The following is a 72089-nucleotide window of genomic DNA, read 5'->3' as shown; positions in this document are numbered from 1 at the left end:
CAACCCAGCTACTTTAGCTTGCATTTTCTGAAAATAAGAGCATCTCCCACCTGTTGACAGTACTGTCAACACATCCAACAACTTTAGAAAACTTTTTAATGTTTTCTATTTCCCAATCTATATTTAAATATTGTTACTTGTCTCCAAAACATATTTTATAGCTGTTTATATATATACATATATATAAGATTTTATTTATTTGTGAGAGAGAGCAACACCAGCAGGAATAGCGGCAGGAAGAGAAGCAGGTTTCCCACAGAGCAAGGAGCCCAATACAGGACTTGATCCCAGGACCCTAAGATCATGATCTGAGCAGAAGGCAGACGTTTAACTGACTGAGCCACCCTGGCGTCCCTGTTTTTACACTTTCAAACCAAAGTCTAATCAAGGACTATTCACTGTTTTTGGTTGTCCTGTCTCCCTTAATCTGAAGCAATTCCCACTCCCTCTTCCTTTTCCCTCTATGACAGAGATGTTGTCAAAGAGACAACTTTAGGGGCGCCTGGGTGGCTCAGTGGTTTAAGCTGCTGCCTTCAGCTCAGGTCATGATCTCGGGGTCCTGGGATCGAGTCCCGCGTCGGGCTCTCTGCTTGGCGGGGAGCCTGCTTCCTCCTCTCTCTCTCTCTCTCTCTCTCTCTGCCTGCCTCTCTCCCTACTTGTGATCTCTGTCAAATAAATAAATAAAATCTTTAAAAAAAAAAAAAGAGACAACTTTAATGGAATGTAGTTAGAAAATAACAAAAACAGAAGGAAAGTTGGGAAGTTTATAAATATGTAGAAATTAAAGAACACCCTCCTAAGTAATCAAAAATATACCTGACTGGGCAGCTGGAATGAGCAGATGATTGTTCATGAAGCGTCTCAAGGCTAGAGCCAATGTTTAGCAGGGCCTAAAAAAATGCTACTATGTTCAACTGTCAACTATTTCTTGGATCTCTCTTTGCAAACAAACACACATTTGATGGCTTCTAAATGGCTTCTAAGATAAACTCCCAATCCCATTATAATCAAATGAACCTGTTGATCTATTGCTCATTAAGGTCCAATCCCACTCCCCAACTACATTGATCACTCAAGGTTTTGTAACACAAAATGTGCCCACTCTGCCTTGGCAATGCTATTTTCCTAATTTTGGATGCCTGCTCTCATCCCTCTCTGCCTATCCAGATTCAATATGACATTATGTATATACAACATTTTGTAAGCTATAAAACAGTACATCAATGTGAACTACATTTACTGGAGTCCATACCCTCAAGAATCAATTTAAGTCTCCCTCCTTCCAGGAAGGCTTACCAAATTCCTTTAGCTTTCACTGATTTCTTTTTTTTCTTTTTTTGTATTTCTGTCTGCTTGCCTCCCTCCCTCCCAACCTTCCACCCTCTCTTCCTTTCTTCTAAAGTTCCATCTGCCTTGCTCGATACCTTCATTCCCCACTCCCAATACTGGTAATAACTATTCTGGATTTTGTATTAATCATTTCCTGGTTTGTTTTACTATATCATCCATGTATTAATCATTTCCTGGTTTGTTTTACTATATCATCCATGTATATAACCTAAAATAATAAACTAATATATTTTGTCTCTTTCTAAACTTCACATAAAAGCAATCACACTGTGTTTGCTCTTCTGTACTTTGTTCCTTCTTATTTTCATACGTTTGTTAGTTAATTTGAGTAGGTATTATGTACAAGTTCCAAAATCAAAACAATACAACAGTATAATACAATATACTGAAAAATCTTACTTCTTCCCCTGTTTTAACTATCCTGTGTCTCCCTCTACCTTCTTCCCATGGGTAATCACTCATTAATTTTTTTTGGATCTTTCCAATATAAGCAAACACAACTGTATTATGTGTTCTTATTATTCCCTTCCCACCTTTTCATTTAAAAAAATACCTAATATCGCATATAGATCTTCCCGTATCTGTACAAGACAGTACATTCTCATTCTTTTTGAAAACTGCATAACATTCCATGGTGTGCATCTACCAAAGTTTCTATAACCAGTACTCAATTAATGGACAATAGGTTATTCTCGTATCTTTTAAAATACAATGATGCAGATAATAAGACTCCATTTTTCAATTAAATTGAGTTGAGTTAAATTGAATGGAGTTAGTAGTATGCTGCGGACAGTGAAATGTAACATGAAATACATAGTTTATTTCCTGTTAATTCACCAAAGCAGAAGGAACAGGATAAAATAAAATTAACTGTATACATATTTTGGATACGTTTGGGTCTTTACTTTTTTTTTTTTTAAAGATTTTATTTATTTATTTGACAGACAGATCACAAGTAGGCAGAGAGGCAGGCAGAGAGAGAGGAGGAAGCAGGCTCCCTGCTGAGCAGAGAGCCCAATGTGGGGCTCGATCCCAAGACCCTGGAATCATGACCTGAGCCAAAGGCAGAGGCTTTAACCCACTGAGCCACCCAGGCACCCCGGGTCTTTACTTTTTAAGGTTACAAAGAAATTACATCTTAAGAAGTATACAAGTCAATTAATTCATTCACCTTTGATATTCTTTGAATTTCTCATATGCATATGAATACTGATCCAACTTCTGTGACCTAGCTTCTGTGATCTAGAAATAGATAAAATATAATGGAAATTTTATTGCACAATTTACTTTTCACATATCCAAAAGAACATGTTGGCCTTATATGGAGAATCTCTCACATCATTATTTTGACTAATCTATTTGTTTAAATGATAGGTGCCTAGAGTTACTACACCCTCTTATGGTAGAAGCAAATGTCTTTCAGATGAATTCCAGGCTAGGTTTTTATCCACGGATTAAAAGCCTGAGTTTTAAGTGAACAAAATCTACATCTCTTTCAAAACTATAATTGATTTTCCTCTTTACCCAGCTATTCTAGTAAGCACGACACTAAAATAGTCATCAAAAGGCTGGTGCCATCCCTTTTTAGGACTGATTCAACTTATGAAAAATAAATTAGTAGCTTTTGACCACACTGAGGCTTACCAGAGACTCATATTTATATTACAGTTAAGAGGCAATCTTAAAAGTACAACATTTCCTTTAGCAGTAACATATTGGACTCTCAGGAAATGGTACACCCAAGAAAAAGCAGTTAAAAAAATGAGGTCTTGTTTAAATTGTTGAAGTAAGAAAGTTTATTAAATGACAATATGATGGATAGAGGAATGTTTTACTATAAAGTAAAATTACAGTTTCACTATTAAGTCATAATTAGAGCAAGGTGTTCTGTTATAATTAATGTGCAATTAAAATATCTATGAGCTTTGAGTTTGTAGGAATTATACATAATACTGTCTCACATACAAGTCAACTTCTCTTTTTCTATACTATAGCACTGTACCAACTGTTTACTGGAAAACGGTAATTACATTGTTTAGAAAACAAATTGCTACAATAGCTAAAAGAATCTAAGACTGTGATATTTGCTTAAACTTTGCAAGATGCTTATCTTGGTCCTTTCTCGCTGCCATAACAAAAACAGCATAGACTAGGTGACTTAATTTATTTCTCACAGTTCTGGATACTGGGAAGTCTAAGATCAAGGTATTGGCAGATAAGGTGTCTGGTGAGAACCTGCTTTCTTGTTTATAGTTGACAGTTTTTTCCTGTGTCCTCCTCACACCAAGGGAACTCTCTGAGATCTCTTTTGTAAGGACACTAATCCCATTCATGAGGGCTCTGCCCTCAGGACCTAATCACCTCCCAAAGCCCTACCCCCCAATACTATCACACTGGGGTATAGGTTTCAACATCGGAATTTTAGAGGGACACAAACATTCAGTCCATGACAGTACCCATGGTTCTTTATCCACAGAATGTTTCCACAGCTGTCTTGATTACTGAGCAAAACCAAAAAAGCCCTAATTGCTTATTCCTAAAAGGTATCATTCTACCCAGGGAACATGCTGCATAGACAATAATTTCAGAAATATCATTCAGCACTCCCTCCATTTGCCCACAAGGAAATATTTGTTTTAGAAATGATGTGAAATTCTCCATTCCAAGACACACAGGGATTCCTAACCAATTACCTCAATAAACTGCAATGCTATAATGTCTCGTACTTATATATTACAATCCTATCTTTTACATCACATTTTCCTTGTTTGCCTAGGAAAGTAGTGAGCATATATTTAGCATTATTGTTAACATTTCACAGTGACTTGTGCGGGAAACAGACGATATCTTTCCTTTCTACTGTTTACATCATTTCTAAATTCATTTGGCAATTCAAAAGGGATTATTCAGTACTCTAGGTTTAGGTTAAAAATAAATCTAACTACATTTTGGTACAATATTATGGAGTTTTCTCAATCAAAATAACAACAAAAAACGTTTTGTTCCTAGAATATAAAAATGAGTATTTTGTGCCAGCATTTGCCTTAGGATTATAAGGGACAGATATAAATAAGGCTATCTTGTATCGCCTCATTTTAGTAAAAAGAGAAAATTAGATTGATCATAGATCACTCCCAGGGTTTTTCAAATTTGAACTTGAAAAGAAGAACCTTCATTTATTTGGTTATAAAAGATGTGACCTGAAAGAACTGTCTGTAGGCACATCCTCCGTGATATGGAGAAACTGAGAGAATGAATCTGAAGTTACCAGAAAGAGAGAGAGAGAGAGAGAAAGAGAGAGGAAAGAAGAGGGAAGAGAAAGAGAAAAGAGAATTTTAATAGCATCAATAAACCCAGCAGGTTTGAACTAGTTCAGACTGTGTTTCTATCATATGCAACTAGATAATGACAAGACACTGAGAAGTTACTGTCTTAAAGTATGTATTGCAAAGGAAACACCTTAAAATGTGATTCTGTTCGATGAGGGAGGCTATGAGGAGATAACAATCCTTTAAAAATGATCTCAGGAGACTTGATGAAATTTCTTTCCAGTTTTCTGTTAGGACACAGGCCATGTACACCAAAATTATAACTTGGGAAAATTCCACAGCAAATGTCAGGGTATTGGAGGTGTTGGTGATTTCTTACAGCCTCCAATAAATTATAAGACAGAAACAAGTTAGGATCCAAGCTGGCTCATCTGAGAGGAAACGGGTCCATTGGGATCAATCAACAGTTTTGTTAAGAGAAGCGCTTTCTGTTGGTAGCCAGAAATACAAAGAAGTAGAAAGTCTGCTGATTACGAAGACTGAACACTTTGTCTTTTACTAAATGTTTTATGTGTTGGCTTAGACTGGTACTTTCAGAAGGAGTCAGAGAAATGGGGAAGGTACAATCTCCCATGATTCATCAAATTATCTGTTGTGTATTCCCTGCCTGGCTGCCTCTCTAACCCCTCATTTCAAAATACAGTAACCTGGGATCAGCCCAATGGCAGGGTGAAGGTTTTACCATCTCTGGCTATTTTAAGACGGTGGCCCACAGCAATTAAATTGAGGATGGATGAGGTAAAGACCCAACTGGTTGCTATGGATTAAAATCTATGCCTATGGGGGTGCCTGGGTGGCTCAGTGGGTTAAAGCCGCTGCCTTCGGCTCATGTCATGACCGGGGGGTCCTGGGATCCAGCCCCACATCCGGCTCTCTGCTCAGTAGGGAGCCTGCTTCCTCCTCTCTCTCTGCCTGCCTCTCTGTCTACTTGTGATCTCTGTCTGTCAAATAAATACATAAAATCTTAAAAAAAAAAAATCTATGCCTATGGTAGGTTGTATTTTCCAAAGATGACCACAAAATTATCTTCCATACCACATTCTTACTATGTGATATTGATGTTTTTCCTATTGCATAGTGAGGTCTATGTCCCCTTGGACCTCTGTGACTACCTTAACTGACAGAATTTAGTGATGCCATAAGACTTAGGAGGCTAGTTCAGAAAATGCCTTCACTTCCACCTTGCTTTCTTGGGATATTTATTCTTGAAACCCAGCTACCAAATGTGAAGCAGTTAAGCTAATCCATGCTGAAAGAACACATGGAGAAACCATTTGTAGATGTTCTTGCTGGTAGTCCTGGTTAACAGCCATCACCAACAAGACACATGAAGGTAACTTCAGATGATTTTAGCTCCCAAACATTGAGCCACCCCTAGGTTTCTGGTCTTCCAGCAAAAGCTCCAGACATAATGGAGTAGAAGATTTATGAAGCATAATCTTAAGACATTTAGGGGCCTTCTGTCTGTAAAAGGTTATATATGAGTCACTCCTCTAGATCTTTCTGAAGTCTTAAAAAAGGCTCCTATATACCACTCTAGATTTGATCTTTTTCTAGAAGTCCATTCTTAATTTTTTTATTAACATATACTATAGTATTTGTTTCAGAGATAGAGGTCTGTGATTCATCAGTTTTAACACAATTCACAGCAGTCACCATAGCACATACCCTACCCAATGTCCATCCCCCAGCCATACCATCCCTCCCACCCCACTTCCCCTCCAGCAACCCTCAGTTTGTTTCCTGAGATTAAGAGTCTCTTATCGTTTGTGTCCCTTTCTGGTTTCATCTTGTTTCATTTTTTCCTCCCTTCCCCTATGATCCTCTGTCTTATTTCTCAAATTCCTCATATCAGTGAGATCATATGATATTTGTCTTTCTCTGATTGACTTATTTCGCTCAGCATAAGACCTTCTAGTTCTATCCACGTTGTTGCAGTTGACAAGATTTCATTTTTTGATGGAGAGATATATATAAAACACCTTAATTGTTAATTTAAAAGTCATTTTCTTTATGGAAATGCTGTGTATAAGAAACAGTTTTACTTTCCAACCCAGGAAGTACCAGTTCTTTCTAATGTAACAGTGCCAGAATTCTTCAGTTCACCTCTCCTCACATTTTATCATAAGCAGTAAATAGAAGCCAGGTGGCATTTTTATATTCTGCAGTCATCAAGTTCTAGGGATTTAGTATTTCTGCCTCACTTTATTTTTTTTTAAAGACTTTATTTATTTGAGAGAGAGAGAGAATGAGAGAGGTCAGCTAGAGAAGCAGACTCCCTGCCGAGCAGGGAGCCCCATGTGGGACTCGATCCCGGGACTCCAGGATCATGACCTGAGCCGAAGGCAGTCGCTTAACCAACTGAGCCACCCAGGCGCCCCCCCCCCCCCCCGCATCTGCCTCACTTTAGACAATAGTCTTGGCAAACTAGCTACTACTACTTAGCAATTGCTTCTTCTTCTCTCACTTCTAGTAACGTGCATATTTTTCTTTGAACCCTTGTTGATGGCCTCCTCAAAGTCCTTCAATTTCAGCTGTCTCCTAAAAGTCCTTTAGATTTTCAGCTAGCATCCTCAAGTGCATTTGAGTTTCTTCTCACTCCTGCCCAAAGCCAATGCCACATTTTAGATTTTTGTTGTTGTTTTTGTTTTGGCAAAACTCAAAAGGTGTTGTAGTATTTATTGTTTTATAACAAACCACCCTGAAGTTAGTTGCATAGAAAAGTCATTTTAGTAGGCTTAGAAATTGTGTGGACCAGGAATTTGGACAGATCATAGTGGGAGAGTCTTGTTCCATGATACCTGGGGCTTTAGTTGGAAGTCTTGAAGGTTGGGGATTACAAAGTGGCTTGGGATGACAATCCTCTGGCAGTGTCTTCACCATGTCTGGTTGGTGATAGTTGTTGACCAGGACTATCAGCAAGAACATTTACATATGTCCTCTCCATGTGTTTTTTTCTGCATGGGCCAGTTTGAACTTTTGTCAGCATGGTAGCTGAATTCCAAGATTGCAGAGAGCAAGGTGGAAATGCATGACAGCTTACTGAACTAACCTTGTGCTCAGTAGAAGGATAACCCAGCAAACCTGGGTTGTTCAAGACTGACATATTCCAAATGTAAGAATGATTCTAACTGGACACTAGGAGAGACTCTCTGAACCCTTGGTTTACAAGCAATTATAAAAGCTTGGACTGAAAGGGACAGAAATAGTGCAAAATGTGAAAAGGGTTTTGGATTTCCACTTTTTGCATGTAGGAAGCTGGTTGAGAAAATGACTTAGGTGCAAACATAAAATGGTTTTGATGGGAAAGGAATAATGTTTCAGAGAGCAGGACCAAGATTCCAGAGGGTGAAGCCAAGATCTATGAACAAGGAATAGAAATGAGTCCTAACCAAGAAAGGAAGAACATGTAACTAGCTGAATTTCAGAATTGCTATGGAACAGTGGTTGTATATGTGCTTCCTGTTTTACTCATTTTTGAAGGGATTGTCTATAGCAGATATTCTAGGACTGTCGCACTATATGTTGCTTATCTGTGAGAGAGAGATAATTTGTTTCTTTAGTTCATCATCTTTCAGATCAAGACAAATAGTATTCAAAGAGCTGCAACCCTTTACCCACACCTGAGGAGCACAATCCACACCTGGACTTGATTTAGGTGACAGATAGTAGACTTTGAGGAGACTTGAAGATCTTAGAGGGTGAAATAATTATATTTGGTATGTGGAAGGGATGTGAATTTTTGTGACAATAGGGGAGGTTGTAGAAGATTATATTTTCCAAAGATTGCAACAATATCTCCTATCCCACATACTTTGTGATTTTGACACTCCTCTCATCAAAGTGTGGTCTAGGTCTCCTGCCTTTAAACCAAAGTAAATCTTTTTTACTATCTCAAACAATAGAATACGATGGGAATGACACTATATGACTTTTCAATCCAAATCATTAAAATGTCATAAATCCCACCTCACTTTCTTGGAACACTTGTTATTGCAGTTGTTGTTTGTTTATTTTTAATTTTTTAATTTTAGTATAGTTGACATAAAATGTTACATCAGTTTCAGATGTACAACAAAGTGATTCAAATTCTTTATATCTTCTGTTGGGCTCACTACAAGTGTAGGTACCGTCTGTCACCATACAACGTTACTGCAGTATCACTGACTATATTCCTTCTCTTGTACCTTTTATCTCCATAACTTAGTCACTCCATAACTGGAAGCTTGTACCTCCTACTCCGTTCACCTATTTTGCCTACCCTTCCTCTCCCTTCCCTCTGGCAGCCATCAGTTTGTTCTATGTATTTATAGGTCTGATTCTCCTTTTTTCTGTTTATTCATTTTTTTGCTTTTTAGATTCCACACACATTTTGAAACCCAGCCAACATATTGTGAGGAAGTTCAAGACTAAGAGAGGCCTAGCTGGAGAGGAACTGGAGACTCTCAACCACAAATATTATTGGGGTCCCAGCTGACAGCCAGCACCAGCATGCCAGTGATGAAGCCATCTTGCAGTAGCCCTGTCCAGCCATCTCTGCTGAAGTTCTATGCAGCAGAGACAAAGGATCCTTGCCTTTCCTGTTCAAACTGTAGATTTATAAGCGACATTAATGTTTTTTTGTTGTCTGAAACCACCAAGGTTTGGGATGACTTGTTACACAAGAGTAGATAATATATTGCTGGAATCATTGAAAGTAGTGGTTCTTCACTGAGAATGATTTAGCTCCACAGAAGACATTTGGCAATGTCTGGAAACATTTTCAGTTGTCACAACTGGGGCAGAGGTGTACTGGCAACTAGTAGGTCAAGACCAGGAATACTGTTAAACACTCCACAATGCACAGGACAGCCCCCTACAACAAAGAATTATCTGGGCCAAAATGTCATTGGTATCATGATTGAAAAACACTGATTTAAAGTTCCCCTGAAATAAGCCTGAGAAAAGTGCCCTAACCCTCCTTCCCATGTTCCCAAATACTCCAAAAGGTTCTCTTATGGTAGGACAGCTCTCCAGAAAGACTATCTCAAACAAGACACATTACTAGAACTTTGCCTTATGGGACAATGAATAAGGAAGAGTTTACCTGAGGTAACAATCCAGTGTATCTAAAATGAAAATAAAGTTAAAGTCATTACCAGCGAAGTTAATTTTTATATTCCCAATTCTGCAGAAATAGTGTTTGCTCTGGAACAATGGCCACAGATAGCTTCTTCTGCTTGTCTGTTTCCCAAGTAGGAGATTTATTGTGGTCATTTTGCTTTTGTTTCCCCACTTTACTAGGTCAAATAGTATCCCTTCAAAGTTCATATCCACCTGAAACCTCAGACTATGACCTTATTTGGAAATGGGATTTTTGCAGCTATAATTAGTTAACACGAAGTCATACTGGATTAGGATGGGCCCTAACCTCAATGGTTGGTTTCTTCATAAAAGAAAGAAGAGGGAGAATCAGATACAGATACACACACCAGAAAACAGCCATGAGAACATTTCTCAGGAAGGGCTCATGAAAACTGCATTTCCTGAGTTCTATGTTGATAAAAAGTTTGTGCCCTTTAAACTTGAAAATTGCTTCCTTTAAAATACTTGGCTCACACTATCTTTCTTGAATATCTTTAATATGTTTCTCCTTCTTCTGATCTAGATTACTGTAGAAGAATTCTGATAATATAATTTTCTTCTTCTTATAAGTCATGTGTTTTTTAAATCTAGGCATCCAAAGGACTTTCCCCCATTCCTATTCCTCAAAGTCCAGTAATTTTATAAAAATATGTCCCAGTATAGGTTATTTTGAGTAAATTTAGGGACGTAGTATGATCTTTCAGTATCTAGTTCCAAATATATATTTTTGAACTCAGGAAAGTTTTCTTGAAATACAGTTTTTGGTATTTGTTCCTCTGATTTGATTTTCTTCATCAGGGATACTCCCTTTTCATATGTCCATCATTTTATCCTATTTTCAATATTTGTTACTGTTTCTAAAATATTTTCTTTTTCCCTTCATTTCCTTTTGATTTTTTAGAAAAAAAACTTTCTTTTTACCTATTTTCCTGAGACATCATCAGTTTTGCCCTTGTTCTTTTTCACTTAGTCTTCATTTTTGTAATTTTTTTTTCATTTCTAATTTCATTACTGAATTTTATCATCTCTCTTCTGAGTTTTTCTAATTCTGCTTTGTGCGTTTTTTTTTCCTGACGTGTTAACTTTTTAATGTCTTTTAGCTTGTTTTGAAATAATTGTTTACAGTTTTGTTTGTTTTGTTTTGTGGACTCATCTTTCTGATGTTCTTTCATTATCTTTAGGGAAGTTATTTTGCTCTATTTTCTCTTTTTATGACTTTTTTCTTATGATAACTTTGTATTTAGTTTGAGCTTGATAATTTACTGTTGCTCATTTTTATGTATATTAATTTTCCTAAACTTTTATCAACAGGTAGTTTTCAGAAAATTGTGCCCCAATTCAGAGAGCTCCATCTTTCCTTGTTTTTATGACATATTAAAAAATACTGCAGTGCCTTTGGGATTCCCTGATTCTGTTCCCCTCTCTAGCTGTTGAGCACTTAAAATATGGCTAGTGTGACTGAGAAGCTGAATTTTAAATTTCATTTATGTTAATTTAATTAACCAAATTAATTAACATTAAATAACTGCATGTAGTTCGTGGTTAGCATGTTAAAGAGTGCTCCTGTAGCCTTTCACTTTTCAGTATCTGTTCTGCCCCATCTTACTCAATTTTGATTTTCCTCAGTGCAGTTTCTTATTGTGGGTCCTTCTACAAGGGAATCCTTGAGGGCCAGTTTTGAAGTATCACGAAGGTGAGATTGCTTCACCCTCTTTAATCATTCTTACTGTGTCAATTGCTGTTATAAAATGCCTGCCACATTTTAAAATGAACTGGAAAAAATAAGATGAATAAGTGGAGAATATCTTGAGTTCTCTTGTCCATCGGACACCACCCTATTCCTTCCCTCCCTTACCCCACAAAATTGTTTATACATACATGTCTTGAGGCTCTTAATGGTTTGTCTTCACTGCTTGTATTTTGGGGTTTATGCAGATACCTTATCAGCTAGTTTCATTGCAAAGGTTGCCCATGGACTTTTGGTTTTGCTAACTAGTTGATTCGTTTTTTCATAGGGGTTTACAGAGAGATTGAAAATTATGCTGTCACTGTCCCATCTTCCTAAAATGCTCTGAATAATATTTTAAAGAAGGTTTTTCCATTAAGAAATATGTCATGCTCATCATGCAATATATTTTTAAAGGAAGGAAGGAATCCCCACAGACCCACCAATCAAAGACAAACCACTACTGATATTTTAGTGTATTTTCCTCATGTTCCTTTTCTGTGCAAGGTATTTCTGCATAGTTGTGAGCATAGTCTATATATAATTCTATATTTTATTTTGTTTCCATAACGTAATTGTTCACTATTACAAAAATTCTTAAGCTACTATAATTTAGAACCTCCAATAAATCTATCATATGGATCATCCATTACTAACTTAGCCAGTGCCTAATGTTTGGTCAACTTAAAAAAATTTTTTATAGGTAATAGTTTGCTCTGAGATATGTTGGTATATCCCTACAGAACAATGTGTAATCCTACACAGGCTGCTAATGAGCAATAATAGCTCTACCAGTAGCACAGGAGTTCCTCTAACATGTGTTAATAAACATTTCTAAAGAGGACTTCTGGGACCACATTAACAATTGAGGAGAGAGGTATAATCATCTCTGTCTTGAAATTTTACCTCACTTGTGTAGAAAACTTTCCCTTTCCTAGTGATTATGGTATGTTTACTATGTGTGCTTGTTTATATGTGTATATGTATATGTGTATACGTATGTGTGTATGCCTTGTATTTATAATCAGCCATCTGAATCTCTAACCCACATCTTTCTTTGGATCACCAGACTCAATCCAACTGCCCTAAAAAAATCCATATACAAATATCAATTATCTTTCTCAATATTCCTTCTCTTCTGTTTCTTACCTTATTGAGTTAGATCTACCAAACCATTCTCCACAATAGATGCCTAAGAGTCATTGTAGACTCCTTATCTTCCCTCCTTTCAAACCAATCAATTCCAATATTCTCCACCTTCTTAAAAACGTTGATTACCCTTTCTAACTCTTCATATCCTTTGCAACTGCCTTTCTTTGGCCCTCAACCTGTTTCACGTGAGATATAGCTAACATTTCCCAAGTTTGCTAATGATTTTCTTTTTGTTAAATCCAATGGGGATCCAACCCTCTTCTACAGTTGACCTTGTTGACTAATTCCTTCTTGAATTTTCTCTCTTGGTTGTTGGAATTCTACTTGAATTTTTTTTCTTATATTCTAATTAGCTCTCATGTCCTTTCTGTGCTTCTCTTGTTCAGCTTTGTCCAATTATAATACTCTTTTTATTTTGCCATCTCCCATGCTGATCTTACTCTGTCCATGACTTTCAATGATTTAACTGTGTAGGCTGTTGAGTCCTAAATCACCATTTCAGTCCAGCTCTCATCTCTAAGATTTGTATTTAGATACTTTTTCTCAAGCCCAATATATTCAGAACTGAACATTTTCTCCACCATCCCCCAGAGAAAGCACAATGAAACAAAATCGTGCCCTTCATCATATATTCTATCTTTTCCTGAACAATTTGCATAGGTGATCAAACCAGAAACATGTGTGCTATCTTCTATTTATTTGTCTGTCAATTATGTTTAGCCAAGCATACAAGTTCTAACTCTTTAATATCGCTTTAGCTTAAACCCTGAATTGCTAAATGAAGACCCACAACCTAATCCTCCTAACTTAACATTTATCCACCTCTATTTTGTCTTCTATAATATTGGCACAGTAGATTTCAGATAGAAATCAACTTCCATCCTTGTTAATGATACAAACACAAAATGAGGCTGGGAGAGCTGGGAAGAAAGAGAGGGAGAAGGCAGAATTTCATGGTTAAAAAAAAAAGTCTCCAATCTTTTTCTTAGTGTCATCTCTGAAATCCCATCAAATAAGCCCAAAATTTATGTCATGACATTTTTCTGATGCCTTATTTAGACTGTTTTATTGGACATTTTCCATCTCTTAAGCTCCCTGAAAGAGACCAAATTCCCTAGTCATAGCTAAGCCTCCTGTTCAGGGAGATTATACCCCGTAAACATTGTAGGGGCCCAAATATTTTAAGATGGTTTGGGAAAATGGGAAGGGAAAGTTTTACTTCAACTGAGTTAGAATGAAAAACTTGCAATCCATTTTGATCATTCCATTCTTAGTTTATTAATAGGATGAGGAAAACATGCACATTATAAATCAATGCTCTGTTGAACGATGCTAGCAAACAGCCAAGTGAGCAAAAGGCTGAAAGTGTTGACTAATATGAGTTTTGGCTGCTTTCGGTTACTAAATTTACAGAGGTAAAGGAAGAGACATCTGTACCCAGATATCTACATTTGTGGGGGGATTTCTTTTTAAAAATAGATGCAAGATTAGGTCACCCCTGATCTGTGCATTGTAATTATTTGTTATTACCACAAACTGAAAAAGAAATGGGCTCTTCTCTCTCTTCTCTTAGTCAATACACTGTGTCTATGTTCCCAAGCATGCTGGAGGCATTGCCTAGACTCGTGAGCCTTATTTCTGCCCCCAACTAAGAAATTAGACAGATCCCTACACCTCTGTGGTCCTCAGTTGCCAGAAACATGTGAAAGCTAGACTCAGTAATCCCTAGGATCCCTTCCAGACCCACCAATCTGATGGTATTCGCTGTAATGACTCCAGAATGAGGCCATAAATGGATCCTAGCTCTGGTGTACTAGTGCTGCTTGTTATGCCTATGAAATTTCATCAAGGCAAGAGAACATGAGCAGGAGCCTCACACCATTTCATGTAGAAGGGACAAAGGACAAGCCCCTACTTCCAAAGGAATGACACAACCTGTCTGAAGTGATTCACATCATCGCCCTTTTTGAACAACTGAATGCTCAGAAAACATGTATAATCTTGTTTATAGACATTAAGTCTGTGAATGAGGTTCTTTGCCAGTGCTTGGGATTATGGCCACCTCTACAATTCAGTGGTGAAACTGGGGTGAAAATGACCATCATAGAAATCCCAAACAGTCTCCACAATCTCAAGTCTTTCTCTTTGCTCTGAAAGTAAACCAAGAAGCTAAGCAGTGAGATAAGTACTCCCCAGGACACATATCTAAGGTCCCAGGCAAACACAGGTACGAGCTGCCAGAATGGAAAGGGGTCTCTTCCTCATCTTCAGCTGGAGGCCGCGTGGGCCTCAATTTCTTCTGGAGAGGATCTGCAGACGCACAGTGCATGGAAAGAGACCAGGTCAGGGCTACCGGAATGCGACTCCGCCCCTCACCTTGTCTGCGACCAGCTCGGGCCGCGAAGGTGCGTGCGGCGGTCGGTGATTGGCGGCTGGCCGGCGCTGCCCCGCTGCCATTGGCTGCCTGGGCCTCTTTGTTCCCGGGTCCCCGCCGCAGGCTGGCTGCGGCGGACTGGGCGGCGGAAGTTCGACGGCGCCGGCTAGTGGCTCCGGCTGCGGCGCTGGAGTCCCCGCGGGTCCTCCCCCAGTACCCGCCGCAAAGCCGGAGGCCAGGCGTTCCTGGGCGTGAGATCCTGGACGGGAGGAGGAACTCCTTTGACACACAAACATGGACCTGGAGGCCAAAGTGAAAAAGGTAGGAGGGCGCGGGCGGCGAGGAGCAGCCGCCTCACCTGCGCGGGACGCCGCCCTGTCGCTGCGGGCGGCTGGTGGGGCGCACGGGGACAGCCGGCGCGAGCCCGCCCCGGGTCTCCGGTCCCCCCGGGCCAGGTACCCGCCTCTCCCGGTAGCCGGGATGCCTGGCAGCCCGCCTAACTCCTGAAATCCGGGAGCGAGGGGGAGTCGGGCGCGAGAGCGAGAACGGGCGCGGGACATTTCTCCCGTCTAACCACGTCCAACGGTTGGAGGTGTTTGAAACTTTACGCAGTATGTTTCAGCGGCGCCTGTGCCTCCCCAGAAGAAAAGGATGAGGGCAGGGCGAGTTCGGGCGAGATCGTGACACTTCTTCCTGTCTCAGGAAGTTCAACTTTATTAAGCCTTTGTGGTTTAGGAGCAGTGATGTGACTTTGACAGCTCAGACCTCCTCCCCTCCCACCCTGGCTGCCCATGCCTCTCAAAAGTGAGCGCTGATTTCATGCACTTCCTTCGCATTCGCGGTTGGTGATAACGTGAAAATGATTTTTTTCTTTTTTTTTTTTTTAATTTTTTTGTCATTCATTATTGACGTCCCACGCACTGTCTTCCCTCTTAGTGCTTTATCTCTCAGAGAAAACGTTCTTCCTCTTCGGCAGCTAGCCCCAAAGGGGCAATAGTCACTAGTGGTTTAACGCCAGGGACGTTTCCTGCCTGGCTGTGCCCCCAGTCCCCGTGCTCCCTCTGCCTCCCCTTGGGGCTTCAGGACCCACAGCCCTACCTGAGCTGCTCCCTGACTATGGGAGCCTCAAGTCGCCTGGGAGAAAGGGGTGGGCACCAGACTGTGACTCAGAAGGAATGCTGATGTCACATTCCAGTGTAACATTCTTTGTGAAAGGTCTCATTCTGGGGAATTGCTCCTGTTTACTTTGCGTAAATTTTAGCTAGCTGTCCCTTATCAAATTGAAAAGGGAGTTTTACAGAGAGAGAGAAAGGAGAAAAAAAAAAAATAGAACCTAATTTTTTTTCTTTTGTCCACTGTGGTTCCCAATGTTGCTATTATTTCATCTGCTAAAGACAGAGTTCTTGACTTGAGCATTAATTCTGTTTCATGCCCAGAACTGGATTTTTGAAAATGTAGATGAATGTAAAATATTAGGTTAGGAAGTGGCTGAAATATAAAAACTTGCAGTAGAAAAGCACTTTATCACTTATGAGTATAAATGGCACTCAAGGGAATCTAAGGACAGGAAAACATAATGTAAATTATAAGAGTAATGTAATTGTATTCTTTTCTCTTCCCTTTTGGTTTCTTATTCTTGACCTTTTAAATGACACAACATTTGTTAATCTTGCTTGCCACTAGGAAAGCATTTTGTTTTCTGCCTAGTTAGCCTTCTGTTGCTGAAAACTGCTTATTTTTTCAAGTGGGTAAGAGCTACTTAATACCTGTCTAAAATTTGGGAAGTCTTGACTGTGCTTATAAAGCAAAAACTACATTTTAAGAGTCAGCACCCTTTGGGGGAGGAAAGGATGAATAGGTGAAGCACAGATGATTTTTTAGGGCAGTAAAAATATTCTGTATGCTACCTACAATGGCAGCTACATGTCAGTATATATTTGTAAAAATGCATAGAATGGACAATACCAAGAATGAGCCCTAAAATAAACTCTGGACTTTGGGGGATAATGATGTGTCAGTGTGGTCTCATCAGTTGTAACGAAGGTACCACTTTGATGTGGGATATCAATACCGTGGGAGGATATGTGGGAGATAGGGGGACAGGGAGTTATATGGGAACTCCATACCTTGTGCTTAATTTTGCTGTGAACATAAAACTGCTCTGAAAAAGGAAATGCACTTAAGGGGAAGGGGTCAATATTTAAAAGTGATTTTTGAAATTATTTGAGACAAAGAAGTCATTCTGAGGGAGAAAGTCCAAAGTTAAGAATTAATGTCCTTACAAGGGAAAAATTGAGACATTATTTATAAACAATTTCCTTAGTTTTAAAATGTGGCTTATGATTTTTAAAATGCCCTTGATATATGGTATAATTTTTCTCTTTCATCTCCCCTTCAGTTTAAAAGGCTATCTTTTCATCCAAGAATCTTATCCTTTTCTCTAATCCTCCTTCTGTCCTTCCTCTACCCCAGAGAAAAAGAATTCTATAAATTTAAAGCTTTTACAATCTCATGACAGTAACAAATGCTTGTTTCACTACCTTGTCATCATTGCTGATTCTCAGGGCAGAGTTCTCAACCAATAATTTGGAAACTACTAAAGGACCCCAAGAAAATTTCCAGTTTGACTGCCAACATAACCCTTTCTGTGCCTTTGTAGTATCCTCGACAGACTTGATGTTCTATGGGTTTGACAAAAAGTTTCCCCCGTACAAAATGTTTGGAGATTCCAGGAATAGATTTTACAGTTTCAGCCGTGATCTGAAAAAGAAACTTGCATTCCTTTTGGAAAATGTTTTCTAACACACTGGAAGAAGGAAACATTATAAGATTTTTATCTCTGATGTATTAGCAGAGTGTTCTCACCTTATTTTGGTAGGCTAATTTTCAAGTCTCCCTTCTTTTTGGCTTGGGTATATAAGTAAAGTAATAGTTTGAATGTACCTTTAAAAAAGCCAGGATGGAAGTTGGAACAGAGACACAACCATTTAAATAAAACTGTTTTGACTCAGTTTTAAGATATGTGGCATTTTTTTTTCTTCTAAAACCTTTATACTCTGGATTTCATGATGAATTTTCCCCAGGCAAATGAAAAATGTTACTTTTTTTTCCCATTAATATTTTGTGTTAAAGGAATTAAGGGTTGTCCTTATTCCATAACAACTTAGGCAGATGATACTATTATAAGATTCTTGGTTTATAAAAGGAGAACTTGGGTGCCTACATCATTTGCACAGATTTGGAGTAATTACCAGTTAAAACCCACCATCATAAAAACAAGGGATTTTTATAATTAAATTTTGCTATATTTTGTATTGTTTGAAGCAAGCGAGCTGTTGCTAGGATGTGAAGCTAGTTTGGTTATACAGAGTTTTTGTTTTAATATTTTAGAGTGGAATGTGACTTTTATGTCTGTGCCCTGTCTTCTGAGTTATTTGTCTAGATCTCTTCCTTATGTTTTATGTCTCTTCATTATAATTGACTTTGTATAATAGAGGCCATGTCTGCTTGGAAAAAACAATGGCCTTTCAGAAGCAGAAACAGAGTCTCGTTTTGTGGTGAATGGCAAATCATGGCCCACAGCCAGCTGTTTTCCTCTTTCCTTTCTGTGTTACTCTCCCATGAGAATCACTTTTTTCCCTTTAAAAACATACCAGAGAGAAGGAGAAGTCCCATAATTTCCCTTAGGCTGCCTGGAATTGCTGCAGAGCTTTTAAGTTTACTTCTTATTCATTTCTTGCCTCCTTTCTAACCTTTGTCTTTTGATCCTTCCTAACGCCTTACATATTTTTCCCAGGACTCTCTTCCTTGTTTCTTTAATTTTATTTTAAAAAGATGAGATGCACTTTTACAATTACAGGTCACAAAAAATCCCCTTTCTCAGCATCCATACTTGTTTTAAAAGCTTCTTTCATTAGCCAGAGAAACATAGTGAAACCACGTGACTACAGTTGACAAGAGTACTGAACCACAAAGATTATTTCCATTACGAATTAGAACGAGACTTTTCTCTTAGGTGGCTCTTGATTGAAGCAGAAAAGGCAAGTAAATGGTGACCTGGATGTTCAAATCTACAGTTGGATTCTCGGCTTGGAAGCCATTCTTGCTGCGAGAATCATTGGCAAAGCTGGGGGTAATGGGAGGGCAAGGTACTGCCAGGGCTCTGCCTTAGAGGCAGTTACTCTGTCTCTCAGAACAAGTACAGAAGAAAGTGAAGTGGTCCTCAGCTGGGCTTTTATCTCTGCTAACCCATGGGGTGATTCATTACATTAATTGGATATGAAAAGTCACTTTCTCTAACTTGCCCTGAATATTGGTTTGAATAGAACTGTAGTAGGTTTTCTATTGATTTTGTTCCTTTATGCTCTCCTATGAAGTAGAATTGGGGATTTATCTCTCTGCTGGCTATTACCGCGTACCATCACCTCACTCCTTGATTTCGCTTTCTCATCTACAATACTAAATATTACTCATCCTTCAAGACACTCCCCTCCTCCCCACCATGCCCTGTTCTCCAGGAAATCTTTCTTCTCGTTCCTAGCTAGAAGCAATATCTCTTTCTTCTGAATTCGCAAAGCGTGTAATCTGTAACTCTTAGGACATTCATTCCTTTCTCCCTCTAGATTATGATTTCTTCTTACCTAGATTTCAAGCTTCCTGAACAGTGAATTCCTTTCCTATTTATACTTGCATAGTTTTGTTTGCTGTCCAAAGCAATCCTATGAAGTAGACCTTAGCCTCATTTTAAGACAAAAGAAGCAGGTTTAGGTTCGGGCAGTTTCAGATTAACCTAACTATGATCTTGAGCCGTAGTCTTCAGAACCATTCTTCTCCATCCTGTCCTCTAGCCCCTGAGTCCTCTTATATCTTTGCCTTGTTTGCTAAATATATGTTAAATGAATTACTGTAATATAAAAAAAAAAGAAATAAGCAAAAGAGCATTTCAGATTTTTTGTTTTAAGGAATTATTTGAAAGAAGTGGTTTCTATTCCAATAAAATTACCACCCTACTGGTTTTCTGTATTTTATTTATATTTTATCCATGTTGTATATTTACTCTTTAGTAATAAGGGTGTAAGTTTAGTGTAAGTTGCCATAGACATTCTTTGGACAGTCACAAAGTCTAAATAAAATAAACATATTGTGAAAAAGTCCTTCTCAGAGACTTTTACAGGCAAAGAAATTTTATAAGTTCCAATAATATTCTTGACTATAGCCTTTAGGATTCTTCCAACGTTCCAGCTTTTGTTGGGAGCAATGGTAATGCTGCCTCCTGGCTACTAAATATGGTCCTTGAATAGCGACCCAGCATTTGGCTCTGTGCTTGGGGGTATTAGTGACAACTGAAACTGTATCAAGGCACTTATGGGTTGGGCTGTAGAAGAGTCAGTCTACCTGCTGAAGCGGAGCTGATAGAAACCTTATCCATACATTGCTTGATAGGCTAAAGCTTTCTTTCCCCCAGCAGCAAAGTGCTCAGAGTGCCACTGGACCAGCAGACCAGATAGCAAAGAATAGGGAGTTAAAAAAAAAAAAAAAAAAATTAATCAGTGCTGGGAGGAGAACTATTTTGTTGTTGTTGTTGTTATCATTATTGTTTTAAATTTCCTGTTCTTGATACAAGAACATGTATTAAGAAGCAATGGCAAACACCAAAATGATCAACTATTTCACGAGGCTCTCCCTGAGCTCTGGAATTATACCAGCATTGTGAACATGGAATTAACCTCATGGGCCATCAGAGAGCAACAAGGGTTACTCTGAAAGGCCTATTTAGTAGGAAGAAAATGATAAATTGACAAAAGAGGACTACTTCCGATGTTCTTTGTTCTGAGAACTATAAGTAGGAATACAGTTTGGCCCCACGCTAATTTGAATATAAGGTGTTTTTTTTTTTTTTTTTTTTTTTTTAAAGATTTTATTTATTTATTTGACAGAGATCACAAGTAGGCAGAGATGCAGGCAGAGAGAGAGAGAGGAGGAAGCAGGCTACCCGCCAAGCAGAGAGCCCGATGTGGGGCTCGATCCCACGACCCCGGGATCATGACCTGAGCCGAAGGCAGAGGCTTTAACCCACTGAGCCACCCAGGCGCCCCAAAGGTGTTTTTTTTTTAATTTTTTTTACAAACCATATTATCACAGTGTGCTCCAAAAACAGAAGATGTCAGTAAGCACCCAGTATATGTAAAGACCTGTCATGAATGGAGAGATCTGTAGTATATCAGCTTTCTCACTTCCATTTATCAGTATGATGTCAGTGACATCATTCTGAGCTGAGTTAGTGGATCCTCATCTACTCTAGTGTCTGTGTTGTTGGCCACTTTGGTTCTCAGTTTCCATATCTATAAAAATCAATAGGGGAATCAAGTGATTTCTAAGATTTCTTCAGACCCTGTGACTCTTTTTGACTTTGATAAATTACCAAGTGTAATAATGTTCCACAGTGCTTAGAAATCACATAAGGCAAGAATATAGAAATATGTGTGATTTTAATAAAATAGTATAGTGTATAATGTTATGCAGTTCTGTGAATTTCATGAGGAAACCTATAAATTAAATAATTTTTAATAAATTTTAACTCTTTGCAACTTGTTTTTACTTAATTCACCTTTATAAGATTTGTAAAGTATTTGAAGACATTAAGTTTAATTACTTTATTTTAAATGTATAGTATGAAGTTTCAAATGCATAATAAACAGCTCCATTAGCATAGGTCCGATAATCCTAGCTGTGATATATCGCTTTCCTCGGTATTTAATCATAAGAAAATGAAAAAATAATGGAATTTTTATTGTCTTTAAAAGTTCTTTCCCAAATTAAGATAATTTATTTAAAAATTATGAGTACTTTATGTGCCAAGCACTGTTCTAGACTTTGTGAGTGTAGTATGAGCAGAAAAGGTAAGGTACCCGGGGCACCTGGGTGGCTCAGTGGGTTAAGCCTCTGCCTTCAGCTCAGGTCACGAACTCAGGGTCCTGGGATCAAGCCCCACATCAGGCTCTCTGCTCAGCGGGGAGCCTGCTTCCTCCTTTCTCTCTGCCTGCCTCTCTGCTTACTCCTGATCTCTCTCTGTCAAATAAATAAATCTTTAAAAAAAGAAAAGAAAAGAAAAGGTAAGGTACCTGGTGTCACAGAATTTACACTTTTTAAAAGGAATGATAGAGCAAAAAAGTAAATATCAAAATAAACGGTCAAAAGCACAACTGGGATTATACCCATTAATATAATATACTATAATATAATATAACATAATACTACTTACTAATCAGCAATACACTAAAATTCTAACAGAGAAGGGACATTTTTAGTAGTAATTCACAGTATTGGTTCCTGGTTTGGCAAACTTTGTAATTAGGAATTCTTATCTTATTGGCAAATGTAAAAGGAATGAGAAAGCAGCTTTTACATATTAGAATGTGAAAAAGCTCATAACTAGATAAGGCTATAATTAGTTACATTACACCTTTAAAGTTACACAAACTAAGTCTTCTTCCTAGTTAGAAATGCCCTACAAGAGTCATTACTGGGTTGTGGTTTTGTTTTTTTTTTAAGATTTTATTTATTTATTTGTCAGAGAGAGAGAGAGAAAGCACGCGCGAGTACAAACAGAGGGAGCAGCAGGCAGAGGGAGAAGCAGGCTCCCAGCTGAGCAAGGAGCCTGATGTGAAACTCCACCCCAGGACTCTGGGATCATGACCTAAACTGAAGGCAGCTGCTTCCCCAACTGAGCCACTCAGGATTATGTTTTAATCTCATAATTTAATCTCATAATCTCTGGATTATGTTTTCTGTTTACAGTCATTACTAGTCTTTGTTTGGTAACTACTGCCATGAAACTATGATTTTTTTAAATCTGCTCATTAGATCATTAATATATAGTACCTACAGGAAATTATTTTGTTCTTTACAAGGTGGTGAGATTCAGGGAACATTATATAAATTATGAATTATGAAATCAACTTTTTCAAGGAGAGGAAAACAGATTAACCAAATTGAAAACAGGTATCGAAACTTCATAGATTTTCAGGATTTTTAAGGAAAAATAACTTGGTAACTGGTAAGTTCACACCTGCTCTTTGGGTAAATGTCCATCTATTAAAATTTATCTTAACCATTGTTATTAGAGGATTAAATGTAGAGGTTATGCGTTTCAGTTATCCAGCTCTAGTCTTTGACTTTGCTATAAAAGAGCTCCAGTCATATTTAGAATTGTTTCACCTGTTTTTTCCCTAAGTATCCAATATACTTAACTCCCTACATAAATAATAGGGAATTAGAGAGATAAGAGTATGCATGACAATAATTTTCTAATGTAAATTCATGCCCCTAAGATGACTTCTTAATTGCTTCTCTCTTCTTTCCTTCTCAATCAACTACTATAATCACTACCCATTGCCTATGACAAAAGTATTAGGAAAGAACAAAAGGTGATAGAAAAAAGAACCACAAGAAATTCATGAGGTATATTTTGAGAACATGCTGTGGAAGTACTTTGTTTCTGCCACACTGAGAAGTACATAGCTATAAAAATTAGTTGATTCCAGGTATTGCTGCTTGTATTTTGGTTATATTCTAAAACGGAAAAGAGCATAGTTTAAAATTTCCAGTTTGTCTGTTCCTTGGGTAGTCTACTAAGAATGCAGGGCTTCTTGGGTTTGAGCAAGGCATGAAGGGAAGCTGTATTTGAGAAGCCAGGCACTGAGGACTGCTGACATCTCACCTGCCACAAGACAACAAGTCTGCTGCTAACAAATATATTTAATCTCTGAAATGCTGGATCATTCTCAAATCACAAATGATTCAGCCTGTGTTTATTATTTCGACATTCTGACCACTGTGCAAAACTGTAAGAGAGGTTTCAGGTGGTCTGTTGGATAGCTTCTTACCTAAGCAGCAAGCCTAGCAAAAAAGAGGCTGAGAGCCCGCACAAATGCCTTGGTGCTGAGTCTATTAATAAGTCTGCAGCCACAGTGAACTTGCCCTTGCTTTGTTTGAAGATAAAGTAATAGCATGTTTCATTGCAAAACGATCTTGCATAAGTCAGGTGGATTTTTGTTTCTTTGAGTATAATCTCTGAAAGTCTTCATAGAGTGAGTCACACAGTAAAGGTAAAGAATATTTCTTCCTTCATGAGGTATAAGCCTACAATAAAAGTAATTGGGGGTTAAACAAAACAAAGTTACCCTCTGTTCTTCATAGAGAATATTAAAGGGCAGTTTAAAATGTAAGATTACAAAAACTCCATTTCTATCAATGTCACTTGTTGAGTGTGTATCCCCAAAACGCTGTGATGTCAGCTTGGTTGGTAAAAGAAGGCAGACAGACAAACTGAACAGATACGTAGGGCAGATATGCAAGTTGACTGTAGTGCTGGATAGAATGAAGTGCGTGCTGTAACACAGGATTGCTCAAAATAGCTGTGGTGAGGAACCATTTTTTTTTAAACTTTGAATCTTTCATGGGTAGTATTAAAAAGAAAACAATAAAAATGAATTGCTAAAAGAAAAAAAGACAAAGACGAGGCCAGTTAAAAAATTAACTGCATCGCCATAAAATTACTGTCAAATTGCTAATAATCCCTCATAGCTTACTCTGTTTCTTTATATGTCTCATCACAGACTAATAACCAGTAGTTCACAGACTGCCGCATTTTTTAGTAGCACTGCAATCACAGGAATACTGACAACTATTAAGTCTCCAAAGCAGCAGTAATTAACTTGGATGGATTTGGGAGTGTTCTATGGAGGAAACAACATTAAACTAACTCCTGTTGGGTAAAGAGGGTTTCATTAGGCAAAGAAGGCACTGCAGGAAGAATAAATAGCATGAACCAAGAGAAAAGTCAGTGAAAAGGGAAAAGTCAGTAAATCTTTGTTATTTACCCCATTAACATATTCAGTTTGACTCTTCTAAAATAAAGCCAAGGTAGATGATCTGCAGTAATTTCTGATTTTCCTCAGTTACAGGCTCAAATTGTGGAAGTGTGTCACTGAGCTTGCTGTTAAAAATCTGTTTCTCCATCCTAACCCTGATTCTTATTTATTACACTGTATCATCTCTTGAAGTAGAGGTGGAAATTTCACACTTGGGTCTCGTTTGTTTAGGCTGGGTTTGGTTCCAGGTTGTGGGTTGGGACCACTTTGACTCCATATATCTTTCATCCTCTTTAGATTATGGCATTCCCCAAATAAAGGCTGGAGTGGTAGAGGGCATGCCCAACTGTAGGAACACATTTTAAACCTCTGCTATTCTCCAATAGTCATGTATCCAAACTCAAGTCAAAGAGAGGAGAAGTCCATTCTAGTGACTGCGAGGCTATGGCAAGGGTGTGAATTTTTTTTTATAATTTTTTATTCTTTTATTGACATTTAATGTATTATTAGCCCCAGGGGTACTGGTCTGTGAATCACAGACTTAGCCCCAGGTTTAGACACTTCATAGCACATACCTTCCCCAATGTCCATAACCCCACCACCTTCTCTCTACTCCCCTCCCCCCTGCAACCCTCCATTTGTTTTGTGAGATTAAGAGTCTCTTGTGGCTTGTCTCCCTCCCGATCCTATCTTGTTCATTTATTCTTTTCCTACCCCCAAACCCCTCACATTGCCTCTCCACTTCTCATATCAGGGAGATCATAAGATAATTGTCTTTCTCTGATTGACTTATTTCACTAAGCATAATAAGGGGTGTGAATGTTTAATACTGCTACCTGACAATGAAGAATTGGGATCATTACTTCAATCTAGCACACATGTCAAAGTGGGACTGTTGAATTTTGTAGGCTGAAGTATAATTTCCGGAAGATCTCTCATGTATCAGAGTCTATTCTGAGAAGATATTCTACACAGTATCCCAGACTACTGACATTTCAAAAGCTCTTTTGAAAAATTACAAAACAAAATTAACCTTGCAGCATCCCTTTCTTGATTTTTAGAGGATCCTTTTCTCATTCTAGGCATTCTTCTGTTAGCCTTTAGACTCAGACCTCTTCAAATTCACTCCACCTAAGTCATGTGATCTCCATGTAAATAAATGTAGGGCTCATTTTTCTGGGGAATGGCAAGTTGCCAAAGATTTCTAAGAGGAATTACAAATTCTGTTACTGCAACAAATTGAAAGTAGGTTTCACAAATATTCAAATGTTGCTATGTGTTAGACAGTGCCATTGGTAGCAGAATAGAAAATTAACCCAAGAGAAATTGGGAGAAATTAAAGGTAAAGTCAGGCAAGACAGATTTTGATGGCTTAATATCCATATTGCTTTTAAGATGTCACAGGTGAAAACAATAGAGATGTTATTTGTTGGTACTTTCTCATGGACCAGATGAAGTCAACCCAGAGGATAGGATCATCCTGTGGCCCACTGTTGCCCACTCTGGTGGAGCACATTTAGGGACTTTAGGGGCTGCAGAACAGACTTTGATGGCTCCAGACAGTTAGTTTGAATTCTGGTTTGATACACCCATAGAAATCTGGACAAGTTTCTTAGCTTTATTAGCTTCAGGGAGCTTATCTATAAAACATGGAAAATACTTCCTTATTGGGTAATTTTGTCATTAAACAAAGCAATGCATGTAAACAGCACAGTTAGCAAGTGCTTAATGAGTGTTAATTATTAATGCTGTTAATGTTCCCTGATCAGTTTTGTTTAGGTAACTAGACTTTGACATCAATAAGTAAATGTTTGGAGAAGCTGAATTGCAGCAGTTATCAGCTTTAGAATCCTGGGTTCATTTCTTCGCCGTGACACTTACAAGCTGGGTGAATTTGGCAAAGTTACTTAACACTCTAAACCTTGGGATCTTGATCAGAAAATGGGTTACAATTATTGATCTCTCAGGAGTATAAGGATAATTGAAATGGACATTTTAAAAAGCACGAAGCGTGGTGCTTGCACATAGACAATAAATAGATGAATCATGATCACTATCAAGAAATTCAACCTAGAAGGAAGAAAATTCTGCATAGAACTTCAAACCCTTTAACAGGCACCTGAATATATCATCAAGAATTTTGTGACAGGGGCGCCTGGGTGGCTCAGTGGGTTGAGCCGCTGCCTTCGGCTCGGGTCATGGTCTCAGGGTCCTGGGATCGAGTCCCGCGTCGGGCTCTCTGCTCAGCAGCGAGCCTGCTTCCCTCTCTCTCTCTCTGCCTGCCTCTCTGTCTACTTGTGATCTCTCTCTGTCAAATAAATAAATAAAATCTTTAAAAAAAAAAAAAGAATTTTGTGACAACATGCAGATTCCAAGACCCCTGTCTGTGCTATTGGACTTTTTTTTTTTTTTTTCTAAATGTCCCTGAATGCCAATTCTGGGCTAAAGTAGAAAATGAGAAGACTGTTTTTTTGTACTTTTTATCCTCCCCACCCCCCTCTTTTTCTATGCCTTCTCTCCATTGGCCTTGACTCTCCAGGTTCCTTTGGACCCTCTTGTTCCCATGGGCAGCCTCCTCGATGGCTCAGCCAGTGCCTCAAGCCTTTCCCTTCATTCTCCACTCTGCAAAAGCACACCTGTTCTGCTCTCTTCCTGTATGTGTTCTGATTAGATAAGCAGTTAAGGGCAATAAGTAAAACAAGTATATAGTTACCCTCCCCACACCCTCATTCATCTGTTGTAACAAGTTACTCCTAAAGAAATAATATTATAGCCCTTAGGCCTGGCAAAAAATGATGGCAACACTCAAGTTTTAGGACATACAGAGTATTAATAAAAGCCTCTGAAGATACAGCCATGTGTGGGATACACTTTTTAGAGTCAGCTGTTGAGGTAGTGATGCAAGGTCAAATTAGGATTGCTTGTTGTGAGCTAAATTCTTTTAAGGGACTACTACAGATGCTTTTTGGAATCAGATTTTTAAAATCCCTTTTATAGCTAATAATTGGGAGATTTTGAGGGCTGTGTATAAAAGCACATACCATTGCAGTGTCCTTCCATGGAGCCAGAGTTCAGCTGATCCTAATTAAGAAATCATTTCAGTAGCAATCATAACCTGTTATTGTGACATTGTTATAGCTTGGATTGTCCTCTCAAAGTAACAGATTGAGGATAATGCCTTCTTTGAATAGAATCTGCAGAGGAGGTATTCTACTGGTGAACATTTCAAGCAACTTCTTTTAAGCAATAGTATAAAAATAATTTGATAGTAGTCAGTTTGAAAAATGTTTTATAAGGAACTAGTATAAACTGAATACACAATACATTTTTAATCATTTGCTTACCTAAAATAAGTGTAGATTTTTCTAAGTTATTTTTTCCCTCATAATACTCTAAGGTTACATTAGGCTTTGAATAGGTAAGCGGTACAGTTAGGAACTCCTGACTATAACTACTGCCTAATTGGAATCAAGTAATTTGCATTCTGACATCACAAAGAAGTGCTATAATTTTTTTTCCTTAACTCTATCATTAAATAAATTTATGTAATAGAATAAAGTTTATATAAATCTTTTTTCTATTTTTAATGTATTTATTAAGGAGGACTATGGCATAGTATAAAAATAGTAAAATTTTTCTCTTAAATAGATTTCTGAAAATTTCTTGCTATTCAAACTTGACATTTTATATTCCAATTTATGATTGTGTTCTAAAACACAAGCAGTATGTATATGTATATATGTATTACCAAAAGTATGTATATGTGCTGAGATCAATGGAAAATAAGACTTAGAGACTAAAAATCCTGTTCTACCTTATCTTCTGGAAGATTGTTCCCTGCACCTGACTGAGTGAACAGCTAACAAATCGAGAGGAATAAAAATATTTATAAGGAAGTGGCAAAGTTCTGTTCACTATGCCCATTTGGGTGAAGAGACACTTAAACATTTGAAATGGAAAAAAAAATAAAGATGAGTGGTAGATAAGCACACCCTATATCCCCTCCCTTTGTAATATGTCTGTCTCATCACAAATCACTTGTCTTTGGATTTAAAATCAAAACAGAAAAGAGGTTGTAGAAGACAGCTTTTTATTTTCTTTTTAAGATTTGTTTAGTTGAGAGAGAACAGGGGGAGGGGCAGAGGAAGCGGGGGGTGGGGAGAACCTCAAGCAGACTCCACACTGAGGACAGAGCCCAGTGCAGGGCTTAATCTCAGGACCCTGAGATCATGACCTGAGCCAAAACCAAGGGTCCGATGCTTAACTGACTCAACTGAGCCATCCAGGTGCCCCAAGGCAGCTTCTAAGATGGCCCCCATTTGATTCACAACCACATGAATTCATACCCTTGTGCATTTCCCTCCCCTTGAGTGTCAGCTGAACCTGGCCAATTGCTACCAAAAAGTATAACATGGCAGAAATGATTATATGTGCCTTCCAAGATTAAAGGCCACGGCTTCTGTCTTGGGTGTTCTCATTCTTGGGTGCTTGAAAGTGGGTCTTGGCCCCATTTGGGCCTTGTGATGTGACTGCATCCATAACTGACCCCTGATTGCAATGTGGCAAGAGGCCCTGAGCCAGTTCACCTCATTAAGCCACTCCCAGATGGCCTGACCCACAGAAACTGTGAGATCATAATGTTTATTTCAGGCCCTGAGTTTTGGGGGTAATTTGTAACAAATACAGACATTAAACATTATAAATCTAGAAGTTTAGTGGTTTGAAAAAAATGAAAAGTATTATTTCAATTTTTACCTCATTATATTACCCTTGGCCACTATATGGTATCTTCTATGTAATGTGTATATAGGAGATATATATATATTTTTTTCTATATAATGTATATATATATTCTATATAATGTATATATAGCTAATATATATATAGATAGATAATAGATATATAACATAGCAAATAATTTTCAGTACTAATGTTAAGTCTACATAGTTTGAGTAAGCATCTTCCAACTTTGAAATTTAATTTGTTCATCTGTATTTCATTGTTTTATTTATTTTATTTTTTCCAGAGGATGATATAAATATATTTTAGATTCATTGTTTCTCTTAAAACATTTTTTTCTCTTGATATATAATTGGAAGAGACCTATTTTGTGTCAGGACCCTGGAGATTTTCCTTGACTTGCACCCCATTCTTTTGCAGGCCTTCCTGCATGTGTGAATAATCACCTCAGGGCCTTCAGTGTTAGTGCAGCTGGTGTGCAGACATTCAGGTTCCTTATAACCAGTCTCACATTTGTCCAGGAAGGAGGGGCTCCTGGCTAGTGAGGAATAGACAGTTTTTCAGATCAAAACCTAATGTTCCAGAGAAGTTACAGATGAGAAATATTACCTATTTAAATTATTATTTATCTTCAAACTCTCATTTCGGAGAAGAAAAAATGATGGCTTTGGAGTAAAGAGCTCAGGACTTGGAGTTATAATTGCTAAGATTCAAGTCTCAGTTCTGCCACTTGCTAGTTGGGCAGCCTTGGACAAATTACTCAATCTGTCCAAGTCCTACTTCCCTTCTTTGTGAAACAGAAAAGAAAACACTTTGCCATAGCTTGTCTGGAACTGAATAGGATGGTATATGTGCTGTGCCTGGCTGCGCTAACACCTTAACAAATGGTGGTGGAGGTACTTTTAGCTCCACCATCACAATCACCACTGCTCATGAAGAAAAAGCATAGTTAGAAATGTTTCAAGGTATCCTATCAGAACTAGAAAAAAGCAGCAGGATCTACTTCTGATCTTTGTCAAAAAATTATATTTATTGAATTGTATAGATGTCTTAGGAGATCTTCTGTCACCTGATTACATCTCAGACTGAAGTAGACAAGTTGCCTTGGTGACAGTCCGTATGTTGCTTACCTGGTTCCGGTACTGCCTTAAAAAAATGTAGGGACAGGGGCGCCTGGGTGGCTCAGTGGATTAAGCCGCTGCCTTCGGCTCAGGTCATGATCTCAGGGTCCTGGGATCGAGTCCCGCATCAGGCTCTCTGCTCCGTGGGGAGCCTGCTTCCTCCTCTCTCTCTGCCTGCCTCTCTGCCTACTTGTGATCTCTCTCTGTCAAATAAATAAATAAAATCTTAAAAAAAAAAAAAATGTAGGGACAGGGGTGCCTGGGTGGCTTAGTGGGTTAAAGCCTCTGCCTTTGGCTCGGGTCATGATCCTAGGGTCCTGGGATGGAGCCCCGCATTCAAATAAAATATTAAAAAAAAGGTAGGGACAGATTGAGTGGGAGTTATGTACTTAATTTGTTAAAGTTCCAGGAAGAGTGACACAGTACCTCCAGAATATAATTTAGTATAAACTATTTAGGTTGAAAGATCACTTGTTTCCTTTTCTTTCCTAACACAATAATCTATGGGATGGTTTACTACTGTGTGTGAATAAAAATGTTGGTCCATTTGGCTCACAGTGAATTTTAGCATACAGATTCATATAGGGCTCTAGCTTTGCACTTATGGCACTGAAAAACTGAAGGAATATGGAAATGAATCCTAGAATCTACAGTGAAGGGTTTTATTCCCATTTGCTTCTGTATAAGTCGTATCTTATAACTAAAGACCCTTAATTGATTATTCTATTCTTGAGCTATAATCCTTGGTCTCAAGTTAAATATTCTATTTCTTTCATTTTTAAAAAACTAACTTACTAAGTAGTACTAAGTTACTAAGTAGTTATTTCTAGGATCTCTCCATGTTCATGACCTACATTTAGGCACTAATGGTTAAGAATAGGCATTCTGCAATGCAACTTAAAAATTAAGTTAATTAACCTGGGGCAAATTAAAAATTCTCTGCTTTGGTTTCTTCATCTGGGTGAAAATGCAGATGATAATTAATAGTATCTCAGAGACTTTCATAGGGTTGTTGCGAGGATGAAGTGAGATGATCCATCTTAGAACCATGCTGGGCAATAACTAGCCCTACCAGAGCTGCTTTTTTTTTTTTTTTTTCCTCTTTTTTGAAATCCAATGGGATTTCCTGGGGTAAAAGTACTATGTGAACTTGTGAGATAAAAGTACTATGTTAAAAGTCATTAGATAATTAAGGCAAATATTAAATAAAACTTTCTGGTATTTCTTCAAGTTTAGGCCCTGTGGCAAGCATGAGGATTCAAATATGAACAAGAAACTTGTAATCTAATGGGGTAAACTGAGGTTAAACAGTCATAGCACAGTAAAAAAGGACTAAGTAATAGACTGAATGGGGATATAGTACTTGGCTGAGAATAGTCCAAGAAGGGCATCACATAGTAACTGATGTTTGAGTTTGGTATGTACAAAGTAGGATTTTGCCAGAGGGAGGAGAAGGAATGAGATCCAACAAAGGGGAGAAGCTCCTTTGGGAAGCAGAGCTTTGTGAGGAAGAGAGTAGAAGGAACAAGAGAGAGGCGTAGATTGAAAACAACCTTCTCGGGGCGCCTGGGTGGCTCAGTGGGTTAAGCTGCTGCCTTCGGCTCAGGTCATGATCTCTGGGTCCTGGGATCGAGTCCCACATCGGGCTCTCTGCTCAGCAGGGAGCCTGCTTCCCTCTCTCTCTCTCTCTCTCTGCCTGCCTCTCTATCTACTTGTGATCTCTCTCTGTCAAATAAATAAAATAAAATCTTTAAAAAAAAAAGAAAAGAAAAGAAAACAACCTTCTCTGCCATGTTAAGACCTGTGGAATTCATCGAACTAAGTAAAAGCATCTAACAAGGGGAATGTTATGATCATCTTTAGATTTTATTAAAATAATTTTGAGAGTGGCAGTAAGACACCATCAAAGGGAGCGATCATTGAGGAGAGTGGTCCCAGGTTGACATCACAGAAGTGTGAAACTGAGCAGTGGAGTGGAGGTGAGGGGAATAAACCATGGAGTCTTTAGAGGAGAGACCAGCAAGACTTGGAGCATAGTTAGCATGGCTAGACAGGGACAAGGAGGACTCTGGGCCCCAGCTTGTACAACCAAGTGAGTGTGACAACTTTTTCCTTCCTTCTTCCTTTTAAGTATGTTGAACTTAAACGAGAGATGGAAAGTTTTTGTTCTTGCAAGCAAAAAAAAAAAAAAGGCAATTTAGCTAGAAATGATTAATAGTAGCTCTTAATCATAAATTATTTCTTTGTATTCTCATCTAAGAAATTTACCAAACTACCCCAAAGTTGAAGGATGCCTCTGTTTTTATATTTAAGTTTGGTTTTCTGTGTAACCTAATCTTTTTCTGGGGGTTGGGGGTCGGTACTACAAATCTTGGTAGAGATTGGGAAGCAGCCAATGAACAAAAATTCTAAAACAATTTAAATTGAAATTCAAATAGATTCAGGTTGGGGGAACTTCCCAGATCCAGATCACACCAAGTTTTTAAAAGAGCCATGTGCTAAGAGAAATTATTTTTTTGGAAAGTTGTTCCTTTGTTCAGAATATTCATTTGTTTGAACGAGATCTAAAATGCTTCTTTAAGACTGTAATATGAATATATGTATGTCTGCATATGTGATAAGTAGGTAAATAACATGCACATGTACAGAGAGAAAGAGAAGATATGTATATTTCCTATAATCTACCTAGGTCTGCTTCATTCCAAAATGATTAAAGAAGTCTTAGTAACACTTGCTTGTTTAGTAACCACATATGATTCTTCGCTCCAGAGGGAAATTTGGTTATGAAAACAGCATGAATCAGATGATCTCACCCTGAATACTGCATAATATCTTCCAGACTCAAATTATCTCCAAATCAATTCAGACCATGTTTGAAATACCAGATGTTCCCTACCCTTTCTTTTTTCTTTAAAGTATCTGACATACAATACTCTTTCCTGGGTCAGCAGGGTCACTTGAAATGTTGCCAACCTATCTGGTTACCTGAAATTATGAATATGGAGAAATTGATTCCATTCCCATTTTTTACCCTAGAATAAGCAGGGGACAAGGGATGTTTTGAGGCATAGATCATGGTAATATAAGTTCAGGATCTGGAACCTTTAGTTAAGGATATTTTTAAAATCTTATTTGTCTAAGACTAGTATTTCAGGATAAATACTATAGAGTCATTTTTATTTTCTGAAAGAACTTTGATAGGTATTCCCAAAGCCTGACTGTAGCTTTTCCAAATATAGTCAACCCAAAGGATTTCCTCTTTTGGATGCTGAAGAGAAATTAATCTATTATATCCTTATATTGATACTGGCCAGAAAGTGTTACTAAAATTATATGAAGTAAGTAGAGAGCTTTGGGACCTGTGTGCTTATGAAAAACATGTTTTTTTAACGCACCAAGTGTTGACTCTGCAGGGAATACCATATCACATTTGCTGCTAAAATAATTACATGCAACAGAACTATGTCTTATCCCTCAGAACTTAAATTTTTTGTTTCCTTTATAAACTACTCTTCCAAACTGAATTCCAAATGATTCTGACCTATAGGAGCCAATAATCTATTAGCTTTCTCAAATGACCATTGTCTATTTTTTAAATGTTGAGCAGAAAACCATGCCAAATAACAAATTCAGATCAAGTTAATCTGAAACCAGATTTGCAGTCATAATTTTAGAATTAAAAGTTTGTTAGAATTGATCTAACTCAGTTCCTTCATTGTCTACATGAAGAAGCTCAGAGAAGAAAAATGACTTCTGAAATCATTGGACTTGGCAGTGACATCTTGGGACCAGATCACAGTTTTCCTGACTCCTTTCAGTGCTCTTTTTGCATTTTCAGTTCTCTGGTTAGCCATGTAGATCTTGATCATTTCCTTAATACCTGGCATAGCTAATTCTCACAACATGTTATTACATGTGAACACACATGTCTTGGTGTTTTTATTAGTCCAGGGTTCTGGACTTCATTTAGCTTCACTTGCCTTAGTTGAGGAGCCAGTACATTCTGGGTGCCCTCTCCCTTTCACCACTCCCTCCCACATTCCCCTGCACACATCCTGGGTATCATTAAATAACGCCTTCCCTGTACTTACCTCTCCCCAAGAATACTCAAGCCCAGATGCCTGGGCAGAATCTAACCTATATGATCTGGATATCTAAGAGTCGCAGCCAGGGCCCTTGAGGACACAAAGATGCTAACCAGAAGGTGCAGCCTGTGCTGAGGATAAAGGAGATGGAAGAGATATAGGGAGAAGAATCTGGGATCCTGCACTTCAGGGAATCCTGAACACAAAAGTGAAGGAGGGAGAGAAACTGGCTGAGGATAATGGAGTTCCAGACCCTTGGGCTAAGATTTGGAAGAGTTGGGGGAATCCCAGCTCCTGTGACCTCTGCCCAAAGAGGCCTGGGAATAGGACCCGAGAAACTGTGCCTGAGGCAGCTCTGGCTCGGAAACTCATTTTGTTATTGAGTAGAATGAGCACACTTTCCTTCATCTGAAATATGTTTGACTTGTGAAGGGAAGGATAGCAGATGCCTAAATGCCAAAGTTGTGGTAGAAACAGAAACAGAAGTTTGCCTCACACCAGTAGAGATATGTCCGCTCTGGTGCAATTTTCTCATATAAATCGGAATTAACAGGATTAGAGAACACATTGCATTCTAGGTGTGGGCCTGGGCAAACACTAGGGAAAACACTAGAGTATGAACCATGTATCTTTGTTATTAGTGGCATTGTGCCTTTTTAGCCTAACAGAGGTTGATAAAGAGAGTCAGAATATGGAAGAAGGTCTCACCCAAGAAGTGGCATAAGTTAGAGATCTTTATCGCTGGGTTTCAAGAAGTTCAAGTTTTATAGTTAAATACTTACTAGCTATAAAATAATTTAATGAAATTCCTCTAGGAAAACAACTTTATTTCCAGTCTGAATCTCTCTAATCCCTTTAGCTATGAACAATGGTTTTGAGCGCTAGATGTCTTTTTCATTTGTATGTTATTTTTAATTAGAACTGCTTTCATTGAATTATGGCAGGAGAGTGTATCAGATTGCTGTGATCTCATTCCACTCTCTTTCATTTACTCGTTCCTTCTCTGTGATATTTTCAGATTCGCCTCCTCCTTGTGTCTGAGCATTTAGGGAAAATGAAAGTTTTGTGTTTGGAAAGGTGGGAGGGCCACTCTCTTCACGTAGTCATGATCTGCCTAAATCTATCGAGGTTAGATAGAGATAGATAGAGATAGAGATTTCATTGGCCTTTCAGGCTCAACCAGGGTGGGGGGAGGGGTGGCATGCGGGACCCTGGAGCAGTGCTTTCTGAGCTCTCTGGGGTAGGCTGCAGAACCCTCTCCTCAAATGACTGCTTTGTTCAGAGCCAGGTTCCTGGTCTCCACAGAGGGGGCTCTGTGGCACAGCTAGCCAAGCTTGAGGGGTGCTCTTGCTCCCTCCATTGCCTGCATGGCTTTCCTCCAGTGCTTGTTCCTTACGAGTCTCATCCTCAGAAGATTATTTCTTCCTTGGGAGAAGGAAAAGAAAAGGAGAAAGAAAAAAAAAAAAAAAAAAGCCCACTCCAGCCTGCTGCAAGTCTGATTTGATCACCTTTCGAGTGCCCTAAGGTGTCCCAGCTCTAACAATGCCCTCTTCTGCCACAGACTTGACATCAGGTGTCCCCTCTGCCTTAAATGTGCTTTTTCTTCTCTCTGCTGAGTCAGGTGCTGCTCATCCTTTCAGCTCCGTTCAAACACCATTTGTTCCAAAGAGCTTCCCCAGCCTTCCTGACACATTTGTACGTTCCCATTCTAAAGCTCTCAGTCATCTGCATTTAGAGCCTTGTAATCCTTTTCCTTGAAGCAGAAATGGGCCAGGGAATCTTTGGGAAACTGAAGGGCTTGCCCCAGATGATCTGCGGAGGTCCACCCGCAGCGCAGTGGAGTACTGGCCTGATGAGGAGTGTCAGGTTAGCAAGCTGTTGACTGGCTGTGCCATCAACTGCCCTCCTCTTGATTTGAGTTTCCTGGCCTCTTACATCAGGGGGATGCCTAGACCTGTCCAGCAGTAAGAATATGTGGGCCACTTTAGAAGATACATTCATGAAACATCACCAGTTTTAATAATTCTATAGGTAAACCGATCACTATTGTAAAAAGATAAAAAGCAGGTAGGAAAGAAACAATTTGCCCCTTTCCAATGCTGACTTTCTAAGTTGGCAATGAACAGCACTGGACCTTAAGTGTAAAACCTCTGCTGACTAATTGGGGTTCTAGTTATATTAGCTAAGCTTCCAAGTTCCATTCAGAATTAAGAATGAGGTGCTATTTTTCCAGTATGGTTGCAGTATTTTATTAAGGTCAGAGTTGCTCAGTCCAGGTGATTCAGATTTGAAAGCAGGTAGGAATTTGTGGACATTTAATTTAATGTGTAGGTGCATATCTCAGTTATTAGATAAACTGTATTTCTTACTGTGAATTATATACAGGAGAGTTTAGAAGCAGCTGATTTAAGCTAAACTATGATTAAGCCTTAATAATGTCATCTTAATTTTTATTTGGGATCAGAGTTTGGTAGGAATACATGAAACACCCTATGAAGGAAATCCATATACCTGGTAAATTCAGGATTGTTAACTTTCCTGTAATGGAAAATTAGAAAGAGCTTAAAAAAGAGTACCCTTTTTTAGATTTGCCATTCATTTCAGTCTGGATATTGTAATGGAGAAAACTCTTTAATCACATTCCTTACAAAGACCAGAAAACTCAGGGGTGCCTGGGTGGCTCAGTCAGTTAAGTGTCTGCCTTCAGCTCAGGTCATGATGCCTGGGTGCGGGGATCAAGTCCAGCATCTAGCTACCACCAGCTTCATGTTCTCTCTCTCTCAAATAAATAAATAGAATCTTAGAAAAGAAAATTCAAATAATGGGTTTCTCTCTCTTTTGCTTAAACTACTTTATTTCTGTACTGTGAGCTGTGATCATCAGTGACAAGGAAACAATTTGATTCCCTAAAAAAAGGCAAGAAAACAAACAAGCAAGCAAGAGAAAGTGTCACCTAGTATTAAAACCTACAACTTCAAAATGTTTTTAAGATTGGTAATGGGGACATGGCAAAAGTGATGAAGTTTATTTAGTACTGGACAGATTTTTATCACCTTTAGAGAGTATGCTTGAGATGACCTGACTTAAAATTAATGTTGTTTCTCCTGAGCAGCTGGGTAGACCTTAGTTATGGTAAGAGGATGTGGTCATTTTCTTCAGAAAAAAAGGAAGAGCTTCATCTAAACTTGAGGGCATGGTCAGACTGATCTTTCAAGGAACAAGTAACAGAGTGGTTTGGATTGCATAGCAAAAATACAACTTGAACTCTTACTCCAGGCACTAGGTGGTAACGAATTTGTCAGCAGTCACTGATGTGATATTTAAAATACAGAGTGACCTGGTCACTGGTGATTTGCCGATGTGCTGATGTAAAGTAGGCTGGTCTTTTTTACTCTAATATCAATAGTTTGGTAAAAGAGCTTTCATGACCTTCTTGTGTCCTTCCCTCATCTGCACCTTCTCCTTTTCTGTTTATTAAGTCATGTCTCAGCAAGTTCCCAAGAATTATTATTTAATATGATTAAAAAAATAGTTTGCTATAATAAGGGCAATAGTACATCCCTTCTATTCCCACCCTAGGCATAAAAGCACAGGCTTCAGAGTCAGAAAGACCTGGACCCAGATCACTTCCCTACCATTTATTTATACTTTGAGCTTAAACAAGTTCTGTAACCTCTCTGAATTTCAGTTGTCATTTCTAAAATAGAGAATAATATTGCCTACTTTATAAGCATTTTATGAGATGTTTTAAGATTTAGGTAAGTGCTTACTTCTATTTCTGGCATTCAATATATGCTCGTTGCTATTATTATTATACTTATAATAATATTTTGAATATAATAAATGTGATATTATAAATTATAAAATTGATCATATATTAATAAAATAAATTAATAGTAAATAATAAAATGAAATAATATTATTTTAATCATAATTCCTAATATCTTTTTCATATTCCTTGTTTGCTGCAAAATATGTTAATTGGGGGCAGACTTGCTTTCCGAGCTCTGGCTTTTTGCTCCCTGTTCCTATTGTATACAGGACATGTAGTAGCCAAAGAGATAAATTTATGACTTTTTTGCAACTTGCAGTATTTATAGTCTTCTACACAGTTGTATTCTGGTGCTTTTCATGAAAAAGCCAATAAGAATTAAAGGTATGTTGTGTAGATATTTCTAGTCCCCATATCCGTATCCCGGTGTCATCATTAACCAAATAATATGATACTCATAAAAGATTTGTTTGAAATTATAGCAATAGGAGTGGTAAGTGGAATTTATTGAATTTATAAGATTTTTAAAAAACTATTATAATACACATTGTTTTCTCCTTAACAGATGGGCTTAGGTCATGAGCAAGGATTTGGAGCCCCCTGTTTAAAATGCAAAGAAAAATGTGAAGGATTTGAACTACACTTCTGGAGGTAATGTTCTAAAAATTACAACCACATGAATAATTTCTGCTCTTTGACACTGCTTCCTCAGGCAGTGGAGATCTCTTGCAAATTCTCTAGCCTGGTTGCTAGAGGTAGAGGTAGATCTGTCATAGTCTTTTCTAAGAAATAAATAAAAAAATAAATCTATTTTTTCTTCCTATCATTAAGTGTGACTGAGCTAATCAGATCATAGTAACTCTATTTGGAATTGTTTATTTGCTGTCCTTCAGATTTCCTGTGAGTTTAGATTACTGAATATGTCTCTTTTCTGAGTGGCAAATAAGTTTATGGTAATCTGTCACTGTTTATTTTAATTATTATTCTTTTCTTTAAAACTGGTAACTTTGCACATCTTATCTGTATATTTGCAATAAACAATAAATATGGTTAATTAAGCATTCATGTGCTAGTTGCCAGGACGTAGACTTGAACGTAAGGGCTCTTCGAAATTTTCAGCTATAAATTTACTACTGAGAAACTTTGAAACACTTAAATTAAAAAAAAATTCATTTCCATGGTCTTGGCTTGACTCAAGTGCACATACATGGCAGACAAATGTTAGTGGATCAAAAATGTGAATTTTTGAAAACAAAAATGTGAATTTTGTGTAGACCTTATTCACATATTTTAAAGTGATAGTAGGTCATATAAATCTAAAAATTACTATTTTAAACCTGTTCTTATAAAGAATATAAGTGTTGTTCATCAGTGGCTGTCAAGGACTGTAATAGTAGTTTATAAATCTGTTCAAAGTTAGAATCAGCATGTTATTGTTAGAAGAAAAAAGTCATCAACTATACATCATTAGGATGAGGATAAAAAGTTAGTCATCAACTATACATTATTAGGATGGCAGACGCCTTATTAGAGTAAATATCACTTGAGAACCACTTCTGTACTGCATATTTCCATAGAAAACTCTAGAATAAAAAATTTAATCTGCTATTGGGAGTGTATACAATGTAAGTAAAGGAGAATGTAAACAAAATTTGAGATATTAGGCTCTTTTTAAAGTTAGTTCATTTAGCAAGTTTTAGGAAACAAAGACAGTTTTAAGTAGCGAAGGCAAGGATGCCTGGGTGGCTTAATGGGTTAAAGCCTCTGCCTTCAGCTCAGGTTGTGATCCCAGGGTTCTGGGATCAAGCCCCTCGTGCCTCTCTGCCTACTGTGATCTGTCAAATAAATAAATAAAATCTTAATAAATAAATAAATAAATAGTGAGGGCAACAGAAACCTCAGCTTGCCGAGAATTGATGGTACAGGTCTTTATTTGTAGGGAGCTAAAATTTTCCAGGGAGGTTTTTAATTACAAGGTTTTTAACTACAAGACTTTCATGGCTCTTCTCTGTGCCCCCTTTTCAAGGGACATAGCAGTTAGGCAGCATGTCAGTTATGGTTTTGAAAGGTAAAGTTACTCGACACAAAATAGATTGCATGGATTAGAATACTTTAGCTCATAAGGTGCACACCATTTACTTGTCGCTGTGTAGAGAGTCGCACTGCCCTCTGCTGGGCATGATTCTTACTGTACAATCAAAATAATCTTTTTATGTTGACTACAGTTGCCAAAAACTGCTAATGACATTTTTCAAGCTCATTCCTAAGTGGTAGCATTCCTAAGTGATAGCATCTTTTCTCTAAAGCAGAAGGTTAGAGTAATTCTTGTTTGTGCTATATAATTTTTCTATTGTAGACTGTATTCTCTTCTCTTCTCTCCTAGTCTATCCAGACTATAATCTGAGAATTTCAGATAAAAATGTCAGAGAAGAGCTGACTTCTGTATCACGAAAATCACTTTTTAATTTTAATTTTTCTATTTACTTACCTTGGTATACTCTGAGAATCTGTTAGGAGCCCTAATAGACTAAAGTTCTGCCAGTCTCCAACCTCACTTGAGTTTTATACGATTTGTCCAGAAGATATTACTTAGTAGTTCTGTCTTATTCCTGGCATGAATCCAGACACATTTCTCTCTCAAAATTCTTGATAATTCCCTGACTTTTTCTCCATAACTGGAAGGCTAGAGGGCAAGTGCCTTTGACCTCCAGATGAGCCATTTTTAGTACAGTCATTGAAGTAAAATATGCTAGGCCAGTTGTCCTCAGTGTAATGAACATTCCAGGTCTGGTCCAGGGCCATAGAACTGCTGTGATTAAAGTGGACATAAAGCCCTAGGATCCTGTCCACTGAGCTTCCTTCCTCTTCCATCTTCATGGTAACCGTTGACTTCTAGGACACTTAGGGCTTCATGGGGCACATTATAAAAGTCAGAGCTAAATTATTCTGCACTTTTTAGCAGTCTGTTTCCACGCAGCCATAGAATGATCTTGAAAACGGATACAACTGTGTACTTCCCAATAGCTTAAGAACCTTCATTGCTTTCCCACTGGGCTTGATCCTTTAGGCAAAATCTTTGACCTCAAACCTCAACTCCTGCTTGCTTGTCTAGTCTCCTCTCCCACTTCCCTTCTAAGCACTCTGTGCATCAGCTGCTGAGCTACATTCTGTTCCCTGAAATTCTTATAGGTTTTTTCATGTGTGTGTGTGTGTGTATGTTTCTTTTAGCTGGAAAGACACTACATCTTACAATTATGAAACAAAAAGTCCTTCCTATTCTTCCAGTCTCAGTTCAAGCATTACCTCTGAGAACTCTACCTTACTACCTGTCTAGGTCAGCTCAGGCTCCCATAGCAAAATCCCACAGACTGGATGGCTGAAACAATAGAGACATAGTGTATTCTAGTTCTGGAGGCTGGAAGTGCAAGAAGTTCAGTATCAGAGCATGGCTGGGTTCTGTGAGAAACCTCTTCTTGCTGCAGACAGCCTCCTTCCCTCTGTGTCCTCATGTATCTCTGTGCATGCACATGGAGATTTCTCTCTTCATCTTCTTACAAGGCCACCAACCCTATCAGATTAGGGCCCTACTCTTATGACCTCATTTAAATTTACTTCCCAAAAGCTGTATCTACAAATACATCACACTAGGGGTTAGGGCCTCAACATACGAATCAGGGGATTGGGGTGGCACATTTTAGTCCTTGGCACCTTCTTCCCTGCTTCTACATATCCCCAAGTAAAGTAAGGGTCATTTTCAGCCTGAGCACCTTGTACACTTGTAGGAAGCCAGGAAATAAATCCTTAGACCTCACTGTTCTTCATCACTCAGATTTCCTGCTGGTATCTTCCAATGCTGGGGACAGCCTCCTAGAGCATGGCTCAGGGTACTGTGCAGAAGGGTGCAGAATGGATCTGGAGAGTGAAAGGAAGTGATCCAGCAGGCATGATTGCCTGTTCAAGGTGTGTTACAACAGTTGTGAAAATGAATTAATGAGAATTCATCTAAAAATGAATTCTTAGACTTATGGAAGTTTAGAGTGGGAACTTGGAACTTAGCTAGTCAGATCTTATTTTTTAGATCAAAGACCTAAGACCCAAGGAAGTTAAAATGACTTGTCTGAGCCTATTAGATATTAATAGGAAATATAGTTTATGAAATTTCCTATGTGTCACACACTAATAAGCACTTGTAATGATTTTCTATTGCTGCATAACAAAATTACTACAAATTTAGCAGGTTAAAACAATACTTATTAATGGATTCCATTTATGCTTTAGGCGAGAAAACAAGGCAGTCTTAGCTGGATTCTCTGCTTAGGATTTCAAAAGGTTGAAAGCAGGTTTTGGCCAGGTTGGGCTCTAATCTGGAAAGTGGGGTCAGAATTTGCTTCTAGACTCATTTGTGATGTTGGTAGAATTCATTTCCTTCATTTCCTGTGGTTATAGGTTGTCCCTGTTTCTTTGCTGGCTGTCAGTCAGGGGCTGTTCCCAGCTTCTAGGAGCGGCCCACATTCCTTGGCACAAGGCCACCTCTGTCTTCAAAGTCACTAACAGCGTTTAGAATCCTTCTGTGCCTTAAATCTCTCAAGGCTTCCTCTTCTGTGCCCAGCCAGAGAAAATTTATGTTTTCAAAGGGCTCATGTGATTAGATTTGGTACACCTGGGTAATCTCCCTTTGTCATACATAGTAACATAATCATGGGGGTAACACCAGAAGGTACAGGTCAGAGGGGCCATCTTAGAATTCTGCTTACCACAGCATTTTATGCCCCTGATTGTAACAAATCTTCATAATTCGTGTAAGTGATAATATTTGAGGTAAGTGATAGTATTCCATTTTATATATGAGAAATCAAAGATTTAGGGAAATTAAATGACTTACTAGAGCCACGGCTAATAGACAGCAGAGCTGGAATTTGGACCCAAATTTTTTGCCAAAATTTTCCTCATCACACCACCTTTTACAAGGCAGAACACAAGCTAAAACCCATGTTCCTAGGCTCGTGATCAGTGACCTTTGGGGGCAACATCAGGCTGTCTTCTGTACAGTGTGGTGCTTTTGTGACATATACATCTTTGTGGACAATGATGCTTTAACTGTGAGCTCTCTCTTTCTTCACTGCATCAGTAATGACTAGACTAGAGAAAAATAAAAGGTTGAGGATGTCTGATTTTTACTCAATAAGAACTGCTGTCTTCTGGACACACTTCCAAATAATATCTAGAGCTAAAAATATTTATGAGATGTTAGGACACAAACCCAAGATTTTGAATTTATAGTCATTCATTTCATTTTGAAAGTATAGTAATATCATTAGAATAATAGTTATTCATCATGTAAGTAATAGAATGAGTCTTTTATCTTTGATAAATCCTTCTATTGAGATAGTAGCATTTTGTAAGAAAAGTGTTACTTGAATATAGCACACATCTGTCCAGAGAATTTGATTGGTTTAGGGCTGGCTGAAAACTAAAAATTTCCCACCATAAATGGATTAATCCTTGCGTGGAATCCTGTAACAGAGGCCCGTGCTTAAGTCCATATAAGTATATCCTTGTTATAAAACGGCAGCTTCCAACCCTTTTAAAATATGGTTTGTAGCTGTGCCGTGACCATACCTTTAAATCTCTCTGAATGCTGGCAGCATGTCAGAGCACTCCATTGTTACTACTTGCCTTGTAAAAATACTTTTTACAAAGAATGATACAAAAATAATTTCCCTTTAGGGGGGTGTGGGGGATGAAAAATAGTGTCTTGCCTGCTTTCAGCTTGAAACTGTAAATCTCTGTATTTTTCTGAGACAGTACTTTTGCTAAATTTTGGTATAACTCTCCTGGATTTAACTCAAGAAGTCCAAAGTTGAAATATAAAAATGTGAATATACAGTTCCAACTTGTCATGCATATTAACCTTTACATGTGTATGTGTTAACACCCTAAACTTTTTGTACAAAGAACTTTTTAGTACAAATAACCCTACTCCCCCATATGTTAGAGCTTCCTGGTCTATCAGATTACATTTGCATCTTTTAAAAAAAGGTTATAAAAAAGACTCTTTTAAATAAACTTAATTCTGAATTCACTTCCCTTCTTTCTTCCCCAATCTAAATTTTATTAACATCCTATGGAGAATTTTAGTAGTGCTCTATAGGAAGGATAGGTTAGAAGATTTAGAGATTTGACAACTGTGCTAAGTGTGGTAACTGACTTATAACTCCTTCAAAATTGTTATCAAATTGGTATAGCTCATATAAATGTAGTAAACAAACTATTTGTCTGCATAAATCATCAAAAGTTACTGGTGAAGCATCTGAGGAAAAGATATTAAACAAACCTTACAAACATTGCCCCAGCATGTGGGTACTACCGTGCTCACCCATGGCATTTTTGTTTTGTTTTAGGTTGGCATAAAATCAGTTTGTTTTTTTTTTAATTCTTCATTTTCTTACGAAGAATAAGATCTGGATGATTTTAGGTTGAAGTTAATTCTGTAATAAATGTCCTACTCAGTCTCATACCTTTTCTTGGGTACCAAGATAATGATATCCTTTTCTCCCTTCATTTCTCAACAAAATTTTCCTTTAGATAAACTTATTGGATATCTTCTTAGTGACTTTAAAAGTTCTTAAAAGAGGGCACTGGGTGTCTCAGTCGGTTAAGTGTCAGACTCTTGTCTGACTCAGGTCATGATCTTGGGGTTGTGAGATCAAGCCCCACATTGGGCTCCATGCTCAGCACAGTCTGCTGGAGATTCTCTCCCTCTGTCCCTTCCCTGCTGATGTGTGTTCTCTCTCTCTCAAATGAATAAATACATTAAAAACAAAACAATAAATAAATAAATAAATAAATAAATAAATAAATAAAAGTTCTTAGATTTGTAAAAATAAAAATTTCCAATTTAAATAGTTGATTCAAATGTAAAACACTGTAGACTAACCCCCCATATTATTTAAAATAATTTTTTGAACTAGTAAATAGCATAGATTTCTATAATGGATAGCTCTTGGCACCTGGCCCAGGTTTTATAGGTCTCTTTCTTGAACTGTGGTTTGTAGCTATCCCCTTGTATTTTAGAAATGAAGCTCTAGAGTAAGCGGTCCCAAAGGGATGTGGCCACTCCAGCTGCTTAGTGATGACAACTCAAACTGAAAGAACCATTCCACCCCTCAGTCCTGTTCCTGCCAAGTGCTCTATTATTGCAGACACCATGCTGCTGCGAGGATGCAGATGAGGTTTATAATGTGTGTGTGACTTTGAAAGCTATCATGAATCAATCGTGGGTTTTCCCCACTGAGAAAACTGAAAACCTCTTTTCCCCCTCATCACTGCTGCTATTGGTATTTGTTTTAACCTGATTTTACCTACTTAATAAGGGCATGTGGATGGGTGAAGGGATGGATGGGGAAGATAGATATTCTCAGAACATAAACCTAAGAACAGCCAGAACAAATAATAAGAAACAGTATAGAGATGGCTCTTATATCATTGGCTAATACACCTTTTTATATATAATGCTTTCATAGTAAATAGAACTTATTTATTCTATAGCTTGTCATAGTTCATGCTTTAGAAGCCACCAGACTTCATTTCACATATTTTTTTATCTTTCAAATTCTAAAATCTAACTCCCCTTATTTTACGGTGCACATGTTGTTCTGGAGTAGAACTGGATAATAAACATTTCCAAAGGAAGTCCATATCCTTCATCACATATCCTTGTGACTTTATTACTCCCTTCTTTAGTCAACCACGTTGCTAATTATTGAGATGCATGCCGTAGTTCACAGCCATATAAGGATCTTTTTATCTACATTAAGAACTAAATTCCCACCCCTAAAGAACTAAAGTCTTCTCAGGAAGGTATGATTTTAAACTTGGACCAAAAGCAATGTGATAGTTTTATGGATGATTATATTGTTTTTGTTAACTGAAGAACAAGAATAAAGAACATACTGTAGTAGAATAAGATGCTCCTTTCCACTGGGTGGGAGTATGAGATAACCAGATTTAAGAGTCTTTTATAGCTGAACTAGAATATGCAAACTCTTCAGCACATTCTTACCAAATAAAGATTTCTAACCAATGTGTGCGCAAGGAAATTAGTTTGCCTCCCCACCCCCTATATCTCTGACTCTCTCTCTGTCTCTCTCTCTCTCTGGACTGCACAAGTCAAATCTAATATTTTTAGTTTGATACCTCACCTTAAAACAAAACACAAAAATCTATAATCATTTAATAACTTGTTATTTGGCAAAGAGATTCATTTAAGAATTTTTAGTTGTTTTTTCCTAACTTAAGTGGTATAGAGAAATCCAATTTTATTTTAAATCTGAAAACTTATTAAACTCTTACTGATGTTAATGCATTTCTATATGATCAGTCATAGTGTCTGTGATTAATAGCGGTTTAGTTTCCTCCTTTCTGATGAATCCTTATATCTTCACTTTCTTTGATTTTTCTTACTGTTCTGATTAGTACCCACAGGACTGTATGAGTGAAGTGATGGCAGGATTGCTTTTTTGATGAAACAAATGCACTAAATGTGAAATATGTTTAGTGTGGGCTTTTTCCCAGAAACCTTTCCTAAAATTCTGTCTGTTTTCCTTCTGGAGCTAAAACTACTAAGCAAAATGTAGTCAGAAGAGATGTTAAAATGTATGGAATGCTTTTCTTTTTTTCCTCTGTATCTTCTAAGAAGCAAATACTTGTTTTATTAGTTTCTGCTATTTTTATTACCTTCCATGTTCTTTAGGCTTATTATTTGTTTTTCCTAACTTCTTGAGTTAAACTTACTAATTTTATTCTTTTGTCCTTCCAGCTTGAGCATGTTATCTATGCCTTTTCTCCTAAGCACCCCCTCAGTTGTGTTCTGCATTTCAAGAAGTAATAGTTTTGTTTTCTTTTTTCCTTAAAATGTTATTTGTTTTCATTTCTATTGTGATTGTTTCAATACTGAATTTTTTAGGAGTCTTTCAAAAGTACTTTGTAGTTACTTTTTTTTCAAATTATGTTCAGTTAGCCAACTTATAGCATATCATTGGTTTTTAATGTAGTATTCAGTGATTCATTAGTTGCATATAACACCCCATGCTCATCACGTACCCTCCTTAATACCCATCACCCGGCTACCCCATCCCTCCACCCTCCTCCCTTCTGTAACCCCCAGTTTGTTTCCTGGAGTCCAGAGTCTCTCGTGGTTTGTCTCCCTCTCTGATTTCTTTTTTTGCTTTTGATTTCTAACATACTTATATTCTGATCAGATAATGTGGTTTATGGTGATTCCTTGGGCATTTCTTGAGACTTGGTCTCTTGAGACTTGGTTTCCTGAAGTGTTTCAGCAGTTCACAAAAAGAAGTGCTCTCCAGTCACTGGATAGGATATTTTTTATGTATCTGCTTGATCAGGATTAGTGCGTTATTCAAATCTTTATTTCTGATTTTTTAGTGTTATAATGAGTTTATTTCTTAAAGTTCTGTTATTTTTGCTTATATATTTTGAATAGGTTATTAAACTGTATTAATTTTATACTTGTTACATCATAGAGGTGATTTTAAACTTCTGTCACTATGTGGTGATTCTCTTTAATACTCATTAAAGAGCATTAAAGTCTAAAGTATATGATATTAATATAGCTATCTAATTTACTTTTTGCATCCTTATGCTTTCATCCTTTCTTTGTCCTTAAATTTTAAGTGTCTCTTCCAAGTAGCATAGAGTCTGATTTTGTTGTATTATTCAGTCTGAAATCCTTTGTCTTTTAACTGGAACACTGAGTCCATTTATTGTGACTATTGGTATATTTGGATTATGTTAACCATCTTAATTTGTGCTTTCTACATGTCCTAATCTTCTAAGTTTCTTTTTTCTCCTCTTATTGCCTTCTGTTTAATTACTTGCATTTTATATCACCCTTCCATTTTCTAAGTTTAGAAATTATATGTAATATGTCCTTTTTTAGTTATCTAGTTAACTTAATATGCATGCTTAACAACATCAAATGTTAATCTGTATCTTCAATATCTTCCTGAACAATGTAAGGATATTACACATTTTTTTAAATTCTCAGACTCCTCCCTCTGATTTATACACTACCTTTGCCCTATATTTACTTCCAGCTAATGTTTTTAACACCACAAAGTCTCTCAACTTCTCTGTTTTCCTCAGTCACCTTTTCCAGCTTTTGCTTCTCTGCCAGACTCCTTCCTGAGTCTGACCTTTTCCCTGTACTCTTGCCTAGGAAGTGAAAGTGATCTGTTTACTTTATATGCAAATGTGTCACTCCCTGACTCCCAAATTTATATTTTCTAACAGGCTACAGTTTTTAACACCAGATCTACATATCCTACAATCTACTTGATATCTTTACCCTGTTTTGTAGACATTTTGAACTTTTCAGTAGTTGAATTTTGGACAGCTTTGAGCCTCCCCCCTCCCAACTATCTCAGATCTGTTCTTTCATAGTTATATTCCTTCTACCAGCTTACTCATCCTGGAAACCTGGGTTCATTTTCTGACAGATTGGGCCTTCCCTTCAGCATCACTATGCTCAAATCAACCACAAAGTTTAGTCAGTTTTACCTTTGAGGAGATCCGTTCTTTTTTTTTTTTTTTTTCCCCATCTCCACTGTTAAATACTGTAGTCTAACACAACAATAACCATCCAAAATATAAATTCCACTTGTAAAATAGTAGTAGGATGCAAACTGGATGCACTATTGACATATTAATTGAATTGGCCTCACTCCATCCAATTATGTCTACCCCTAATCCATTCTCATATAATAGGTGGTACAGTTTTTGAGAATGATAGATCTAATCATGTTAGTCCATTACCTAAAAGCCTTCAGTGTGCCTGCTTATTCTTACAGTAAAAGCCAAATCTTTTCATGTGTCCTACAAGTCCCTGCATGATCTTATGCCTACCTACCTCTCCAACCTTGTCACTCCCCATTTATTTACCTCACTGCAGCCATGCCAGCCTTCTCTGATTATGGGACCTAAGGGCACAAGCTCTTTCCTAATTCAGGACCATCACAAGTACACTTTCTACCCAATGTTTGGAGGCTTTTCTTCTTCTTTATCCTATATCAAGTACACACACACAATCACACACACACACACACTCCATACTTGTTTCATTATCCCTTCAGATCTCAACCTAAATGTTAGTTTCTTATGGAGTAATATTTCTATGGAGCCCTTTCCTCACTAGTTCTAAGTAAAAATTAGACCTCTCAAATTATCCTGTACTTATCTATCACAAATGCAGTTATAGGATGTATCAATCTAAGTTCATTGCTATAAGCTTAGCTAAGTGCTATATATATAAGCTAAGCACATGGATGTTCATGTAAGTTGCATGAAAGAATGATTATCCACTAGACCAGATTGGAGAAAGAGAGCAGTAGCTTTCATCTAGTGGTATCTTTCATTCATTTCTCTGAAACTCCCGAGACTTTCATCTATCTGGTTTTTTATACATATGAGAGCACATAGTAAGTGGTCAGTGAATGTTTGAAGGAATAAAGGGAAAGGAAAGAAAGAGAAAGAAAACAGGACATGGGAAAGAAAAGGAAAGGAAATTAGCAAGGGGACAGGAAAGGAGATGAGGAAAACTAATGCTGCATCTAGCTTTATAGTCCTTGATCAGAAAAGTTATATCGGCCTCCCTCTCACTTAGAAAAAAATCCCAAAACAAAAAACTTAGGTAATGGCTATGAAATTTTGCCATGCAATAAAATATGAAACTTGCTGTAATAGTGCTTTGTGATTCTATTTACTTATTGATTTAAGAAAATGAGGAATACCAGATGAGGCTTTGGTCAGATATGCCCCCTTGAGTGTACACTTTTTAATTAAAAACTAACTTTTTGGGCACCTGGGTAGTTCAGTGGGTTAAGCTTCTGCCTTCGGCTCAGGTCATGGTCTCAGGGTCCTGGGATCGAGACCCGCACCTGGCTCTCTGCTCAGTGGGGAGCCTGCCTCCCCCTCTCTCTCTGCCTGCCTCTCTGCCTACTTGTGATCTCTCTCTCTCTGTCAAATAAATAAATAAAATCTTAAAAAAGAAAAAACAACTTAACTTTTTAAAGTCTTATAATGTGAAAGTACATTTTTATGTTTCCTTGCTTAAATTTATGGATAGCTTCTTGGAATCCCCCTGCCCAATAGCTTGCCTTTCCATACCATTATATGGAACGTATATAAAAGTATTTTATAAACTATAAATGTATGAGTATGCTTACTTATTTACCAGGTATAATTAGTTATTGCCAACTTATTTCCAAAATTATAGAAAAATATGTCGTAACTGCAAGTGTGGCCAAGAAGAGCATGATGTCCTCTTGAGCAATGAAGAGGATCGAAAAGTGGGAAAACTTTTTGAAGACACCAAATATACCACCCTGATTGCAAAACTAAAATCAGATGGAATTCCCATGTATAAACGTAATGTTATGATACTGACCAATCCAGTTGCTGCCAAGAAGAATGTCTCCATCAATACAGTTACCTATGAATGGGCTCCTCCTGTCCAGAATCAAGCATTGGTAAATAAGAAGGGGAAGGGCAGTCTGTTTGTTAAATGTCAGGGGCTACTTTTTTAGGGCAGTCCCTTTGGTGACCTAATCAACCTCAAGTCTGTTATTTTTCTGGGGTTCCTATTACTTTGACTTCCAACTCTTGTTGGTTTTTGAAAGTAAAATTAGATACCTCATAGAATTTTCCTGACTACTCAGGTATGTTAACCTTTTTGAGGGAATGGTCTGACATTTGTAATAATTAGATGAAAAATATGTTTTGTATATATCTAGTAACTTCTAGCTTATACTTGAGAGGTATCTCTTAAGATAGCAAGGACTATCTGAAAGAATAGAATTTGTCATTTTTTTTAAACTCAAAAAATGTTTAACAGTATACTTTACTATGTAAAGAAAAAAAGGTAATTTTGTGTCAAACTCCTTTTACTGTTATAACAATCAAATACAACATTTGGAAGTCTTTTAAGAAGACTAGTTAAATCATCATTCAAGTGACTCTTATGATATCTTTTTTTTTATAATGATAAAAATATTCTTGATCCATAGGCAATTCTAAACATTTAACCATGCCTGCTAAAAATTTGTGTTCTCTTGCAATTATACATTTGTATATATAGCACAAGTAAACATTAGTAACCAAAATCTTCTTATACGCTGACAACAAAGGTTTGATTTCATGGAGAAAAATGTATTTATTGTTACTGAACTTAATCTATTTACAATACCTTTTTTGATTATGTTAACATCTCAAGATATTTATATTATAAAGACTGTTATGAATGGATAAAACCCCCTTCTTTCTTAATTTGCTTCTGGTGTGTGTTATAAAATACTGCTTGTCTGATGACCAAGGCATCTCCCAGTTAACGCTGGTCTCCTTGTGGTTCAGGCCAGGCAGTACATGCAGATGCTGCCCAAGGAGAAGCAGCCAGTGGCAGGCTCAGAGGGGGCACAGTACCGAAAGAAACAGCTGGCAAAGCAGCTCCCTGCACATGACCAGGACCCTTCAAAGTGTCATGAGTTGTCTCCCAAAGAGGTAAAGGAGATGGAACAGTTTGTGAAGAAATATAAGAGTGAAGCTCTGGGAGTAGGAGATGTCAAACTTCCCCGTGAGATGGATGCTCAAGGCCCCAACCGAATGTACATCCCTAGCGGGGATAGAAGCACCACAGCAGCCGTGGGGGCCATGGAGGACAAATCAGCCGAACACAGAAAAACTCAGTATGTAAGTATAGAGCTCCTGGTGTTGGCCCAACTGGTCTGTTTCTACAGGCTCTTTCCCATTCTTTGAATATTTTTTATGGGGGGTTGGGGGGTGGCATTCCTCAGTTTCCAAAAGGAGTAAGTGAAGGAAATAAATTAAAATTCATTTTAGGTTTATTTTAGCAAATCATCACATTTGAAACCTCTATCTAAAGCCAATTTTCTGATTCTCTGTTGCCAAGGGTAATTGTGAGTTTTATGTATACATAGTAGTTAGCATTGGTGTCATGCTGGAATACAACATGCTCCTCTAGAATCTGTTTCCAAACATAATTTTGGTGTTGTTTATCTTTTCCCATAAACAAGAATAATGTATGATTAGGTTAATTCAGTTTTGCTTGTGAGAACATGCCTAAAATTCATAATTCAAATTTATATGGATATACAGTTGACCCTGAAAAACACGGGTTTGAACGGTGTAGATCTACTTACACACAGATTTTTTTAATCAATACGGTATAGTCCTATAAAAGTATTTTCTCTTCCATTTGATTTTCTTAATAATAATTTCTTTTTTCTAGATTACTCTATTGTAAGAATTCAGTATATAATACATAAAACATACAAAATATGTGTTAATCAACTATGTTATTGGTAAGGCTTCAAATCAGTAGTAGACTATTAGTAGTTGAGTTTTGAGGAAGTCAAATTTATACATAGCTTTCTGATTATGTGTGGGGTCAGCACACCTAACCCCTGTGTTGTTTGAGGGTCAACTATATAATCAATCTTACTTTTTAAAAATCTCTCTTAGGAGGGAAATTGAAGTCTTTTTCTTATGCCTTGAAATTAAAAGAGAATTGTGATACACATGAATAAAACATAAGAGCTAAATTTAGTGTAATATATTTCTCATAGACACAATTAGCACATTAACCAATAAGGCTTAGTTCTGTTTAAAAAAAAAAAAGAAAAAGAGAGGAGAGAGAGAGAGAAGATACCAATAAGCTCTAAGTTAATGATTTTGGGAGAACCACTTAAAAGTTGGGGTGAAAATTATTGTTGCCCTTTTTCTGTAAGTGATAATTCAGGAAACAGTGCCCCTTTACCAGCAGGGCACAAGAATTAAGTTTGAAGAGCCTAGAGAAATCCAAGAAATCCCATTTCCCAGAAATGCTGACATCTTATTGTCTCTGTGGACAAATTACTAATTTTATTTTATTTTATTATTATTTTTTTTTTACATCTTCTGTTGGTTCTACTTCTCCAGAGAACTCTTTTTTGTTTGTTTGTTTTTAAAGATTTTATTTATTTATTTGACAGAGAGAGACCACAAGTAGATAGAGAGGCAGGTGGCGGGGGTGGGGGGGAGCAGGCTTGCCGCTGAGCAGAGAGCCCGATGTGGGACTCGATCCCAGGACCCTGAGATCATGACCTGAGCCGAAGGCAGTGGCTTAACCCACTGAGCCACCCAGGTGCCCCAAATTACTAATTTTAGTAGGAATTCTTTCTCTTGGAAGTTGTTTCTCTGAATTCCTGTGACACTGATGATGAGAAATGCCAGTCTTACAATGACATATTGTTTTGGACGGCTTTCCTTTCAGTCCTGCTACTGCTGCAAACAGAGTATGAAAGAGGGTGACCCAGCCATCTACGCTGAAAGGGCCGGCTATGATAAACTGTGGCATCCAGCTTGTTTCGTCTGCAGTACCTGCCATGAGCTCCTGGTTGACATGATTTATTTCTGGAAGAATGGGAAGCTGTACTGTGGCAGACATTACTGTGACAGTGAGAAACCACGGTGTGCTGGCTGCGATGAGGTGTGTTCCAAGCGGCTCCTACAGATGGGCTCCCTCTGGTGCCCCCATAGAGTCCCCTAACCATCTTCACCAGGCCATCCTTGGCAGAAAGTCCACATGAATTAGCCAAGCATCAGTCTCTTTATTTACACGCAGAGGAGTTGAGTGGGAAAACAACTTTTAACTCAGTCATTCGGGGTGTCTGTGTTAACTGTGTTGACTAATGAAAGACTGTCGAGGAACATAGAAGACTGATTTGGACTGAAGGAAATAGTAACCTGAGTTTAAGAATTAAGTTATTTTCAGACTTTGAGATCAGGAAAGTGGGTTGATTTTTTACTTGTGGATCTAAATCCCTTACTGGTCTACAGAACCTAGCTTTGTCATTTGTAGCAAAAAGGAAAATATGTGATTCCTCTTATTTTTGCCCTCTTCCCAGCTGATATTCAGCAATGAGTACACCCAAGCAGAAAACCAAAATTGGCATTTGAAACATTTCTGCTGCTTTGACTGTGACAACATCCTAGCTGGGGAAATATATGTGATGGTCAATGACAAGCCTGTGTGCAAGCCCTGCTATGTGAAGAATCATGCTGTGGTAAGATGCGTTCTGGGGTATGGGTGCCTTGACCTGCTTTAGGACTTGACACTATGCCTTTATTTAAGCCAGTGAGAAACAGAGAGGACTGTGGTTAAGTAAGAAACCTGTGATTCCTGCTATAGGGTCTTAAAATCCAGGTAATTCAAAAACAATAACACGCATTGACTGTGAGCCACCTCAAGATTTCTATCTGTAGTTTACACTATAGATTGTAAGTGCTACTTAGTCATCAAATCCCCACTAAAAGAAGTTCTTTAATGGAAATGAGACTGATTGGTTCTCATCATACAGATCAGAGTCCACTTACATTAAGATTTTTAGGAACTGTTTGTGTTCTTTAGCTGTGTTTGAGTGTTTTTGGTTTCTGTTCCATGTTCTTAGGGTCCCAACTGTGGCTTCATTTTCTCTTTTTTTTTTTTTTAAAGATTTTATTTATTTATTTGACAGACAGAGATCACAAGTAGGCAGAGAGGCAGGCGGAGAGAGAGGGGGAAGCAGGCTCCCCGCTGAGCAGAGAGCCTGATGCGGGGCTCAATCCCAGGACCCTGAGACCATGACCTGAGCCGAAGGCAGAGGCTTAACCCACTGAGCCACCCAGGCGCCCCCATTTTCTCTTTTTAACCTGGACATTGTACAATGCCTGTTTCTTAAACCTTCATTGAATTGATTGACTATAACAAAATTTGACCTACATATTTAGATTTATTTGTATCAGCCAAACATTCAAATAGTTAATGTGAGAGTATATTTTTTTTCTTGGCTCTACCCTGCTTACACAGAGCTGCTATTGCATGAAGGCCAAGAGATAAGCAATTTAGATAAAGGATAAAGAAAGTTGACCATATATAGTAAAGCTCTTAATCCAAGGGATATTAAAATGATAGACATCTACTTCTTTATAAGCAGGAAAATATGTACTAAAGTTCCTCAGAGCTATCACGGAAAGCAGGCTCCTGGCTAAGGAATACAGTGCTGTGTTTATATCATTCTGGGAGTGTGGTACTGTGGGAATAACGTAATGAGTTTTGATGCCAGTGCCAGTTTTCTTTTATCCTTTATCCGCTTTCTGAGTATAATTCATCATTTTCTATCAATTCTGCCTCATCCGTAAATCTCAGATCCTCATAGTTACAACTATACTCTACGTCAGACCTTTATTTTTTGTCATTTGGATTATTATAGTGCCCTCAAATTTGGTCTCCCCACTTCCATTCTTCATCTTGTCCAAAATCACCTTCCGTAATGATGGAAGGTAATCTTTCTGAAATGCAAACCTAAACATTAAGCCTTTGCTTACCAGATCCAGCCCCTCCTTGCCTGTTCAGCCTCTTCTACTAGTTACCCAATCCAAATCATATTCAACAAATTACCCATTTTCTAGTTTGGGGACCATTCTGGGTCTTCTACTCACCTTAACTCCATCTGTTGCACTCTCACCATTCCCCGTTTCACTTGCTCAGACTCAGTGGAGGCTTTTTTTAGAATACCTTTCTTGATTTTTTTGGTCCTAAGCTCCACCCCTTTTTCTCTGGGTAAGATGCCTCTCTGTGATCCAGTGGAGCACATCTGTGTGTAATTAATACCACCCTTCTGTCTCCTCCCCTAGACTATAAGCAGCTGGTGGACAGAGCTTGCCTTTTTATTTCCATGCCCTCAATGTCTGCCTTTAGGAAATGTTCAAGTGACTTCTTTCTCCTCTAATATTTCTCATTTACTTTGGATCAACATGAGCCTCCTTATACCTGGGAAAAGGATTATTACTCACCATGTGACCTGGTACATAATTTAGCTAAAAACTGCTTCCCTGAATATTATTGCTACAGTTTCTTTAAAGGTAAATTGTTATCATAATGTATATTTTACTATAGGGCTGTGTGACCTTGGTCTCAAGGACTAGGATGCAAATTCCATGTAGGCAGGGAATTTTGTCTGCTGTGTTTTCTAATTCCAGCACAAGAACAGCACAGTAGATACTCAGTAAATACTGAATAAAGCCTTAAACAGATGAAGCTGCTTTATGTAACTGTTAAAAGCTTCTCTTTCTTAGGTTGTAACTAACCAACAGAGAGGGATAACCAGAGATATTATTAAAACACAGAGAGAAAAATTTGTAAATCATTTAGCTTTATAATGTGGTATGATTTCTTTTAGAAAGTTTACTTTCTCAGTAAGATGTACTGTTGCCCTTTGTATAAAATTTAAATGAACAAGCAGAGTTGTGCAGCGGAAGCGTGCTGGGCCCATAAAATTTAAATGAACAGCTCTTTCCATTGCCTGCACAAATCAGCTAATGATAAAAAGAGCTATCCCTTCCACATACTAAATGATGTAAAATTTTGAAGATTGTCTAGTTCAGGGCATCGGTCTGCTTAGATCTTTTAATCTTCAAACAAACAAATTGTCTATGAACCTGAAGGCAAGAACTCAATTCAAAACAGGATTTCTGTGGGAAAAAAAATTAACTTAGAAAGAGGATAGTGGGAAATACACTTAGTTTGTCTCTGAATGGTCTCTGGAATTCTGGTCTCAAATGGCCATCCCCTGAATTCACATCTCTGAGACTTCATAGGAACCTCTTGCCAGAGAGGTCATTACAATAAGTGTTGTTAGTGGTTGTTTTTTTTTTCACATTGTGTATACAAATAAACTAAAAGAAGTAGGAGAAATTGAAGGAAATCAGAACAAATTGAAATATTATAAGTTTAAGAACCCTAAAAAATCAAATGCCAGGCAGAAAGAAGTAAAGCACATTATCTCCCAGACACTCAATGAGGCCTAGGCAACTTTCAGATTTATAAAGAATTAGGTGCAATAGGTTTTAGCTGGGACTCTATGTCAGAATTTGGGATGAATGACAAATTATTAGCAAAACTAAATTATATGAAACCACAAAGCCTAAATTCCTATACCATTCAGTGTGTTCATTAGTTGTTTTTTTTTTAGCCTAAGCAATTTCCTTAATTTTATATATAACTGAATACTAGTTATCTCTTTTTAATTTTTTTAAAGATTTTATTTATTTATTTGATAGAGAGTGAGAGAGAGAATGACAGGGGAGAAGGTCAGAGGGAGAAGCAGACTCCTTATGGAACTGGGAGCCCAATGCAGGACTCGATCCCGGGATTCCGGGATCATGACCTGAGCCGAGGGCAGTCACTTAACCAACTGAGCCTCCCAGGCACCCCAGTTATCTCTTTTTTAAAATCACAAATAAAAATATGAATTTCAAAAGATATGAAAAGATCCACAAGTATTGTTAGAGGGCTGAGATAAAGAAGATAGGTCATGGTCTAAAAGCATGTTCTAAAAACAATTTTTTCTAAAAAAAAAAAATTGTGAGATGCTTCTATGGTACACAAACAAGTTTAAAATATTGAAAAAATATGAAAGAGAAAACTGCAAGGGGCAATGTTCTAAATATAAATCTACACAATATGAATATATGCAAAAGCAATTGCTTGCATGATACAGCTACAAATTAAGAGCTCACTTGTAATTAAAACACCCATTTTTATTGTATTCAGGAGTAGCCACATATTGAACATGGAAAGAGAATATCTCCCTTGCTTCTCAGGAAACACTAGGTTGACATAACATGGGAATTAAATAGCTATAATCTCTGTAATTAGAAGCCATGTAGCACTAAAAAGTATGGAAAGTCAGGGCACCTGGGTGTCTTAGTCGGTTGAGTGTCCGACTCTTGATTTTTTGCTCAGGTCATGATCTCAGGTTGTGGGATCAAGCCCATGTCAGGCTCTATGCCAGGCTCAAGAATCTCTACCCCCATCTCCTTCTGCCTCTCTCTTTCTCTCAAAAATAAACAAAACCTTAAAAAAAAAAAAAAAAGCATAGAAAGTATATTGCACGTTTAAAGTGGGTATTTGTAACAAGGCCTCACTTCACAACCTAAACCAGTTTTCCCCACTGAAGAGTAGCCATGTTTTTTGTTTTGTTTTGTTTTTTTAGATTTTGGGGGTTTTTTTGTTTGTTTTTTTAATTTGTCAGAGAGAGAGAGAGAGAGAGAGAGCGCTAGCACAGGCAAACAGAGTGGCAGGCAGAGGCAGAGGGAGAAGCAGGTTCCCCGCCGAGCAAGGAGCCCGATGTGAGACTGGGTCCGACCTGAGCCGAAGGCAGTCACTAAACCAACTGAGCCACCCAGGCGTCCCAATAGCAGCCATGTTTTAAGGTCTTTTCAAGTAGGGAGGCTCTGGCTGAATGACCTGCCCTCTTCTTTGAAGGATTCACATTAAGAAACCAAAGGTGCTGAAGATTAGACACTTCTGTGTAATGCAGGATAGTATGTCACTTTCTTTACTTGTTATAAAATACTTAAAAACTTTAGATAGTCCCATTCATTCAGAATATGCACAAACAAGAAAGCCTATGAACTATCTAGTGTTTTGGAAGTCTCGATAGGGTAGTTTTGTTTTCTCTTAAAATATTGAGGGTTATTCATTTATTTTCTTCATATGGATGTTCAGCTAAAGAAGAAAATTATGTGTGTTGTAGATATGGATGCATGCACATGCCATATACTTACTTGTACGTAACATACACTGAATTCCACAGAGAATATAAGTATTAATGTTTTATGATATTAGATTATACATGAATTATGACTTAGAAGCCAATTAACTACAATTTTTAATGCAAACTAATTATTCTCAAACACTGGCAGTATTTTAAATTGCGTCCTTAATTATTTTGAACATGATTTTCCTTTCATACTCTCTAGAAACCAGTGATGTTAATAATCCCATGTCTCAGAGGTAGGACTAGTAAAATTATGCTTCAAAGCTTTAATGAGTGAGGAAAATCCTTTTTTTAAAGACTATTTTTTAAGAGCAGTGTTAGGTTTACAACAAAAGAGGAAGACACAGCAATTTCCCACATAACCCCTACACTTACACATGTATTATCTCACTCACTGTAACATCACTCACCTGAATGCTACATTTTTTACCAAGGATTAATCTACATTCACATTTCATAATCACCCAGAGTCCATAGTTCACCTCAGGGTTCACCCTCGGTGTTTCACATTCTGTGGGTTTGGACAAAAGTATAGCCTGGACAAATGATATATACCCATCATAATAAAATTGTAGAGAATATTTTCACTGCCTTAAATGTCCTCTGTGCTCTCTACCTGGTTTTCTCTCCAATCCCCCTATCCCACTCCTGGCAACCACTAATCTTTTTATTTTCTCCATAGTTTTGCCTTTGCCAGAATGTCATGTGGTTGGAATCATACAGTATGTTGCTTTTTTAAAGATTGGTTTCTTTCTCTTAGCAATGTGCATTTAAAATTCCTCCATGTCTTTTCATGGTTTGATAGCTCTATCTTTTTTAGCACTGGTTAATATCCCATTGTCTCAATTACCACAGTGTATTTATCTCTTTACTTACTGAAGGGCATCTTGGTTGCTTCCAGATTTTGGCAATTATAGATAAAGATTCTATAAATATCAATGTGCAAGTTTTTGTGGGCATAAGTTTTCAGCTCCTTTAGGTAAATGCCAAGGAGCATCATTTTGGACTGTATGAAGAAAGTATGTTTAGTTTTCTAAGAAACTGCTAAACTGTCTCCCAAAGTGGCTGTACATTTTGAATTCCCACCGATAATGAATGAGGTTCCTGTTGTTCCACATCTTCACCAGCATTTGGATTTATAGGAAAAATCATAAAACTTCTTTATAATTAGTAAAGTAGAATACAATAGAATGAAACTGCTCTGAAACTTGCCATTAAGACTTTCTGCCTCATACACCATGGGGATATCTTATAAGCACCAAATCACCTGTTTGGTCTTTACCTGTTATTTCTCAGAGACACCCGTTCTCTATAGACATCCATTAACAGTGGTTGGCTAAAAATTTAACTAGAAGGTCAATTTTAGTTATATATTTTTGAAGTGGTCATTCTCAGTTTAATTTACCATCTGAGGGGTACCTGGGTGGCTCAGTAGGTTAATGCCTCTGCCTTCAGCTCAGGTCATGATCCCAGGGTCCTGGGATCAAGCCCCGCATCGGGCTCTCAGCTCAGCAGGGAGCCTGCTTCCTCCTCTTCTCTGCCTGCCTCTCTGTCTCCTTGTCTGTCAGGTGGGTAAATAAAATCTTAAACAAACAAACAAACAAACAAACAAAAAACCTGTTTAATTTACCATCTGAAAGAAAGACACTGTTCTAACATGAAAATGTTACCATCAGTTTGATCTCTCATCCTCTTCTGTTATCTGTGTAATCAACTTAACAGGTATGTCAAGGGTGCCACAATGCCATCGACCCTGAAGTGCAGCGGGTGACCTATAACAATTTCAGCTGGCATGCATCCACAGAGTGCTTTTTATGTTCGTGCTGCAGCAAGTGTCTCATTGGGCAGAAGTTCATGCCAGTAGAAGGGATGGTTTTCTGTTCAGTGGAGTGTAAGAAGATGATGTCTTAAGAAGAAAGTACCAAGCAGTATTGAGCCATAGCTATCCTAAATGGTCTGCATTTCTACTGTAAAATGCAATTTAGAAAAATAAATGGAAAAAAAAGAAACTATAAAGGAAACCAGGAGATTTTGTTTAATACCTTTCTTTGCTGTTTTTCCTTATCAATTTTTTTTCATCTCAATTTTTAAAACCTGCCTTTTAAGCACTTGATTTTTAAAACAGTAAGGAATTTTATCTTTCCTTAGCTTTCCTCATGTAAAATCTTGGAGGTGGAAGCCTGGGTTTAATTAATCTTCGTACATCTATCCCCCTGTGCCAAACAAACAGTATTTATGAACACTTAAAAATTAGTGTGCTGAATGGAAAGATGCACATTGCTAGTTCTATATTCTTTTCCCCCTCTAATGTAAAATGAAAGGAAATTAAACTTGCCCTAATGCCAAGGCTCTGCGTTTATTGCCTTATCTTATTCACTGAACTTTGTAGTGATACTCAGTGAATTCTTTTGACAAAGAAAAGAGAAACGCAGCAGAGTACAGAGGGCTGTTATCATTCTAATGCTTTTGCATTTGTTCTTTTCTCATTTAGGCAGAGGTGGCTTTATTACATTTCTCTATACTTTTTTTTTAACTTGCCCTACCTCGCAGCATTCTCTTTGTAAGCTCATGACCTCCATCTGTGGCCTTAAATACTTTATTGTCACACGTGGCATCCACTTTTTCCTTCTATAGATGATTTCTGGCTTGGACATAAAAGCCAAGCCATTCACTTATGTTTCCAATCCAAAGAACATGTACACCTTTTGTACCCAAGAAACTATAACTTGTACTGATTGCACTTGCCTACCATGGTTTGGATAGATTTTTTTTTTTTTTTTTTTTGCATGAATTTACTCTTTTTTAATGGATACTGTTGTATGGTGCTTCTAAACCTGTTCAAGGGTATATATCGAATGTCTTCTTTGCCTGTATACTTCCATCTTTAGATATTTCTATGTTTATTTTTCCATATATACTTCCATATATACTATGCACTATAAAGATGAAACTGAATGAATGATATGTATATTCAAAATAAAGTCTTTCACCTCAACAATTGTTACCTTTATTCTTCATATCCTTTCCCTTAAAGGAAAAAAAAAAAATCAGTCTGCAGTTTAGCTTTGTCACAGCAGGGGGCGTCATCTCCACAGATAAAGCCTCAAAAATAAAGGCTGTTTCTCACAAGACAGGAAACTAAGCTTTTCATTATGATGAAGGGATACATTTTATGAAAAAAAAATTTTTTTGAGAGAGAGAAAGCATATGATCAGGGAGGGGTATAAGAAGAATCTCAAGAAGGCTCCACACTCAACGCAGAGCCCCCCCACAGCTAGATCTTAAGACCCTAAGATCATGATCTGGGCTGAATCAAGAGTCAGGAGTTTAACGAACTGAGCCATTCAGGTGCCCCTTTTATGACACTTAAATAAATCAAGCAAAGAACAAATTTAAGTTTTCAATTTGTGCACAAGTTTCATCTTTCAGAAAATGTGTCATTTTTTTTAAAAGATTTATTTATTTGACACAGAAGGAGGGGGATCACAAGTAGTCAGAGAGCGGGGGGGGGGGGGGGGGGGGGAGGGGGGAGCAGGCTCCCCACCGAGCGGAGCAGATGTGGGACTTGATCCCAGGACCCTGAGATCACAACCTGAGCTGAAAGCTGAGGCTTAACCCACTGAGCCACCCAGGTGCCCAGAAATGTGTCATTTTAACTGAAGTTTGGGTAAGCTCTATCCTTTTGAGGTGAATCTAACAAATATTACTCTTACACTTGAATTGTTTTTTGGTTTTCTAACAATTTTTTCTGGCTACTTAGTGTGAAAAAGATGTGGTATAGTAGTAGATTAATTCTTCCTAGTTTAGCAGATCAAGAGGTTTGTTTTTTTTTTTTTTCTTTTTTCCAGTCTGAAGTATTTCTGTCATAGTGGGAGTAGTGGTTTTCTATGACACATACTCAGAATAATTTGCTTTGGATTTTTTTCCCCCAGTTCATGATTGTTTGGCTGATAGTGCTTTTCCCAAATTCCATATCCCATCTCACTATTCACATCCTATCACTAACATACAGGTAGACACATTTATTCCTTCTGCATTATGCCTTCCTCAGCCATGAAAAAGTATCTTGAACGCATGTCACTTTATCTAAAGAAGTAATCTAATCCTGCATAGAGTATTAAATGCTTATATCACAAGTATCCATCATTATCTATAAATATCACTTTATGCTTGCTCTACTTCAGATGGCAACAAATATACGTTCTGTAGCATTTTTTCCACAAAGTTGAACAAGTTAACTATCCCAGGCATGGCTATGTGTGGATAAACTGAAACAATTCCCCTACACATGAACATGGCCAGTCTTCACATGTCTGCTTGCGCAACCTACATTCCTGGGGCTGAGGTAGAATCAAGCTGTCTGGGGATTGTTAGAAGCCCAAGAAAATTGACGAAATCCATCATTCATTACCCAAGATAATTAACTGCATGTATGTTAGGCATTTCCTAAAAGAATAAAGTACTTTGGCCTGGGAAATACAGAGCCACTGGGTTTGACTCTTTACCATGACTTATTATTAAGTGAACTGTAATGAAATTTATGCAATGCAAGAGAATGAGTGCTATTTTAAAATTTATCTTAATTCAATATTTTTTAATTAGGTTCTTTTTTAAACAAAAAGTCTTTTTTTTTAAAGACTTTATTTATTTATCTGACAGAAAGAGATCACAAGGAGACAGAGAAGCAGGCAGAGAGAGAGAGGAGGAAGCAGGCGCCCCGCTGAGCAGAGAGCCCGATGCGGGGCTCGATCCCAGGACTTTGGGATCATGACCTGAGCCGAAGGCAGAAGCTTTAACCCACTGAGCCACCCAGGCGCCCCAAAACAAAAAGTCTTTTAAATACTTTGTTCTGTAACAAGAGAATAAGATGGTTACGAGATTCTCTACGATTTATTTTCCCTCAAGCATTTGGATATGCTCACCCCTCAGTCTCTACTATCATATTCTGCATTATCCTCAATTCTAAATAATGGTTTACCTGGTACAGGGACCAAAGTTAAATCCTCTCCATGCTATAAGAAAAGATAGGGAAGTAATAAATGTTTTTATCTGAATTCATGCATTCTTTTTCTTTAAAAGTAGATAATGAAGAATAGGCTTTTGTTCCCTAATTTCTCAAGGGTAAAGGGAAATCTCTATCACCCAAATTCCATTTCAGTTCTTATTTTCAGAGATATAGCTTATTCTTTCTGTAGTCAATATAGAAGGCATTAACAACCATGTCTATGCAGTTAGCAGTAGAGATGCTCTGGAAACCAGATTGGGAGTAAGAGAATACCAGAATATGAACCATGATAAAGGACCGCAGAGAATAAGAGATGTCTTTTTCCCTTCTGCAAAAGCCACCACTTTGTATATTAAAAGGTATTGTGGAGACTTCTGATTCTCTTATTCCCTACTCTGCAGTAGGTTCTTGAGAATAGAGAGGTTTCTTTCCTGACCCAGGAAGTTCAAAAGATTTTGACACATCAGTTGTTGAAAAATACTGAGGTGAGGTAATACATTTATCATCTTTATTGTAAGAATCTGACATGTTAGAATGATTAATCATGAACTCATTCAGAAACTGGACACATCTTGTTCATCTCTAAGTAGAATTTTGTTTGTAACCCTTGGATACAGTAATAATTTTGAGAATTAATGGATTTCAGTTATTTGATCCCATTAAGAAATGTGAGTTGCTTAAGAGACACACCAGCATTTCTATTTGTTGTAAAATATCTTTTTTTTTCTCAAATGAGGGCCTTTGAGGGGTTTTCTTCTTTAATCAACCCAAGCTGAAACTTCTTAACTCTGAAATCTTCAAGCAAGCATAGATTTCCAAATCTTTGAAAGTATTTCAGACCGATTTTACCGGCGAGAGATTCATTATTGACTCATTCATAAGGAATTTCCAACATGCAGTGTTTAAGCTCATCCAGCTTCACCATGGTTACCAAAAAGACACCATAACCCAAGATCAGTATTAAGCCTTTGTCTCAGGATACCCTGGCATATCTGAACTTGTCTTCTGGGCATTCACTTAATTCCTCAGAAAACTTATGACTCCATCAAAGTCTTCATAAAATAGCATTTTACCACAGAGTCTTACTAGATATGCTCTGTCCCTACCTGACCTCTCCTGATTTAAATGCTCAATGACAACTTTGATAATTGCACTGAATACTCACAAATATGAAAGGGATCCACTGTGCTGGAGTATACAGGTGTGTTTTGAGCACATAACCTGAAACACATGCTTGCTTAATTGAATTTTTTTCATATAATTAACAAATATTTAAATAGCTTTAGCTAATTGTTTTTTCTCTTCATGGGGAACAACATGTCATTGTAACTTCTATTTAATCTGATAATATATTTTGAAACACTCAAAACAAGGTATCATGAACCTTTTATACTTGTTTGAATAGCATTTTATGCTGACATTTATGAAGGCTACTATTGATTTTTCTTCAATGATACTTCACCCCAGAATATCTTGACCTTCAGACTATAACAAAACAACTTGCACCCAGTTACCTTTACTAGAATCTGCTATTATCAAATGCAGAGACGTTAGAGTTGATGCTCCCATAAATACTGACTGTGAAGGCATCATGGTATAGTTTAAAAGAGGGCTGGGTTTAGGAGTCTAGAGACCTTCTGGCCAAACCCCGTTGATTGTTTCTCTTCTCCTCATAGTTATAGCTGAGTAGGATGGAGGAAAAGATCATTGGAGGTGAGGAGTCTAGGAAATAATGGGCCCAAGGGTAGGATAAACATCTATAAATATGTTGAAGTCACCAAGAATAACAAGAGGGAAAATGGTTGAGAGAAGAATGAGCCAGAGGCCAAAAGTTATCAAAAAATGAAACAAGGTATCCTAGAATTTTTTTTTAAAATTTATTTGAAAGACAGAGATCACAAGTATGCAGAGAGGCAGGCAGAGAGAGAGGAAAGGAAGCAGGCTCCCTGTTGAGCAGAGAGCCCGATGTGGGGCTCGATCCCAGGACCCTGGGATCATGACCCAAGCCGAAGGCAGAGGCTTAACCCACTGAGCCACCCAGGTACCCCGAGGTATCCTAGAATTTGACTCAAGATGACAACTAAGGGTAGAAATAGGTGTAAAGTCTGAGGCCATCTACTATACGCATTTCAAAGAGCTGTGATTTTGTTAGGAAAAAAAAAGGAATTAGTGGAAATGCCAATAGAGAACAAGGAAGACACTGACAGCACAGGCACTCTGGAACGCCCGTACGAGAGCAAAAATTACTGGTCTCTACTGGAGAATACTACAGAGGAAAGAGAGAACTTGAGGGATAACTGGTTCTCAGTTGGAACAAGGAGAGGCAGCAGCTGAGAGTACAGGGAGTTTGCAGTTTACAGAAGTTGGAATTCACAGGACACAGATGTCAAGTTAGGAAGTGTGGGAAGGGATAGGGCCAGATTAAGGGATTTGCAAAGCAGAATGATATCAGATTTCCAAATGAGGCCAAAAAATCTAGATGCCTGGAGTAAATAGAGCTGAGAGACATACCAAGGTTAGTTTTGGTAGTTTGCTAGAGAAGAATGAGTAATCAATTAGGAATGCTTTTGGCTGTAAGTACTTAAAGACAAGACATAGACTAGTCCAAATGGGGCTCAGAACAAGCTCTTTCTAATCTCTCTGTTCTGCCATCCCATATGCACTGCCTTCCATTCTCAAGTTTGTCCTCTCATTCAAATGCCAGTCCTTCACATAACAGCACCCAAAGTGTAAAGCAGAGATGGGACAAAAGGGTATTTTACTCTCTTAACAAGGAGAAACATCTTTCCCAGGAACCCCCAACAGACTTTCCTACCCTTCTGTTTCTTAGCTAGAACTTGGTCACCTGCTCAGAGAAAATGGGAAGCTATAGGTATGGTTGACTTATCCCATCATAATTCATACACTGAGGGTTGGGCACATGGTCACTCAGACCAAAATTACTGATATAGGAAGAGGGGTAATGGCTATTGAATTGGCAAACAACTCAACACTATGGTGAATAATTATTTAGAGTTCAGAATCTATGGACCACTATGATGGATGATCATTTAGAGTTCAGATTCTTTAGCTGTACGGTATAGGCTTGCTGGATAGCTGTCTACTTCTGAAGCTTGGGGTTTGTGTTGGCTTGTTAGATGAGACAGGGGCATCATTTTGGGTATGTATCTTTTTTTTTAAGATTATTTATTTATTTATTAGAGAGAGAGAGAGAGAGCAAGGCAGAGTTGCAGGCAGAGGCAGAGGGTGAAGCAGGCTCCCTGCCGAGCAAGGAGCCCAATGTGGGACTCGATCCTAGGACGCTGGGATCATGACCTGAGCCGAAGGCAGCTGCTTAACCAACTGAGCCACTCAGGCGTCCCTTGGGTATGTTTCTTGAATAGAATGCCAGAGAGTAGCCAGAGACAATGTGAAGTCATAGCAAGAGATACTATGAAGTTCTTGCAATGACTGGTTACTAGATTTTTTTTTTTTTAAGATTTTATTTATTTATTTGACACAGAGAGAGAGAGATCACAAGTAGGTAGAGAGGCAGGCAAAGAGAGAGGAGGAAGCAGGCTCCCTGCGGAGCAGAGAGCCCAATGTGGGGCTCGATCCCAGGACCCCGAGATCATGACCCGAGCTGAAGGCAGCGGCTTAATCCACTGAGCCACCCAGGCGCCCCTGGTTACTAGATTTTTGCTTGGCTTGCTCCCCCCTCCATCTCATTCTATCTGATCCATTTCAAGTCACAGATCTTTGTTACTTCCTCTATCAAAGTTTCTCTCTCTCTCTCTCCCTCATTACATCTTATTCCTTGGTTCTCCTACCATGCTGACTTATCCTACCACCTGAAACATTTATTTAAATCTGTCTGTGCCTGCCTCTCTAATACCATAACCAACTGTAGTTGATGCCCTCACTGCTTCTCACCAGGGATATTTTAAGTTCCTATCAGGTCTTCCTGCTTTAGTCTCACCCTCTCACACTCATGCTCACTCAGTGGTTCTCAAACTTTAGTATGCAGCAAAATCTTCAGGAGGGCTTGTTCAATACAGATTACTGGACCCCACTCCCCAGAGTTTCTGAATCAGTAGGTCTTGGGTGGGGCCCAAGTTCCCAGGTTATGCTGATGCTGATACCTGGGTCCACACTTTGAGAAACATTGTTGTGATTCATTCTCTTTTTTTCTCCCAGAGTATAAAACAAAGATGGAATTTCTATTCTCCTACTTAAAAATCTAACAGTGATCCAGACTCTTTTTCTAACTGTCCATACATATACATTGTTATCTAGCCATAGCCAAATGCTTAGTTTGTTGAAGCTAGCAACTTCTTTCATCCATGACTACAAAGGTAGCTACCGCTAAGAAACTGATCCATGACACTCTCATACCCTACTAAATTTGCGACCCATCCTCTGTGCTCCCACAAAGGTTTTGATCTATAGTACTGGCTTACCTGCATCATCGCCCTAATTGAGTGCAGGAATATAATATTACTTATATATTTTTCTGGAACCCAATATAGCACTTAACACATGATATATGTGTTTATTCAAAATAGTGAATAACAAAAGGAATTAAGTGACATGTGAATAAGTCATAAAAACCAGGTAAGAATTTTACTAGTTGATATGGAACTCATTTGGCCATTTTTTTTTTAAATGGATCAATAGAAGAAATACAGTTCAGTCCAGTGAATTAAAAAAATTTTTACTTGAATTTTTATTTTTTAATTTGTAATGTAGAATGAAGAAAAAAATTTTTTTCCAACATATGAGATGGCATTTTTTATTTAGTATGTGCTTTTTTTAAAAAAAAGTTTTTTTAAAGATTTTATTTATTTATTTAACAGACAGAGATCACAAGTAGGCAGAGAGGCAAGCAGAGAGAGAGGAGCTCTCTGCTCCCTGCTGAGCAGAGAGCCTGATGCAGAGCTCCATCCCAGGATCCCAGGATCGTGACCTGAGCCGAATGCAGAGGCTTTAACCCACTGAGCCACCCAGGCACTCCCACAATTTTTTATTAACATATAATATATTATTTGTTTCAGGGGTACAGATCTGTGATTCATCAGTCTTACACAATTCACAGCACTCACCACAGCACTGAACTTTTAAATAAAAGTGGTAACAGGGTTCGTAGTACACTGCCCTCAGCAATACTTATAAAATTCGCTCTTCTCTCCTGCCTGTTTGCTTTACACCTCCAGCTGCCCTCTCTCCACAAGTCCCCCAAGCCTCAATCTTACCCAATTTCTCTTCTCTTGCACTCTGCCATGTCCACTTCTTTCCGCTGCTTCATTCATGCATTCAGGCACTCACACACTCACAGTCAACATTTATTGAACATCTACTATATGCCTGGAACGGCTGCACGCACTGGCAACAAAGTAGTGAGTGAGACAAAATCCTTGTTCTCAGTGTGCTTTATGTTCTAGCGAGAATGGAAGAATTCCAACACATAAAATTAAATGTGGCCAACTGAGGAAAATAAGATTCAAGAGCAGAGAATATATAAAAAGTAAGAGGAGGTCAAAGCCATTAAAAATATTAGATAATAAGGGACTGCATAATAGCTATAATGAGGTTCTAATTGCTCTAAGATTCTAAGCATTGACTTTACCATGACATGTGAGAACTGAGACCTCTTCAATAGTCTGAGCGGATTGAGAGAAGGCTGTGAACTCTCCCAAACGAATCATTTATACCCCACTGCCTAAGAAATTACTATTAGAGCTTAGTGCTGAAGGGATTCAGCATGAGCCTCCCCTTAAATGCCACTTTGGCATGTGGATTACTTTGAGCTGAAGTTAATCAAGACCCAAAGACTTGGGGGCAAAGCTTTACCTTCCCCTGATCTACCTAAAAGTATTTAGAACATGGGCCAGGTGTAGTAAACTGGGCGTAAACTCAGCATAATCTGGAAAGCAAATTCCTTGGTGTGTCCCATTGTCTCTGAATGGTATGGCAAACATTCGTTTACCAAAATATTTATTCTTCCCATCTTCCTATAATTTGTCTTCCTCCTCTTTGAAGTCTCAGACTCCCTACTCCCTTCTTAGTTCTGGATGGTATATAAACCTCAACTGCCCAGCTGCCCATGGGGTCTCATAATCTTATGGGGCTCCTGCACATCTGTAATTAAGTTTGTTTTTCCCCTATTAATCTGTCTTATATCAATCTGTCAGCCAAAGAACACAGAAGGGTAAAGTAATATTTTTTCCTCCCTAACCATGCTACCAGGTTCTGGTTCCAAATTCCCCCAAAATAAGGTCTGACCTCAATTGTTTCTTTCTCACTGGGCAAACCAGTTTTATGCCCAGAGGCCAGAGTCATGCAATGTACACAAAAAAAGTTAAAAATATCCCCAAATTAGATTTGGCGGAGGAAGGAGGCAGAGAACAGAATGGAAATAAGGAGGTGTAGGACCAGCAGAACTACCAGATGACTATTACAAATAAAAATATAGTTGAAAGGATAGTGTGACATTGGCTAGATGATAACCAAACTTATCTCCAGTAGGACTGTATTTCCCAGCAAGAGCCCTCTAGGCTTGGCCATTAAAATTCAAGATTCCTTAGAAGATGGTGGAGCCAAGAGATAAAAGAGATAAAGGAGACCCTCTTCTCCACACTGTTGTGCACTGGAACATGATGTGAGCAAGAAGTAAGCATTTACTGTTTTAAGCCACTGAAATAAGTGTTGTTTTTCATGGGAGTTTGCCTTTCCTAACTAGTGTAGATAAATAAAGCAGATTATTTGCTAATTCTACAAACATACCTTGACTAGGTCAAGTGTTATATTGGGATACTGGGAAACAGGAGGTGAATAAGATTAGACTTCTCTCAATTCTTCATAGTCTCATGGAGGAGACAGGTAAACAGAAAATTAAGGAGACAACAGAAATGATCCTAAAGTGACTGAAATATTGGAATATCTTCTCTAATAACAGAGGTTATTTTCATTATTTACCTAGAGTAGTGGATAGATAAATAGAAGCATTGCAAAAACAGAGTCTAAGATACCTGGTCACAGTGGGATTGAAGGACAGGAGGAATCAAGACAACCCCAAAACCCCATTCCTGCCAGTTGGAAGAATGGCAGTGACAGAAATGAAAAATCTCCTTATGGAGGAGCCAGGTTGACAGAAAAATAAATTTGCTTTGGAAAACACTGAGTTTGAGACAGTTATAGGGGTATAGTTTGGAACCTGAAATCTAAACCTCAGGAAACACTGGCTAGAAAGGTAGATAAAGAAATCAATAAATAAAAGTTATGTTGGCATCTCATATTAACTTACAAAAAAAGGGTCCTAGTCTCCTTATGAAACATGACTATATGTCAATAATACTTTGAAATTAATTTCATGTTACTATTTTTCCAGGGTAAAATTAAGATAAGCTTAGTATATTTTCTCTTTACTGAAGAATTAAAAAATATATTAGTAGTTTTAATAGGGAGGGCACGTTTTGCATGGAGCACTGGGTGTTGTGCAAAAACAATGAATACTATTACGCTGAAAAAATAAATAAAATGGAAAAAAAATATATTAGTAGTTTCGGTACTCCTGTTTCGTACAGTAGACATTGAAAGTTCTGAACAACTACTTAACCTGTTTGTGTCTTAATTTCTCATCTATAACATGGGACTATCAATCCCTATGTGGCAGACAGCATTTTCAAAAATAGCCCTAGTAATATTTGTGATCTCACATGTTCTCTCAGGACCTTGCCACTTACCATCTGGAATCTATCTCCCCTCCCTTTGTGCCTGAAGAGGACTTTG

General features: G+C 37.9%; 1 protein-coding gene across 1 annotated transcript; it reads left to right on the top strand.

Moving 5' to 3' along the window:
- The first annotated feature begins 15178 nt into the window (after positions 1-15178).
- TES (testin LIM domain protein) lies at positions 15179-62312 on the top strand. The gene is made up of 7 exons (XM_046021423.1): positions 15179-15376; positions 39211-39296; positions 50938-51190; positions 52071-52406; positions 53989-54204; positions 54623-54781; positions 61040-62312. The coding sequence occupies exons 1-7, from the start codon at positions 15350-15352 to the stop codon at positions 61226-61228; spliced, it is 1266 nt and encodes a 421-aa protein (XP_045877379.1). The 5' UTR covers positions 15179-15349; the 3' UTR covers positions 61229-62312.
- Positions 62313-72089: the final 9777 nt, after the last annotated feature.

This window comes from Meles meles, chromosome 10 (genome assembly GCF_922984935.1).
Source record: "Meles meles chromosome 10, mMelMel3.1 paternal haplotype, whole genome shotgun sequence".
NCBI lineage: Eukaryota > Metazoa > Chordata > Mammalia > Carnivora > Mustelidae > Meles > Meles meles.
This window is presented reverse-complemented; position numbering and strand designations above follow the sequence as displayed.

Bases quoted from the DNA above. Each gene is read 5' to 3' on its own strand.
- TES (XM_046021423.1), top strand. From the start codon at position 15,350: ATGGACCTGGAGGCCAAAGTGAAAAAG. The intron at 52,407-53,988 runs GTAAGTATAGAG...CTTTCCTTTCAG, and splicing joins AACACAGAAAAACTCAGTAT to TCCTGCTACTGCTGCAAACA. The intron at 54,782-61,039 runs GTAAGATGCGTT...TCAACTTAACAG, and splicing joins ATGTGAAGAATCATGCTGTG to GTATGTCAAGGGTGCCACAA.